This window comes from Diprion similis, chromosome 10, assembly GCF_021155765.1.
Source record: "Diprion similis isolate iyDipSimi1 chromosome 10, iyDipSimi1.1, whole genome shotgun sequence".
Lineage (NCBI taxonomy): Eukaryota > Metazoa > Arthropoda > Insecta > Hymenoptera > Diprionidae > Diprion > Diprion similis.
In genome coordinates, this window is record NC_060114.1 from 2,897,608 (window position 1) to 2,958,555 (window position 60,948).

General features: G+C 37.4%; 3 protein-coding genes and 1 long non-coding RNA gene across 5 annotated transcripts; 3 read left to right on the forward strand and 1 right to left on the reverse strand.

Annotated features, from left to right (window-relative positions):
• The first annotated feature begins 21,396 nt into the window (after positions 1–21,396).
• On the forward strand, positions 21,397–23,854 carry LOC124411087 (peptidyl-prolyl cis-trans isomerase NIMA-interacting 4). The gene is made up of 3 exons (XM_046889969.1): positions 21,397–21,585; positions 21,824–21,943; positions 23,612–23,854. Exons 1-3 carry the CDS (start codon positions 21,490–21,492, stop codon positions 23,768–23,770), a joined length of 375 nt encoding a protein of 124 aa, XP_046745925.1. The 5' UTR covers positions 21,397–21,489; the 3' UTR covers positions 23,771–23,854.
• Positions 23,855–28,987: 5,133 nt separating this feature from the next.
• LOC124411088 lies at positions 28,988–45,859 on the forward strand. The gene is made up of 3 exons (XR_006929640.1): positions 28,988–29,001; positions 32,889–32,898; positions 45,798–45,859. It is a non-coding gene; the product is annotated as an uncharacterized LOC124411088 (long non-coding RNA).
• Positions 33,121–41,467, reverse strand: LOC124411086. Its single transcript, XM_046889967.1, has 4 exons — positions 41,319–41,467; positions 34,571–34,750; positions 34,212–34,377; positions 33,121–33,660 (listed from the first exon to the last, which is right to left on the reverse strand). The coding sequence occupies exons 1-4, from the start codon at positions 41,428–41,430 to the stop codon at positions 33,459–33,461; spliced, it is 660 nt and encodes a 219-aa protein (XP_046745923.1). The 5' UTR covers positions 41,431–41,467; the 3' UTR covers positions 33,121–33,458.
• An 11,642-nt stretch (positions 45,860–57,501) lies between the features above and the next one.
• LOC124411085 lies at positions 57,502–60,644 on the forward strand. 2 transcript variants are annotated; one of them, XM_046889966.1, is made up of 4 exons: positions 57,502–57,663; positions 57,748–58,158; positions 58,252–58,392; positions 59,745–60,644. In XM_046889966.1, the coding sequence occupies exons 2-4, from the start codon at positions 57,775–57,777 to the stop codon at positions 60,039–60,041; spliced, it is 822 nt and encodes a 273-aa protein (XP_046745922.1). In that variant the 5' UTR covers positions 57,502–57,663; positions 57,748–57,774; the 3' UTR covers positions 60,042–60,644. The 2 variants fall into 2 exon arrangements, with proteins under 2 accessions (XP_046745922.1, XP_046745921.1); XM_046889965.1 differs by lacking the exon at positions 57,502–57,663 and having other exon boundaries at positions 57,670–58,158.
• The last annotated feature ends 304 nt before the right edge of the window (positions 60,645–60,948 follow it).

Here is a 60,948-nt window from a genome sequence, read left to right on the forward strand (position 1 = left end):
ATGATATTATGTATAAATGCCACTTCAAAGGAAGAACCACTACATTGAAAACCTAACGTGAACCCTCAACATTGCCACAATGCAGGAAGCTAGCGTAGTGACGCTGTGCGTAATATTGCAGCTCTAGAGATGTACAACATCATCGACTTCCAAGGATTCCAGGAGAGAACTGTTGTATATTTGTTGTGAGGATGGGAAACAGGTAACAAAACGTGACACCAATTTTAACTGTATAGATTTTCCAATTTTATTATAAGCTCTTGGTAATTTCTTACACTCGTACGACGCTCTAAAGATGACTGACCGATTCACTTGAACCTCATGCATGCGCACGCTTCGAGCTCTCATAGGCTCAATTTTGGAACGCCTTTGGAACGTCGACGAGCGATCTGCCTAGCAAGGCGAACGCGCATTAAACTCATCCAACAAGAACAACACATATTTGATGAAAGAAATGGGAATAGTGAGTTACTGTGAAGATATAATAAAACATCATTCAGACAAGGTGGAAGAAGCACACTCTACCTTGCCAATAGAAGCTCAAGCATTCAACCAAAAATTAACGGACCAATACCACGGGTTCGTATGGAACGATGGCGTTAGAACTACTAACGATATGGACGGTACTTGAGACTATCTTTAAAGAAACAACTATCTACGTGAAGGGATCAGATAAAGCCATAATCCTGAGGAAACGCTTTGATCGTGCGATAAATTTAGACGATCATCAAAGCCCACCATTGTTCCCAATTAAGGAACATGGAACACCTTGCGCCCAACATTCAGCTATGGATCATGAGTTTAACTGTATACTTCGCAATGCCACAGGCATTCTTCAGCGGATGAAAAACTCATATCAACAGCCAGTCAATTGTGACGGATAACGAGAACCAACCCAAGAGACCAAGAGGTTACCGTAAACGGCCATCAACAGGATATGCAAAACCGAGGGGTAAACGGATTACGAAGAGAAATAGTCTTGAATGTACTAGGACATATCGTCGACGCGATAGAAAGAGTCTGTAGAAAGGACTCAGAATAGATATCAACCCTTATCAATAATCTGAATAGTGTAACCATGTCTCTAATAACTAATACTCCCACGCGATCCAAAAAAACTGTATGAACAAAGAAGGGAAATTTTTATAGATCCGGGCCAAAAGTGATAAATCTTATACATATATGTCAATTAATTAACTTCCCGCAACTCCCACGCAGAATTAATTACAATACCCAAGTAAGATCTGAAATAATAACCACCATCGTGATGAAATTTGGACAATGATATCTTGTAAATAACACCGATGTTAAAACAATTATAACGTTATAGGGCAAGATGTACGTTATAGAAGAGAAAACAAGATTTTCCTAATTAAAGAGATAATGGTGAGAAAATGCTGTGGGACAATCATACACCACCTGATCATCTCTATGGAAGCAGACGGAACAGAATTACCGATCAACATCTAAAGTACCAGTCGATGGCTGACACCTGACCTGCACCGCAGCCTTGACGTCGGGCGATTTTTCCCATCAATTAATGAAAGGATCAGGCTATATGGCAACAATAGCCAGAGAGATCTTCATGTAATTAAATGTATACCAGTTGATGTGAAAGTAAGGAAAACCAAAAATTGTTACCAAAAAGTACCAGTACTCAGAAAAAATAACAGCATGTTTGTGTCCTCGAAAAGCCACATGTTGCTGAAAACCGGGATCCAAAGTATGCAACCCTTTCATCCCGGTAATGTTCAACCTTCATAAAAAATTTTATAAGCTGCTACCAGATTTAACCGAAGCAGTAACACCAGGAACAATTCAACCTTTGACTACGCCAACATGGGAATATATTAATCCAAATTACCTGGCCACCAGCGGAATCTACTCCTCCAAAGACCTTAAACGACTACGAGATCAAATCATGCTTCCCGCGAAAAGACCGGAATACTAAATGACATGGCAAGAGGAACGACAGGACAATCAATTGCCAACCAAAAATTATTTATCATGCAATTTCTGACTGAAGAAGCAATGCAAGAAGTAGCAAAAAATGATATATGGAATTCCTCACGGAACCTACTTCTACATCTAGCCAGAAAACGTCATAAGGTTAATACAGAACCTGTAGAATTAACTGACAAACGAGAAGAACCACAGCAAAAACCTAAACCTTTGGATACATCCTGGAATTAAACGTAACCAAAACCGAAACAATGCACTGGAATACCCGAAATACACATGGACGTGTCAATTAAACGCGAATATGCAGTACCAATATATGCCGTTCGATCGAGAGGTACCAGCCGCGAGATCAACGACAGCATCCCTATACGAGCCGATGAACGGAAACAAACGAAATACTTTCCAAACACCGTCAATGCAAGAAAAACCATAAGGACAGCAGACTTAGGAAACTACTGGACTAATGTAACCTGCATTACGAAAACAAAGCAATTCCATACCCCAGTCATCGGTACCAATGCCAGCCGTGAGGAGCGTTTTTGACCTCAACAATGGAGCACTGAGAAAACCCAATACCTACATCTACTTAATAACCTACAGCACTCAACGACCGTCAGGAAAAATGATCTAGCAAGAGGCTCGCCATTCTTGCATAAGGGGGGAGGTGTAACATCCGAACGGAACGTTGGTATGTTTTATTGCTTATGATCATTCCCTAACATTAGTACCAACTAACCAAACTTCAAAAGTGAGAATTCTGTAACTAAGTCACTCAAGAAAACTGCCTATCCATTCAAATATCCCTAGACGAGGTATAATAACAAATATCATTAATCAAGAGCCTAAAAACCGTATTACAGGAGACCATGATATTATTATTTTATTATTACAATTTACTCACACTATTATATTCAAATACAACAAAAGATTTAGTTGCAAATACGAAGTTTTTATCCACATTGTATATATGTAACCCACGCCACACCCTATAGCTCAGAAGATAGAGAAGACTATAGGCAAAAGATGTATACTCGATATAATATAAAGTCAATAGCATTGCTACAATAAACCAAAAAGGCCTGGTACTGCGAAACCTCCAAAACGTGAATACAAATTATCCAACACGAAATATAGAATCTTTTCCAAAACACCGTATTGTAGGCAACGTAGGGGTGTAGTTCCGAAAAGCGCATACCGCCGATCGATCTGAAACTTGGTATAATAATGTATTTTGACCTCCTTATCACGAATATCATAACGAAAATTGGCGCAAACGCCATTTTGAATATGAAAAACGAAAAGGAACCTCTTTTCGTTCGGTGTGCATAATCGCGCATTCCTAACCGACTTGGACTATTTTAGCCTTTCCCAGAAAGGGTATGTGCGTGTACACATACGAGGGTACGAACAACGCGGAAGGTGATCGCGGCACCCGGAAGGTTGGAATAAGTTCGGCCTTTCGGAGTCTGTGACGGCCGGAAGGATGGGAAGAGTTCGGCTCCCGAAACCACAACACACACGAGGGTACGAGCAACGCGAAAGGTGATCGTGGCACCCGGAATGTTGGAATAAGTTCGGCCACCCCGCGAACACACAGCGGGGGCGCGGGGTCCAACCCCCGCCTGGGGTCCAGGGGATCTAAGGCATAACCAGAGTCAAAAAAATTATTCCAGAACAATTAACGCAGATCCAACCGATTTTACACATCGTACAACGATGCGCATCCATAGCACCGATGCGGTACACTTTTCAGGGGTACTCGTAATCAAGTTTTTTGACCGCGACGACTTGCCCGATTTTTGAGAATTTTTTCTAGGATCGGTTAGGAATGCGCGATTATGCACACCGAACGGAAAGAGGCTCTCCTTCATTTTTCATATTCAAAATGGCGTTTGCGCCAATTTTCGTTATGATATTCGTGATTAGGAGGTCAAAATACATTATTATACCATATTTCAGATCAATCGGCGGTATGTGCTTTTCGGAAGTTTATCCCAACGTAGACCTCTATAGTAGAACCGGACAGAACACCAACCAAAGAGTTTATCAGTAATACAATAAGAAAACCACCGAAAGTAAACTAACTCACAGAATGATTCTGTAGGGCGAAGCAACCGAATAGCTATCTAGAAAATTAACGATGAATAGATTCTTGTGAAATCATTAAATCCTTTAAACCAAAAGCATCCACACTAATTCTGGAGACGAAACATAGCAATGATCAAAGTATCAACTCTTTATAAAGCTCTACAAGATTTCCAAAAAGGTGACCTAAATTGTATACGTGGCAACGCCGTGTATCTAGCAACCAAAAACTAAAGCCAATCTTCGAACGCATATAAGCCGATCTATCTCGACTAAAGAATACTACCACAAAAGGAAACCACACGAAACATATATGTATGCAACCTTATCCTGAAACTTATAACTACCTAAGTTCTAAAGACTATTTGTACAAGCCTAAACCCGTTATGAATAAACAACTAAATGTAATTGCAATAACGTGACTTTAGTACCTGAAGATCGATATTAGATAGAACTGTAATAATATTCCAGAATTAATTATCATTTTACTACGGCAAAATACATAGAATATTAGACTAAAATAATAACTGAGGGTACATGATCTCGTATCACAGCTAACCATTAGGCAAGTAAACTAATCCTTTCTTTTCTATTTAATCCATTATAATATTCTGTAGTATGTACACTAGAATATTCTGGAAGCAAAATTACGCTTATAATAATATAACGCTCCATAGCCTCGAGAACGCCGACACTGTACAAAATCAGAACCAACATTATGGTGTAGGTAAAGCTCACACGAATTCAACACTAGGAAACAGCGATATCGAGCATACGCGCATTATGCGGCCGAAGGCCACCCCACGTAAAGTTGCGGGAGATTCCGAACTCCTTCGGTACTGTTACCAAAGGATTGCCGCCTAAAGCACACATGGGCACATATATCAGCGCGTTGTACCAACACACATATACATAAAGCTCATACCCATGGCATACACTAATCCAAATCCTAAAAGATGAAAACCAACCCAGGTTTAAGTCTTAGAACAACGAGAAGAGCATCGTGGTATGGGGCAAGAGTTGGGAGAACAGTCCAAAGTCTAACTTTACACCCGGCACCAACAAGTCCCATAACACAACATGCCGACCTAGTTGTAATACTTAGAATAAGAGGAAGAAATACGTTGTTGTGGGGCAAGGCTAGAGGAGAAGGATTCATACCCCTACTACTAACGATCTGAATAAATACGAGCATCCAGCGTTCATTCGCTCTCTTGGTTTATATCTCCAGTAGCTACTTGTTTTCGGTAGATCCCCGCAATAAAATCCTCTAGCTCCCCCCAACGACGAATCTCTGCCCGATTCATTACCGAATTTATACCTTTGTGTTAGAACTGTTCATTCCTATCTTGTCTCTCTAATCAGAATATATTCAACTTCAACAAATTCCAATTTCAACTCAGTGTTTATTTAAAAGAATTTCCTTCGATCACATCAATTTCACGGTCCCAAGAAGTTATTCCATAAAAGTTAAGAAAAACTTTATTCTAATAGTTCATAAAAAAATTTCCTTTTTCCTGGTTTTATCCAATTGCGCAAATTTGTCAACGTTGTCCACTTTACTTTAGTGATTAATCGGTATTGGTGTGACGTTGGAGCGGCACTCCACGAAAATTCCCCAAAACTGCCACTAGAGATTATCGCGGATGTTTAGCTAGACTTCACATCAGTAGTTGTGGTCGCCAATATCGATTAATCACTGAAGTGAAATGGACAACTTGATCGAATTCGCGTAATTGGATATTAACGGAGAGTTGGAAATTGTTATAAATTATTAGAATAAAATTTACTTTACCTTTTATGAGATGGCTTTTTCCGGAACTGTTGAATAGGTGTGATGAAGGAACTTGTTTTACATGTACACAGAATTTAGATTTGGAATTGGTTTAAAGTAGAATATATTTTGATTAAACACACAGAATAAGAATGAACAAATTTTAGTAATATAAAATTGGATAATAAATCGGGCAGAGATTCGTCGTTGGAATGCAAATGCTAGAGGATTTTACCGCGAGGATCTACTGAGTAATTGTAGCTACTGGAGATAAAAACCAAGAGAGCGAATGATCGCGGGTGCTCGTATTTATTCAGAGCGGTAGCAATAGGGGTGTGAAATCCTCTCCTCGAGCATTGCCCCACAACAACGCATTTCTTCCCCTTATTCTAAGAATTAAAACTAGGCTGATATGCTATGCTATGGGATTTATTGGTGTTGGGTGCAAAGTTGGACTTTGGACTGTGCCCCCAACTCCTTGCTCCATACCCCCTCTCTAAGATTGGAAACTAGAGTGGTATTCATTTTTTAAGATTTGAATTAGTGTATGTTATGGGTATGAGTTTCATGTATATGTGTGTTGGTGCAACGCGCTAGTGTATTCGTCGATAGGCGCGCGGTCCCTTGGTAGTTGTACTGAAGGAGTAGGGGGTCTAACACAACTTTATGAGGTGGCCTTCGGCCGCGTAACGCGCGTATGCTCGAGATCGCCGCTTCCTAGGGTTGAATCCGTGTGAGCTTTACCTACATCATTATGTTGGTTTTGATTTTATACAATGTCGGCGTTCCCGAGCGTACGGGGCGTTATATTACAAGCGTACTTTTACTTCTAGAATGTTCTAGTGTGCTAGGGAATATAATGAAGGGTTATATAGAAGATAATTGATTAATTTGCTTGCTTAATGTTTTAGCTGCGATACAAGAGCGTTTTCTAATATAATATTTGATATATTTTATAGAAGATAATTAATCCTGGAACACTATTATACTTCGTCTTCAAAAATAATGTGGATGTTTTGATTTTGATGATTTAATAATAGTCTATTCATTATTATTTTCCTGAGTTCCTTTTGATTGCCTCGCCCTACATAATCATCCCGTGAGTTAGCTTACCTTTGGTGATTTTGTTATTATGTTACTGATACACTCTCCAGGTGGCGTTCTGTACGGTTTTGCAATAGAGGTCTACGTTACCTCCAAAGTTTGGGCGCGTTGCCTACAATACGGCGTTTTGGAAGGGAATGTTGAATAATTTGTATTTACGTATTTGGAGGTATCGCAGTCCCTGGCCTTTACAGGTTATTTCTCTAATGTTATTAATTTTATATTATATTGATTATATATCTTCATGTTATAGTCTTATCTATCTCGTGGGCTGTAGGCTGTAGCGTAGGTTGCCTATAATGTGGCTGTAAACTCCGTGTTTGCAACTAGGTATTGTATAATATTTCGATATAATGGTGTTAGTAAATTGTGATAATAAACTAATAATATCATAGTCTCCTGTAATGTCAGGATCCTGTAATACGGTTTCTGGACTCTTGATTAATGATAATTGTTGTTATACCTCATCTAGGGGCTTTCAGATGGTTAAGCAGTTTCCTTGAATGACTTTCTTACAGAGTTCTCACATTTAGAGTTTTGGTTAGTTGGTAACTAATGTTAGGGAATAATCATAAGCAATAAATCATACGGACGTTCCGGTCGGATGTTACATTGGCGACCCACAAATACTGATGTAAAGTCTAGCTGAACTTTTGCGATAATTTCTAGTACCAAACTTGGGGAATTTTCGTGGAATGCCGAACGACGTCACACTACCTTCAGTAGCGTATGCTCCACGGGGGTGACACTTTCCCATACCGCTTATGTTAAACAAGTGACCCCCTTACTGTCGCCTACCGCTACGCAGCGCTGGGGGTATTGTGCCCGGCCGGCCCAGCCCCTGGCACGGCTACGACCGTTCCGACATAAAATGAAAGGTGGCGACATAACCTCGTACGGCCAAACAGGTGAAACGGTTCGGCGCCGAGGTTATGTCGCATCGCCACCTTCTAAATTTTTCCGACGTAACTACGCTCAACAGCCGGGCGGGCCGGGCACAATACCCCCAGCGCTGCGTAGCGGACGGCGACACTAAGAGACCCACTCAAACTGGAAAATGTCACCGGCGTGGTATGCTCTAAGCTTTAGCCCTTAGAGCATGTAGTACATGGAGGGAGTGTAACATCCGACCGCCCCACCACAATTTTTTCCTTTCTATTCCATAAACTAACCAACCACGCCTAACTTCAGTACAAGAATCTTGCAACAAACCTAAAAGTTACTAGATATTACCTAGTTACATTCATCTAACTACCTCTTATTAAGGCCCCGCTGACCTGGCATGTCATATATATATATTTCGTGACGTCAGAAGCGGGGAAATTGGGTGAAAAAGCCTATACGAATCCTGCGATAACGAGAGTATGAATCTTATTTGGAAATATTTTAAATCGTAGCTTGAATAATAGTGTACGTGTGAATCTCAGTCACTGCTCAGGCAAATCGCCGATAATGTTTATAATAAAGAATGATGAAGTGAATAAAATCACGCGACAACAAACATGGCCGATCGGAGCTACCGCATGTTGAATATTCACTGATTGCACTGTTCCACAATTTCTTTCACCCTCGCCAGGGAGATTCACACGTACAAAAGCACACACGTTATCCGGGAAAACTTATACTATCAGTTATTTTTTTGTAAACATGGCTCGATTCATATACGCGTTTTTCATGTGACAGCAGCCCGTTTATGGTCCACAAGAAGTATGTTTCGATCTGTAACTGACATCATTGGTTGGATCTAACAGAACAAGCCAATGAAATCAGCGGCCTTAGTTCACCGTTCAACGTTCAGAGGCGCTGCACGTATTTATGACGTCACGATTTGATATTTTCAAGTCAGGTCAGCGGCACCTTAATTGAAGGGATATACTTACCTCAAAGGTCGCGAGATCCTTTTACAGAACTTCAGTAATACTACAGCTATCATTTAAACCGTTAAAAGTGTTATTTAGCATTAATCAAGCCTACAAAAAACCCCTAGAGTAAAACTACCAGGAGAGCAAAGACTAAACGCCGTATTATAGGCAGGCATGTCTTCCACGGAGTAGTTCCGTTCGTGGAGGTACGGTGATTTTATTGGTGCAAACCAAAACTTTTACTGGTTCATCTACTAAAATTAGCCGCATTGTACTTATTATATGTCTCCAGGGGAGTTGAAATATTCCCTCCCTAGTTTCAGAAATATAAACGGTAGTTATTTCGAATTGCGATAAGAGAATTTTTAATTCCCGAATTGCTGAAATTAATTGATTATTAATATCTTTTTCGTCTGAGAGTATTATCACGAATTGTCTCCTTGATTTCCGTTTGCGGAACCATGTTTGTCCTTTTTCGATTTTGGTGTTTCCGAGACTTATTGCTCTGTTATAATCAGCAAGCATTTTTCCTCCGGTGTCTATAGCTTCTCCGTTTTCGTTCGCAAACCAAATTATTGCTCCCTTTTTAGTTATTATGTTATCGCGAATTGCTATTATACTAGATCGCGTCAAGATATTTTTGGTAACCGTTGGTTTAGGTTTCGTAGTTTCGTTCTCCCTTGTATCGTCAGTTGAGTGTTTGTCAGTCGGCTTAATAGTTTCCACTTCACTTGGTTCTGATTTCGTCATCTCGGTCTTACATTGGGTGTCCTCGCGGTATACATTAGGAGTTTCGATGGTTTCTGTTTCGCCATGCTTTTCTTCCTCCTCAAGTCTTTCTTCTAAAATTTCTAACTGTTCGTATTCTTCCTCGCTTTCCGTTTCCTTTTCGTCTGATTCTTCCGGCTTGTTTTTGCAAGGTTCCGGGGCTTTATTTTCGCTGTGATCCTCACTGTCTTCTAATCTTTCTTGTAACATTTCTAACTGTTCGTATTCTTCATCGCTTTCTGATCCTAGTTCCTCTAAATGCTTGGAAATTGGGGAGCTAATAATTGATTGGGAATTTTTTATGCGGGTTTTCGGTTCGCCGTGTATATTTGCGCGTGTGGTCATGGTTAAGGGCTTTATGTCGTCACTGTCATTTGAATCTCGATCGTCTGTGTTTATAGTAAAGGTACTTGAAGTGACGGGGTTTCTCGACAGAGCGTCTGCGTTGAGGTTGGTCTTGCCTGCCTTATACACTGTGGTGTATTCATATTCAGCTAGCTTTATTTTCCATCGTAGCAAACGTGAGGTCGGGTCTCTTACGGAATGCAGCCAAATTAAGGGTTTATGGTCAGTGACTAACGTAAACTTCCGCCCGTACAAGTATGAACGAAAGTATTGAACGCTGTACACTATAGCCAGTAACTCTTTCTCTATTGTCGAGTAATTCAGCTCTGCTCCATTCAGAACTCTAGAAACATATGAAATTGGTAGGTCTCGTCCGATTTCTCCTTGACTGAGTATGCCTCCGATAGCGAAGTAAGAAGCGTCTGTTGTTACCACAAATGGACGCGTAAAATCGGGATATTGTAGTATAGGTTGTTTGCATAAAAGGGTTTTCAATTTTTCAAAAGCTTGTTCTTGCTCAGCTGACCACAGGAAAATTGAATCTTTCTTTAATAGGTTCGAGAGAGGTTTAGCTATTTTTAAAAAATCCTTGATAAAACGGCGGTAATATCCGGCTAATCCCAGGAATTGTTTGATATTCTTCTGATTTTTAGGTCTCGGAAATAATTCGACTGCTTCTAATTTTTTGGGGTCCGGTCGCACACCATCTTCTCCTATGATGTGCCCGAGGTATCCGACTTCTCTTTTCAAAAATTCACATTTATCCGGTTGGAGTTTTAAATTCGCTTGTCTCAATCTAGTGGCTAATTTTTGAAATTTTTCCTCATGTTCTTCTAAAGACTCTGCGTATAATACTATATCGTCAAGATACACAAACATTTCGATCCCTTGTAAGCCTGTCAACACTTGGTCCATCAGTCGTTGAAACGTTGCCGGCGCATTCTTTAAACCGAAAGGCATTCTATGAAATTCGTAGTGTCCGTAGGGCGTTGTAAACGCTGTTTTTCCTTTATCGTTCTCGTCCATTTGGATTTGGTGAAAACCGGAAGCTAAATCAAATACGGAAAAATATTTTGCTCCGCCAAGCTGGTCCAAAATATCCGTGATATTGGGTAGCGGATAAGCATCGCCTAAAGTTTTTTCGTTTAATGATCTGTAGTCTATTACCATACGCCATCGTTTGTTTCCCTTAGAATCTGCTTTCTTCGGAACTATCCACAGTGGAGAATTGTATGGTGATGCTGATGGTGGAATAATGTCGGAGTCTAGTAATTCTCCCACTTGCCGTTGAATTTCCTCTTTATGTATTGGTGGGTAACGATATTGTTTAGTATTAATCGGTAAATCATCTGTAGTAATTATTTTATGTTTCACGACATTAGTGCTTCCTAAAGGATCTCCCGGTATATGAAATATATCTGTGTTTCTGTGTATAAGATTCTCTACACTCCACTTCTCTTCAGCGTTTAAGTGGTCCAGGCGTAAAAGTGATTCTAAAGTTTCTGCTTTGCTTGGTTCGTTGACAACGAGAATGTTTTTCTTGCTTAAATTGATCTCACTATAGTTTTCTTCAGGATTGGTTGATTTATGATTTTTATCTATTGTTCGTATCTTAGTATCATCATTTGCATAATCTCGCAAAATTCTTCTTTCTTCGATCAGATTTTCATTTATGTCGTTGATGTCTCGTGGTTGTGGTATCGTTGCCGAATCGTGGTATATCGTGTAGATTTCCTGGTGCTGGATACGCTCTTTTGATTTCTTTCGTTTCTTATAATTCTTCATTTCGCCTGACGTTTGGGCCTTCTGAGTTTTCGGTATTCCATAAATTTCATCTTTCTCGTTTTCCAGTATTTTAGCGCTTATTTCGTTTGTGGTTTCCATGTCAGGGATTTCCTCATCTCCCGTCGATTCGTTAAAATTGGCGAATCCGTAACTTGTTGACGGTTCACACAGATTAATTTTAAGTGGTTCATTCTTCGTAGATGAGTTTTTATTATAAGACTTACCTTTACAATTTGTAGGTTTTGTGGATTCTTTCTCCGTAGATTCATTTTTATCATAAAATTCACTTTCATTATTCATCATAGATTCAATTTCCATAACTTTGTAAGCTTCATTTTTATTATTCGTCGTAGATTCATTTTTCATAACTTCATAAGATTTATTTTTCATAGATTTATAAGCCTCATTTTGCATGGTTTCATTTTTCTTAGGTTTACAGGATTCGTTTTCCTTTATCGTAGTATTCTTCGTAGAATTATTTAATTCATTTTCATTTATAGTAATATTCTTCATAGATTCATTTGATTCATTTTCATTATTTAATTCATTTTTATTTATAGTAATATACTTCATAGATTCCTTTGATTCATTTTCATCATTTAATTCGTTTCCATTTATCTTAGTATTCTTCATAAGTTTAATTGATTCATTCGATTCATTATTTGTAGGTTTATAATCGTCGTTTAATTCTGCTTTATTTGCTTTTATTTCCATGAATTCCTTATCATCATCTATCTCTTCCAATTCAAGCGGCGGGATTCTCAAATTCACTTCTGAGTTTGAGGCATTAATTGCGTAGAGGTATGCCTTATTGTTACGGTTTGCAACGATTGCGTTCCCTATATAGATGTTGGGTCCTACGTCTAGCAGGGGTATATATCCTTCAGTCAAATCAGTCTCTACGAGATTAACACAGATGCCAAGCCGTGTTCTCGGTGGGATTACGATTACCTTGCCTGAATCTACAATATTTCCTACGTCCTGAGGGGATTCGGAATTTTTTGTTTTTAATCCAGGTTTAGTATGTCCTACACAAATGTGAGATTCTGCATCTAGGAGCGGCAAAACTTCGTTGTGTGCAACGGTCTCCTTAATTCTGTGGCAGGTGCCAATCTGCTCATCAGGTGGAGTCGTATTTTCCTGCTGATTTGAAAATGGTATACGCGTGTTACCGAACTCTAAGGTGCTTTCATCGTAATTAATTTTTGCCCGATTCTCATGGAAAAATTGAGAACCTATTATTCCGTATCGCGGAATTGGTAGATTTTCTGGGATAACGTGAAAAGAGGTTTGAGTTCCTTCTATACCTATGGGTACTTCTCCCATTGTTGTAACGTGAGCGGGAGCTATTCCGCTAAGATTATACGTTTTACGTTGGTTTATTTCTATTTCTGGTCTTATGCAACGGTTTTTTATCAAATTCAAGTCGGAACCTGTGTCTAACATAAAAGTACTAGGATTTTCTAATTCTTCTGCTTCAATTTCTACAACGGGAATTTTCGCGGAGTTTCGACTTCGTGTTGAGTTTACATATTTTATTTCATCTTCCTGATCGTCGTCTTCTTCTGGGAAAGGGGCTTCTGTATCGATTTCGTAGTTTATTGAATTTGTTCGTTTTCTGTCTGCGAATCTTGTGCGAATTTCACGGCGCGGTTGGACCTTTTGGTAGCCTCCGAATTCGCGCCCGTATTCGGCAGGCCTTGTCCGTTTCCCGAAAACGAGGGACGGTTTTCTTGTAATGCCTGGTTGCGTTTATCGTTTCTCTGTTTTAGACGACATTCGCCGATCGAATGCCCGTAATTCGTGCAATAACGACAATATTCACGCGGCGTAATTTGATTTCCGAAATATTGGTTCGTATCGTTTATTGGATAATCGTTTCGCGGGTTATAACCCATCTTTCTTCCTGCCTGATTGCGATCGTATTGTTCACGAGATACATTGGAATTTCGATTTCTTGAATACTGATTGTTTGAGGTTCGCTCTGGATTTTGGTTTTGGGGGTAAGAATTTGCGCGTTGTTGGTAATTGCCCTGGTAATTTGGTTGATTAGGGAACCTTGGTCTCGGATTATAATTAGATTCATTTGATAAATTCGCGGGTCCACGCTGTTGATTTGAATATTGGTAATTATTTCGCGCTGGGTGATTCGTTCGATAACCTTGTTGATTTGGATATCCCGATCTTGGGTCATAGTTATTCCGCGGCGGACGAGTATATGGTTCGTTTGGATAATTAGGATGATTTTCGTAGCCCTTTGCCATTCCTTGAAGGTAAAGTACTTGGCTGGGGTCCGGACGATGATTATAATAGCTTGTATTGCAATTGCATTGACAGTCATATTTGTCGTGGTCTTCGGCTCCACAGATGGCGCAAGTTTGGAATTGCAATTGAGTATAATTAACCCTTGCTTGCCGAATTTCAGTGAGTTTTTCTCCGCGCCTGAGCTGTAATTTTATTGCTTCTTGTTTTTCGATTTTCCGCGCGCTATCGACCAACTCTTTGAATGTACCCGGTATCTGCGAGATTTTTCCGTCGATCTCAGGCTTAAGCCCGCGCAAGAAAGCAGCTTTGCCGTCTGCCTCTGTGCTACGCTTAAAAGCTTCGAGATTTTCCTCTCGTTGCTCCTGTATGAAGGCCTGTACTATGTTATCTATGGCTTCGCGGACCCGAGATCCGTACGTTATCACATCTTCATTTTCCCGTTGAAATGTTTTTCCTAACTCTCCTTGGCATAAGTTTACTGATTTCGCGGGACCGTAAAGTTCATTTATTCTAGATACTAACTCGTCGATTGTGTCAAAACGTTCGTTCTCGATCACGCGTCTCGCGCCTCCCTGTATTCTGTTCCTAACTATCCGTGCAAGACTTGGTTCTACCTGCGGCGGAACCATTTCACGAGCATCTTTGCAACCTTGTACAAAGCTACGAACTTGTGATGGACTTCCGTCGAATGTGGCGACTGCTTGTAATGCGTCTTTGATAGAAATGTAGTTGTAAGGTATTGCAGACGGGTTAGGCCCATTTGTTCCAGTTTCGTTCGTCATTTTAGATTTTTGAGGTATTTCAGTATAAGTTTCGGATTGACTCCCTGGATCAGGCGATCGATCAAGTGCTTTATTTGATATTCTCGTTTCTTCCGAGCTTTCCGCAGAAACTTTATTCTCTGAGTCAAAATTTTTACCGGAGATTTAAGACTGATCGGGGTTTAGACTTAGTCCTCCCGACGTGGTTTTTCCTTCTAAATTTTCCAATTGACCCTCGAATAGTTGGGTTCCCTGAGTGCTGACTCGCGATCTTAGTACTCGAGCGCTCGGGGGTGGGGAGTGAACTACGGCTGGACGATTTTTAACGACCGGCGGATCTTCCTTTCCCATGTATGATTACGCGGTTGAAGTTCGATATCTCAAGAATTTAAAAAAACGCGAGAAAGGAGCCGGATGTTGAGATGGGGGAGAAATCGAAATGGGTGTTAATTCCCACAGCGGACTTTCCTCGGAAAGAGGGGTCACGGGATTGGAAATCGCGACCTCTCGTAGGATTTTCCTTATTTCCTCGATTTCTATGGTGTTTCCCGGTGCGAATTCAGATTTCGGTTTCACCTCCTTATTAATGGCGCTTGCTTTAACTAGGTTATTATTTATTACGCGGCTGGCACCGGAGGTTGATTTAGTCGACGCTTTTTCGGATCCTGAGGGGAAGGGGGTCCAAATTGGTGGTAGTTTATAAGGGAATTGCACGGAAATTTCTTGGAGCGCTCTTCTTATTTCTGCGTCCTCTGAGCTAATCGTCGATGGTCGAGTGGGCTCAGCGAAATGTATGGATTTGATGCTCTCTTTATATCGTTTAACTTCTTCTTTGTTTCTCATTGTGTGATTTGAATTTTGTGGTTTATTAGGATTTAAATATAATTTTTCCACGTAATCTGGTATTCGGTTATTTGGGTCGGTTGAAGTAACTGTCCGTGCGTTTTTAATGAGTGTCTTTTCTGTCGTGCGTTTTCCTCCTCTTTTATTGTTGGTTCGTCTAGGCATGTAGTCTTGGGCGGAAGCTGTTATTTGGGGGGGGGGGGGGGGGGGGGGGGGATTTAGGAACAAGAGGAATCTTTAATTGCAGCGTCGCTACCACATGCAGCGTCAGAAGAAATTAGCAATTCTTGTAATATTTCAGTAGGCGCAATGCTAAAGAAATATCTTGGATAATGTTGAGGAAGGAAGGAGAATCTCTAATTGCAGCGTCGCTACCATATGCAGCGTCAGAAGAAATTAGCAATTCTTGTAATATTTCAGTAGGCGCAATGCTAAAGAAATATCTTGGATAATGTTGGGGAAGGAAGAAGAATTTCTAATTGCAGCGTCGCTACCATATGCAGCGTCAGAAGAAATTAGCAATTCTTGTAATATTTCAGTAGGCGCAATGCTAAAGAAATATGTTTTGTGACATAGGGGGGAAGGTTCGTGGGATTCAGTCTCTTGTCTAATCAGTCGATTGAATAGGTTTCTTATTGGTTTCGCGATTTATTTTGCTGGCAATCGTTTGTTAAACGTGACAAAAGGTTATTCGCGTTGGTTAGCGCGTGGTCTTCTCGGTTTTGAGAGTATTTATTCATTCATATTTTAGAAGCAGAAGTCGTTATTCATCGTTGCGTGTTTGAGAATTTTTAATGTTTAGAACGTTGGGAATTCATTTAATAAATTTACGCGATTCATTTGTGCTGCCCATCGGTCGTTAAACGCGTCACAAAAAGTTATTCGCGTTATTTCACGTTTGGCTTTCCCGGCCGATGCACCAAAAAATTTTATGTGACGTCCTAACGGTCAATTCCGGACAAATTTAGAATTAGATTCGAAATTGAGTCGCGAGAAATGAACTGGGACGTACAATCAGTAGTTGTGGGTCTCCAATACCGACTAATCACTAAAGTGAAATAGGTAACATCAATAAATTCGCGTAATGGGGGCTTTGGATGATTTGAAAGGAATTCGAAATAATAGAATATTAAGTCAACTTACCCTTGTTGTTTGCGCTTGGTGGTACAGGACAACAGGTAGCTTCGTGGAGCGGCGAAGGACCAGGTAGTTGGAGGTGTTTTAATTAAATTGAATGATTTTGATTTTTAATTGCACTTAAATGTTTATTAGTTTACGTTACGGTTACAAATACACAGGATAAGGCTCTCAGGTGGGGCAACAAAGTATCAATTACAAAGTTAAAATACTGCTCTGAGGCAGAGTGACAAAGTGACGGTTACAACTTATTAAAATTAATGCTCTCCGAGTTCAATCTGCACCCGTTTATATAGAGCAAAATCTCCTATGCTCCTGTACAATTTTTGGGTGACAGATTTATTACATTGAGTCACCAGTGAATATTTAGGGGGTAGCTGGACTGTGATTGGTTCCGATCAAGGTGACCTAATTAACGTCTTGGTCGTTACTTCATATGGTTTGCTTTGCGTAGCCCGGCTAGCTTCTAGCTGGCTACCAAAGCTTTCTTTGTTCGGTTTTATAATATTTAATAATTTGAATTTTGGGTGTTATTCGCGGGTGGCTTCATGTAAGGACTCAGAAATGTCTTTTAATATTAGGTAAACAATAGCTGTGTGGTTTATTATTGAATTAGAATAATTGCGTAAAAGGAACGCACAGGTGTGCAAGGTTGAACAGGTGTCTGGGGGTATGTTGCGTTTAACGTTTGCGGGGTTGCTTCACCTCCAGGGTTTATTCATAATGTTTAATATTTAATATTGAAAGAAAGTAATATCGGCCGATAGGCTTTTTCATCTATGATTGAATATATCCCTCAAGGCTCTGCAATGTTGCCAGTGTAGCGCACTGATTCTGAGAATTTGAGTTGCGTCACCTAGCCTTAGGTTGACGGTGGTGCGACATGGTATGAACTAGATTCGCCCGTAGTACAAGCTTGTAATATTATTTGGAATCAAAATTGTTTTGTTAACTTAGATTTGGCTTGTAGTATTTCTTTGATACGGGAATAAGCGTAGTAATTCCCCAGATACTTAGGTTTGTAAGAATAGTGGATTAATAGTAACAATTCAAATGTAATTGTAATTTAGATTAATAGTAACAATTCAAATATAATAATATTAGTAATAACGCAAGTAATATAATAATTTGGTCATTTAAGAAGAATGTTTTAGTTTAGATATTTTGAGATATTGAGATATATATATATATTGATAAAATTGAGTATTCTGATAATATAGAAGAGGCAGGTATATATGCATGTATTTATACGTGTATGCAAGCATTAGGTATAAGTATAGATGCAAGCGCAGTATTGTCGGGGATATATGTTGGTTGTGTCTATGGTATCATTACCGACGGAACTACTCCGTGTAAGACATGCCTGCCTATAATACGGCGTTTAGTCTTTGCTCTCTTGGTAGTTTTACTCCAGGGGTTTTTTGTAGGCTTGATTAATGCTAAATAACACTTTTAACGGTTTAAATGATAGCTGTAGTATTACTGAAGTTCTGTAAAAGGATCTCGCGACCTTTGAGGTAAGTATATCCCTTCAATTAATAAAAGGTAGTTAGATGAATGTAACTAGGTAATATCTAGTAACTTTTAGGTTTGTTGCAAGATTCTTGTACTGAAGTTAGGCGTGGTTGGTTAGTTTATGGAATAGAAAGGAAAAAATTGTGGTGGGGCGGTCGGATGTTACAGGAGCTAATCCTATGCCGTACCATCGGCGGCGAGTATCCAAAGGATTGATATTGTAGCATCGGTACCTTTTTCTCTCTCTCTCACAAAATATGAGTGGTCGATTCAAAATGGTCACGAGACTACGTCAGAGCTGTACGAAGCGATGCGGTGAGGGGGCAGATTGCAGTGCCCACGTAGTGCTTGACATGCTTAAGTAGTTCGAACTGTGCAGTGATAAAATAATATGAACAATAGAAAGTGACGAATCAAATGGTTCGAGCGTCAATTTTCACAAGTCATATTAGAAATTGTATGGGTTAGGTTACTGTTTGCATTTCCTTTGGAATGAGGATCTCACTTATGTTTGATATTACAGGGATTACCTGCAGCGATGCACGAAATACATTCTTTTCAATCGTGAATAAGTATTACATAATATAAGCGCTAACTAGTAATTCATTATTCATGTGTATTCTTAATTATCGTTGATACTAAGTTTTGTTTATATCCAAGTACTGATAATATAATTATTCTAGGTACTTAATCATAGTCAAGATAAGTGAAGTAAGGTACTAAGTTGAGTGCACAGCTTAATAAACTAGAGTCAAAATGCCATTGCATGAATAAAACTATAATTTTTTTTTATTTCTCCAAACCGAAAATCCCAAAAATTCTATCGAAACAACAAATTCGTAGAACAAGTTTTCTTTTACACAAAAATCATCCTTTCTTGTTAAAATAGTCATGAATTCTTGAGTTTATATGAAATATATGTTATTATATATTATGTATTATATTAAAATATATATAACATATTGTATGCGATGTATAATAATAATTATATACGTAATTACAGTACATGAAATATAATTCAATGAAGGCAACATACACTCTTCAAAATGTCGTACAAAATTGTAATTAGGTGCGTATCATTGACGCGGGCACTAAATTTACCACGCTACGCTCCTGGCTTAGAAAGAGAGAGGCACTCACGTTACTTTTTCTCTCTCTGTCCTTTCACTTCACGGCTAGAAGGCTCTCTCTGTGACGTCGGAGCGGCACTCCACTAAAATTCCCCAAAACTGCCACTAGAGATTATCGCAGATGTTTAGCTAGACTTCACATCAGTAGTTGTGGGTCGCCGATATCGATTAATCACTGAAGTGAAATGGACAACTTGATCGAATTCGCGTAATTGGATATTAACGGAGAGTTGAAAATTGTTATAAATTATTAGAATAACATTTACCTTACCTTTTATGAGACGGCTTCTTCCGGAACTGTGATATAGGCGTGATGAAGGAACTTGTTTTAAATGAACACAGAATTTAGATTTGGAATTGGTTTAAAGTAGAATATATTTTGATTAAACACACAGAATAAGAATGAACAAATTTTAATAATATAAAATTGGATAATGAATCGGGCAGAGATTCGTTGTCGGAATGCAAATGCTAGAGGATTTTACCGCGAGGATCTACTGAGTAATTGTAGCTACTGGAGATAAAAACCAAGAGAGCGAATGATCGCTGGGTGCTCGTATTTATTCAGAGCGGTAGCTATAGGGGTGTGAAATCCTCTCCGCGAGCATTGCCCCACACAACGCATTTCTTCCCCTTATTCTAAGAATTAAAACTAGGCTGATATGCTATGCTATGGGATTTATTGGTGTTGGGTGCAAAGTTGGACTTTGGACTGTGCCCCCAACTCTTTGCTCCATACCCCCTCTCTAAGATTGGAAACTAGAGTGGTATTCGTTTTTTAGGATTTGAATTAGTGTACGTTATGGGTATGAGTTTCATGTATATGTGTGTTGGTGTAACGCGCTAGTGTATTCGTCGATAGGCGCGCGGTCCCTTGGTAGTTGTACTGAAGGAGTAGGGGGTCTAACACAACTTTATGAGGTGGCCTTCGGCCGCGTAACGCGCGTATGCTCGAGATCGCCGCTTCCTAGGGTTGAATCCGTGTGAGCTTTACTTACATCATTATGTTGGTTTTGATTTTATACAATGTCGGCGTTCCCGAGCGTACGGGGCGTTATATTACAAGCGTACTTTTATTTCTAGAATGTTCTAGTATGCTAGGGAATATAATGAAGGGTTATATAGAAGATAATTGATTAATTTGCTTGCTTAATGTTTAGCTGCGATACAAGAGCGTTCTCTAATATAATATTTGATATATTTTATAGAAGATAATTAATCCTGGAACACTATTATACTTCGTCTTCAAAAATAATGTGGATGTTTTGATTTTGATGATTTAATAATAGTCTATTCATCATTATTTTCCTGAGTTACCTTTTGATTGCCTCGCCCCACAGAATCATCCCGTGAGTTAGTTTACCTTCGGTGATTTTGTTATTATGTTACTGATACACTCTCCAGGTGGCGTTCTGTACGGTTCTGCAATAGAAGGTCTACGTTACCTCCAAAGTTGGGCGCGTTGCCTACAATACGGCGTTTTGGAAGGGAATGTTGAATAATTTGTATTTACGTATTTGGAGGTATCGCAGTCCCTGGCCTTTACAGGTTATTTCTCTAATGTTATTAATTTTATATTATATTGATTATATATCTTCATGTTATAGTCTTATCTATCTCGTGGGCTGTAGGCTGTAGCTTAGGTTGCCTATAATGTGGCTCTAAACTCCGTGTTTGCAACTAGGTATTGTATAATATTTCGATATAATGGTGTTAGTAAATTGTGATAATAAAATAATAATATCATAGTCTCCTGTAATGTGAGGATCTTGTAATATGGTTTCTGGACTCTTGATTAATGATAATGGTTGTTATGCCTCATCTAGGGGCTTTCAGATGGTTAAGCAGTTTCCTTGAATGACTTTCTTACAGAGTTCTCACATTTAGAGTTTTGGTTAGTTGGTAACTAATGTTAGGGAATAATCATAAACAATAAAACATACGGACGTTCCGGTCGGATGTTACACTCTGTGCACTACAACCTCCAAGCTCTAGCCCAGTCCTAGGGAGTTCTTAGCGCCGATAGCTAGTTTCGGAACGCATCCTTGGTGTATCATCAGCTGCGAACAATAATGTATGTTTAGAATTTCTGCTGGAGTGATATACATATATTGTATAAAATTTTTGATCTCTCTGGTGTGTAAATCATTATAATGCCCCCAAAAAAAAATGCTGCTGCTGGAAAATCGAAAGGTGGAAATGAAGGCGACAAGGGAGACAGCAATAAAAAAGGGGGGACCGCAGTTAAAGTGATTATATTATCCAATTCACAATAAACGGCGCACTTTTTTTTATATCACTCTGACATCTAGACTAGCCATTCAATAAATCTCACAATCCCAAATGTTCATTTGCGAAGAGCTACAAGACAAAATAAACGCAACAGTGGATTTGTATAGTGTATCACTGTGTAATTAATTGCAATGTGCATATTTAATACCTATATAAATATCTATGTAATATGTATACCAATGAATATCATCCCAGGTAAGGCACATTCTCTGTGAAAAACAATCCAAGATTCTAGAGGCAATGGAAAAACTCAAGGCTGGTCAAAAATTTAACGAAGTAGCTACTACCTACAGCGAAGACAAAGCACGCTCTGGTGTAAGTATTAAACTCTTTTGACAAACAAATTTAAAGTCTGTTACTATTTTGTAACAATGAATTTTTAGAGAAATACCTCATTTGTTTCACAACATTAGTACTGATGAAATTCAGTATACTGTATAAATAATGCCAAACGTACCACACACAGTTTGCACATTCAACGTGTTCAGTAATTCTGAAATTGCAAAAAATTGATTGTGCGTTAACGTCATTTTATTAATCAGTTCTCTCTTTTAGAAAACCCACTTTTATCCGAAAGAAGTTCTTATCCACCCAAATTATATTAACTATCTATACTAGACGTTTACAATTACATCATGGAAAGTTTCAAATTTATGGTCTGTTACTCAAGGTTTTTCCTTTCTGAACGTTTTATTCAAAGTGTAAAATCTATGCGTCCACTTTCTTATGAATGGAATATGAACTATTAAACAGAAGCTCAATCATTGCCAGGAATTAAATTTAAGGTGTAGTCAAATGTTATCATCTGTCCCTTGACATCCTTTTTATTGTCAGTTTAAATTTCGATTGAGTGTCTGTAAGGTACGCCTTTTCGGTCATGTTTTTGCACCCGTCAAGTCATACTTTTGTAAGTATAAAGTTTAACTTCACAGCCAGAAAACAGAGGCGTATACGTTATGTATACTTGATGAAAAAACATTGTTGGCACCTCGATCGTAAGATTCTCCAACCCTGGAGATTCTGAAAAATACTATTCTGATGTTCTCCCAAAGATAGCTAGCATTTTTCGTACTGCAAAGCCTCAGTAAAAACTAAGTTTTATTTTTCACAATGAGCTCATAGGTTTTCATCACTACTTAGATACAACGATAATCATTATAGTTTTGTTGACAATTCCAAATATATCAGTGATAATCTAATAATTCTTTGCTTGTTACCTTTTTAGGTACTAGATGGCTTTCCACTGTGTTACTTATGCTTCTATTTTGCTACTATTTCTCAATATTACTTTCACTTGCCTCTTTTCCTTAATACCTGCAACTGCGCGCCACTATTTTTATGCTAAGTTATGATTACAATCAATATAATTGAAAAGTTGGGGCAATTAAATTCTGGTCATAATAAGAGTCGTAAATTAATATTATCCAATTGTTAAAAAATTAAAGATAAGACTTGAGGCTATTTACACAACAAAAAGACCAGATTGATTTCAAACTACTGATTATCGCTAAATTTACTATTTACAAGTTGATTTACAAGTAAATAAATTGATGAACTCTTGTTTGAATACCGATTTTTTCACTCCCATGCTTTAAAATTTTTTACTTCTATGGGAAATTCGTATAGTTGTAATACTTTGGTTTATTGATAAAGTAATAGGAACAAATTTAAAGGAGTTTTTCCCTGTACAAAAATTCACAATATGTAATAAACGACAGATTACATTTGACTATAATATTCCATGCAATTGGGATATGAATAAAACAAACCCAGATCGAATCGAATAATTGGTTGTCGATGTATAAATTCCAAAAATTCATTCATATTTACAGTCACCTGCTCATATACCTGTAATGTATACCCTTTCAACAATCCTTGATAGCTGGCTAATTAACAAAAATAAATGATTTCAATTATGTATTTTTAAATTAATGACCAAAAATTTTTTGTAATAAAAGTATATTAATAATCAACTGAATTTAGGGAGATCTGGGCTGGATGACTCGTGGTTCTATGGTTGGGCCATTTCAAGAGGCAGCCTTTGCATTACCAATATCGAGTATTGGTTCACCAGTATACACTGACCCGCCAGTTAAAACGAAATTTGGGTACCACATAATCATGGTTGAAGGAAAAAAATAGCAAGATATGAAATTACTTCGTTGTATACACTCAACTTATAATTTTTATTAATAAAATGATTTCATTTTTTCAATTATGAACGAACTTTGTGGGATCAGTAAGGCTTTGAACCCTTCAACATTACCTGATACCATATATAGTACCTACGCAACATTACCTATAACCATATAGATAGACGTTACTTGATAAAAAAAAACGATTGACTGACTCACAAAATATGACTGCTCTGGCCAGATATCGATGAAACCATTACCAGATATTTAAAAGTGATGAATCTTTTGAAACCCTAGTATCACATCATGTATTTAACTGTAGTATTATTTTATCCAATTGCCACATTTAGTAAGTATTTTGCGTTATCATACATAAAAAATTATCCTATGTGAAACATTTTTCAATTTTAGTGGTCGATGACGTTAGTATGCAAGTGCAGAACGATCTTCTATGAGGGTAGCTGATTCTGCAAATTCGATATTAATCGCTATGACAGTAATTGTACGTGGAAAAAGAGTATTTATGGTAATTGGACATCGAAGACTAGTAAAAGTGGTGAATTATACAGGTGCAACTTTTGAGAAATTATTTGAAGTTAATTTATAGGTTAAAAATTGTCAAAATTAGACCAACAATGGCGAACCCACACCGTGGCTATGACGGGGTGGTAGGCTTCAAGTAAATAATAATGAATTCAAGTGAATGATTTGAATAATGATATACGTAAAAAAATGTAACCCTTTTATTGTAAAACATATTTAGCCCCCAACCCTCATGATGCCAAAATATAGATAGGCTCAGTTAGTGGTTGTTAGTTTCGTGGACATTGATTCATTCCAATGAAACTCAGAGACAGATTGTTAACTTTTGCACACCTGGCCAAAGGCCACCTTTTGCTTTGCAACGTCTTTGCAAAGTATAACATTTGTTTATTTTAATGATTCAGCCATGGTGTTACATCCTGAGAGAAATGTTGCGAGTTGCTTCTGATTCATTGCGTGATTTAGGTTATACTCTTGACTTACGTTTATGCACGTGCGTCAAGTCATTCGAACTTTATTGGCCGACAGTCTGCGCCTTATTAAGCTGTTACGTGCCAGCCGGTATCCACGGGGGCACCCTCTCTGTATCCTACATTACCGATGTGCAGTTACCATAGGAGAGCTTTAGGAGCTCTTACCCGTAGTTCTTAGACTAATACCGACATGCACAATTGTAATCATAAAGTACAATATTCTTATATCGATAGTTCTCTACGCTATATTAACCGTTATTTCATCAGCTAAACTTATATACATATATGGTACTTATATTTTTCTCACATTTGACCGTTATATTTTTCAACATTAGCTTTCAAATAAATCCCTTAATTTACGATCGCAGCTGCAATGCTTCAAAGTAATAAACACTTGCAATAATTCAGGGCAATAAACACTTGCAATAACTCAAAGTAATAAACACCTGCAATAATTCAAGTCAATAATCACTTGCAATTATCACTCAATAAAGATAGTCGAGTAGACTAAACAGAGGAAACGTGGGAAGAGAAATCATGAATAGCTCTCAGATAAAGAAGCCTTATTCTCAGAATTAGGAATAGCGCCCTTATTTAATGATCACGCGGCCAATTAGCGTATCGCCGCTTGCTTTCTAAACCAACCACCGCACGCTAATTCCCCGCCAAGATCCTACGCACTAACCAGAAACTTTACCCCCATACTAATTAATATCCTCATCCAATCATCCTAGACCCGCGAGAAACTGTAACCCTTTCGAACTCCTCCTACTTTTTCCACCTCTTTTCTCAACCCTAATTCAAATTAGATCAGAATAAATCCAGACATCAAAGAGAAAAGTTTTAGACATCATAGAAAACAGAACAACCTTAGAACAGAGTTTAATCCAGAAATCATAGAAAAGTTTAGACTCAGTGAATAAAGTCACTCAGAACCTCGAAGATTTAATAACAGTTGTGATTGTGATAAGCAAAACACCAAATTATGAACCATCGTAAATTCGACAACTGAGAAGTTGACGGAGATTGTTGATTATTAATAAATATTTATTCTAAATTAAAGTGTTGTGTGAAGAGAATTATTTCAATCACGCATAGTGATGGTTGGCACGAGCCTAATTGCCTTACAAACTCTCAGAATTAATTGAGCCGAACGAGAAGAGCTGAGGAGCTGATCAGCAGATTTTCGAACATCAACTACGTAAGTCAAGAGATTAACCAAAATTACGCAGTGAATCATGGCGTTCCTCTCAGAACGTAACAAATCAGCCGACGCAATACCAATCGCGACTGTCAGAAAATGTTCCTATGCGACCACAGCTAACGGTGGGCTCCTAGGGACATTTTCTGACTTTCGCGATTGACATCCTTAAAGCGCCACTGAACTGACTTGAAAATATCAAATCGTGACGTCATAAGTACGTGCAGCGCGTCTGAATATTAAACGGTGAAATAACACCTGATGACCTGGTGAAATAACGCTGATTTCATTGGCTTGTTCTGTTAGATCCAACCAATGATATCAGATACAGATCGAGACATACTTCTTGTGGGCCATGAACGGGCTGCTGTCACATGAAAATCGCCGTTACGAATCGTGCCATATTTACAAAAACATAACTGATAGTATAAGTTTTCCCGAATGAAGTGAGTGCTTTTGTACGTGGCTAACTGTCTGGCGAGAGTGAAAGAAATTGTGAAACAGTGCAATCAGTGAATATTCAACATGCGGTAACTCCGATCGGCTATGTTTGTTGTGGCGTGATTTTATTCACTTCATTATTCTTTATTATAAACATTATCAGCGATTTGCATGACCAGTGACTCAGTTAGCCACGTACACTTTTATTCAAGCTTCAATTTAAAAATTTTCCGAGTAAGATTCGTGCTTCCGTTCTCACAGGATTCGTAATGGCGTTTCACCCAATTACCTCGCTTCTGACGGCTATAAATATATATATGACATGCCAGGTCAGCGGCGCCTTAATTGTAACCTTAAGTACCAACTAACCAAACTCCAAATGTGATAATTCTGTAAGTAAGTCATCCAAGGAAACTGCCTAACCATCCGAATATCCCTAGACGAGGTATAACTACAAATATCATTAACCAAGAGTCTAGAAACCATATCACAGGATCCTGACATTATAGGAGACTATGATATTATTATTTTATTATTACATATTACTAACACTAATATATTTAAATACTGTACAACACTTAGTTGTAAACGCGGAGTTTAAGAGCCACATTATAGGCAATCTACGCCACACCCTGTAGCTGGGGAGATAGATAAGACTGTAATGCAAAAGACGTATAATTAATATAATATGAAGTCAATAACATTGCTGCAATAAACTATAAAGGCCCGAGACTGCGGAACCCCCGTAACGTGAATACAAATTATCCAGCATGAATGATAGAATCCTTTCCAAAACGCCGCACTGTAAAACCTTAGGAGGCAACATAGACCTCTATTGTAGAACCCTACAGAACGTCACAGGAGAGTATACCAGGAGCACCATAACAAAACCACCGAACGTAAACTAACTTACAGGATAATACTGGCGAAGCAACCGAATGGCAATCTAGAAAAGTACTAACAAATAGATTATTATTAAATCATTAAATCCTTCAAACCAAAAGCATCCACACTAATTCTGGAGACGAAATATAGCAATGTTTAAAGCACAACTCTTTATAAAACTCTATAACATTTCCAATAAGGCGACCTAAATTGTATACGTGACAACGCCGTACAACTAGCAACCAGAGAGCCGTTTCATCCATCTCCTTGAAGTTAGCCGGAAAATTCCGATTCTTAAAAAAATCACTTCATGCAACGTTGGTCGTTTGTCGGCGATTGTTGGTTAGGTCAAGTAGTTTATTGGATTGTAGTTGTTTAAGTAAATCCAAAACAAGATTGGGCATAAAGTTAGCCGGACGATTTTTAATTTCCAATATTTTTGAATCGTTGGGGGGGTCCAATCGATGCGCAATCGTTTGTTGAATACACATATAGCAATTGGAACGTCTGCTGGATCGTGGCTTGACAAAAAATGCCGGAAAAGAAAACATTTCAGCAATCCAAAATTGAATTTTGCATGAAGTTAGCCAGACTGTTTACAATTTCTCATATTTTTTAATCGTTCGGAGGTTCCATCGATGTGCAATCGTTTGTTGGACACGAATATAGCGATTATTTTCAAACAATTTGAAATCTATTTAATTGCTTCCGAGAAGGACGTCAAAGCTAACAAAATCAAAATCATTCTCCTCTTGAACCTTGTCGGTGAGAAGGGTGCAGAGGCTCGCAACATATTCACAATACCCGAAGAGGACAAAGTCAAGTATGCTATAATACTTAAAGCATTGAGGATTGATAAAAACCAAAGAAAAAGAAAATTAATGAAAGGTAAAAATTCAGCAAAACAAAGCAGAATGGAGAAACATTTGATCATTTTCTCACGTCACTCAAGAAAGCCGTCAAGAATTGCGAGTACGAAGGACAAGAAAAATCGATTCTACGACACACAGTAGTCTACGAGATCCATGATGCCAGACTTTGGGAAAAGCTGTTGGAGACCGACACGCTTGATCTCGACAAAGCAGCCGTGTTGTACAGCTCTTAGGAGGCGACAAAACAGCATGCCAAGACTCTACGGTTCGAGGAGCTGGGCAGTGCAACAAGTGAAACTGTCCTCAACTGTCCTCAACTCGCTCAAGATTAATTTTCAAGACCAGAACAAGAATTATTCAAGAAAGAAGCCTGTGAATAATTCGAGTGAAAAACAGAAAAGATCCCAAAAATAGTGGTAGACTAAAGGGATAGAAATGTGTACGCAGATGGTGTGTGTGTGTGTGCGTGCGAGAAGTTGGGTGGGCTGCAGCGAGTCCCTGTGTGTAATTCTGTGATTAGTTCTTACTATCAAAATTATACATATTTCATCAAGTGAGTTATTTTGATCCCTGACATCCTACCTATAAAATTCGTGGTAAGACGAACACCTCAGATCTTAGTAACGGTAACGATTTGTTGACTGGAATATTCCATTCTTGAAATTACTTTTTCAAAGGGTTATACATTATATATTTTATTTGATAAATAATCAAATGTAACTAGAGTAAAGTCATCCATATTTATTTCTTTGCACTCTACCTGCTGGTTGTTGTGTTGAATGCTGATTTGCATTCTAACTCTCTCATCCATATTTATATGTATGTATATTACAATTACTAAAGCTTAGAGTTGTACCATTCAAATAAGCCCGCCCCAGAACTTATTCGACCAGGTTATTGACCAAACAAATTCGACCTCAGATCTGTACGTCGATAAGTTCCGCCGTGACCAAACCTGACACTCCTCCGTTGACTAGATAAGTACGAACACGCATTATTTCGAAAAGGGTGTGAAAGATACGTATTTTAGTTATAATTCGAAAAGCGTTCGGAATCAGCAGACCCTTTCGTCACGACGTATCTATATAAATAAAAAACTACGAAACCGCACAGGTCATCTGTTTTTAAATAAAAGAGGAGTGAGGCACAAAAAACGGAGAGCAAATTGTTATCAGAGGAAAATGACGAGACAGAATTATTGGCCATTTCTAGGATAAGTTTTTATTTTATACGTCTATATTTATTTACTATTTATTTATTTATTTGTTTTTATTTTTACATCTACATTTATTTTATTATATACCTTTTTGTTTTTCTGTTTTAATTTATACATCTCTATTTATTTTATTTTACATTTTTGTTGTAACTTTACACCGTTTACACATTTTTATAAACACGTCATAAATAGAGATTTTAGCCATCAGTATTTATTTATTCATTTTTATGTTGTTTTTTTTTTTTATTCTTATTAATATTTAAATCAGTAAGGAGAGTTATCCGTTACAGAGTAAACACTAGGATGATTAAAAAAAATGATTGTTGTTTTTGATTATTTAATTTTTTTATCAACCATTACATGGGTATTATTCATTTTTCACCAAATGTACACTAAAAATAAGTCAATTTCTGAGCAGATCGGAGGCTTCGTTTAGATTTGCCACCCCGGGTCTCGTGCGGAATTAGTCTGCCACTCTCCAAAGTGCAAGTGATAGTGCAAAGTTCCAATGCAAAAATTGCGGAACTCTTCATGGTGTACGAGAGTGTCCAGTATTTCAAAAAATTTGCAATAAATCTAAAAAATCCAACCACTTTGCAAAAATGTGCGGATCTAATTTTCAACGAAAAGTAAATAAGTTAGAATTTGAATCTGATCATGAATGTGACTCACTGATGGTGAAAGAAATTACTCTAATCAAACCTAAAATAAGTAGCTATAAGACTGTAAATCTGTAAATTCTTATAAGGATCACAAATGGTGGGAATTGATCTAGTTTTCTTGATCAGAAACCTGTGAAAATGTAGCTTGATAGTGCATAAAAAATAAAGATACTATCCCACAATTTATTCAAAATGCTATAATTTCAAGGCGAGTTAAAGCCAACTCAATTCAGATTACAACCATGCTTCAGTATATTGTGCGCCAAGTGGGAGAACCGGGACTTTTTAGACCGAGTGCTGATATTTTCAGTAGGAGTTGTAGGGGAGTTCGCGCTCACGAGCGTAGAAGTGAGCTTCTACTCCCTAGGGAGTAACAAGTGTGACGTCACCTAACTTCTACTCCCGCTCACGTAACCCGGGTCGAAAAGTGGTACTTCTCCCCCTCTCCACAGGCACGAAGAACTGCCCTAATCATGCCCGTGTTATATAAAGGTTCTTTATTATCAATCGTTGGCCAAGTTAACCTACATTGCAAGTATGGAAGTAGAGAATCAAATGAAGATTTTGTCATAATTCAAGATGACAAAAACCCCATACTTTGTCTCAAGGCGTGTCTGAATTTAAATTTGGTGAAACGTGTGTTTCACGTTAACCAGTGCTTGCCTAAAGAGGAATTTATACATCAACATAGCAATGTTTTCACAGGTGTGGGGTGAGTGAAAGAGGAATGTATAATTGTAGTAGAGGAATCTGCGCAACCTGTAAATGATTGAAATACCTGAGTATACTCACATCACGCCATTTAGCACTCAAAAATCCCTGACATAAGCAGGGCTAGTCGTAAATTGAGCAGTATGAAAGAGATAAAAGATTCCTAACAGTATTGAGGGCGCTGTCCCATATGGAATTCGTTCTGTACGAAAATCTAGTCATTTCTAAAAGCATTAATCAGTGGTGTTCCGGCTTCACTGGTTCCGGGTTACTTTTCTCCGGTTGTTTCATGATTCGGAATTTGTACCGACGGAACAAACGCTGGCAAATCGCAACCGTTGCTTTTGGCGCTACGTTTGAAATGCGCAGCTAATTTTGGGTGTCACTAGTTCCGGGTCCATGAACCGTTGACTGAGGATATGTAATGAACTCTATAGAATACGGGTAAATTAGAGATCCAGAATATTGATCACCAACACAAGCATACCCTAACTGATCGTGACACACTGTGTCAGAATAAACGGATGCAAAAACCGTTTTTTTGTTATTGTAGCTATTATACTTCAGTGATTGAAGATGTATGGGTCAATCGGAAGGCAGTTACACAGCCAAAGCAGAGAAAGGTTGTAAGCAAAAAATTGTGCCATCATGTAATATTGGTTTTTTAAACCGTAGCGTGCATAGTTTTGATTATATCTCTTGCCTTGCAGACGCGAGATGCACTCCGTCACTCCACCACTGTCCCTGAATACGCCAAGTTTTGCAGACGCAAGAAATGATTTCGTAGCTGCTTAACAGACGCAGGACATTAGTTCGTTGCTGATCCCTAGCTATTGTTTGATTCTACTGCAAATCATACACCTTCTTAGCTAGTAAAGAAGCAAATGTGTTTTCAACAAGGTTTAATCAAACCAAATTTACTCAGATATTTTACAAAAACTTCGGCAACAAGGGTACCCATGCACATGCAAGAACATAAGTCGTGTAAACTAATAAACTAATGATAAGGCAAATTAAATATTAATTTAATTACGCTTCTAAATTTTGTATAAGTTAAGTTTTCGATTCTATTATTCAATCATTACAATTCTCTGCAAATATCTATTTCTATTTCTAGGCAAGTAAGCCGCTATGCTTTACTTGCGTATAATTTGATCTATATCGTCTATTCAGAAGGCGTTTTGCCTTTAATCTTTCATCAATCAAATGAATAATAAATTAAGGTAAATTGAGTGAGAGGAGCGCTATGCCATGCTCTGCTCCAAAATTGACATAAGTCAGTTGGGCACTATTCCATGGGTCTGATGATCAGCGTGTCTAAGGCACTCGTATTTATATTGATGTCCAGCGGCAGGATCGACGTTTGAACGACGAAAAGATTAGTCACGGTGTTTGGTTCGTACGTCAGTGTGACCTGTCTGCTGTATGCGTCTGATGCGTTGCGCCGAGTGCGCTGTTTGATCAGCTGTTATGTTGATTGCTCGATCCGTCAGCTGGACGGTCAAACACGTTACAGTATAAATAAATAATCATATTACGTCAAGCACGACAGAAAGTTCACGAATTTAATCATTTTCATTTACTTTACAGAATAATTATATACTGATAAAATCTTAAATGATGGATTCATATGTTGTAATCTCGATTTGAGACGCACTTCTTCCGTCAGACATGACGAAAAGTTTACGAATTCGAGTGTTTCCACTGAGTTTTCTGAATAATTAGATACTGACAAGAACTAATCACAGTTTCATTTTTTCTTACTTCGATTTGATTATGCCCTTCTTACCATAGACTTATAGAGAAGATTGCGCGGTCCGTGCACTGAGCTGAAGCCCCACTTAAAAAGAGAACGCAAGAGTGGGAGCCGACCTCTCACTCTAATCGATGACTTAGCAAGGGAAATACCCAGCTTATACAAGTATACCTCCCCGCTTGCCTTATTGTTTTTCCCGCCTAGCGGCTGCTCCCCAATCTTTCGACTGTGCATCAGAGAGGTCGACTCCCGCTGTAGCTTTCTCTTTTTAATTAGGGCTTCAGCTCGGTGCAGTATAAGTCTGTCTTGTTACGCACACAAAGATGCATCTCACGGATACACTCTTCCGCCAACAATACGGAAAGCCTCTGATTGGTGCTGAAAAGTGACTAGATTTCCCCGCGGAACGAATTCGGACAGCACCCTAAACCGAATCGGTAGTCTGTAACTGAAATCATCATCTCAGTGCAAATTCGCTCAAACCTTGAGATGATCAGTCGTTCTGCGTCATCATTTGGCCCTGAACTCTCCGAAAGCTGTTGAGGATCTTGGGATATATTGCTGAGGAATGGTAATTGGAGTAAAACTCTATCTTAAGAGTCACGTACGGAAAATATATTTGAAATAATTACATTCGTTCATGTTAGTAAGTATACAACAGAGGTAATGGAAATGTACTCGTGCAACATAAATATTGTCTCTGATTGCAAGCTTTGATACGTTAATCTATAATAACGCCAACTCTCATGTGATTTGCGAAAATGACCGTCATTTTTGCATTACTGAAAAAAGTGAAATGTTCCGAGAGTCGCCGGGGTTACTTTACGCAATAAATATACAGCCAACATACATACTATTCAGTCACTTCGCTTATGAAGGTGATATTGAGATTGTAAAACTAAATTCTCGTTTGGTAATAAACAATGCGTATATAGTTAAACACGAAGATTGGGATTAATGAAGCGGACATATTTCAACAGTGAATCATTTTCTTCGCAAACCCAAGACTTCTTATGATGACATGCTACATCGTGCCAGTTCACTCCATCGTTGTAGAATTGATTTAATATTGCCAAGCAGTTTTCAGGTGCTCCCCCTTGAATCGCCTCACGGTTGTCTGGTTGAGGTTTGCCAATTCTGTTGAGAAACAACTTGTACAATAAATATCCAACAACAATAATTTTATGGCATCGTGTCACTAATTAATTAGTGCGTTCCGAAATTAGTTAGCAGTGCTAAAAACTCTCTACGATAGAGGCAGAGCTACTTATGAACTCGGCAAAAGAGATAAAAAGGCTGTTGGCACCACTGAAAGCTATTATCAGTACGTACCCCAACTGTACCTACACCTGCTCTCCGCAGGCATAAACAACACGTGCTTTTGTAAAAATTATACAAGAACATTTGACTCATCGTATAATCAAACATTTCCATGTCTACCTATGCGTGTAATTAATTGTTATTTTCGAAGAAAAAAGAATGAATAAGTGAATGAATAGTATACTGTAATTATTTTCACAATCAATTTTTTATAACATTTTGTTTTCGACCCGCAGGATTACTTTTGATATCTACAGTTAGTATGAAACGGGAAAAAAATAACATGTTGATTTTATATCTGTAATCCATTATCTAATATTTGATACTGTTGATGGGTTTTCATCCCAATAACATTTTCCAAGACTTACCCGCCACTTGGAGACCAGTCATTTTGATTGCGGTCAGTTGTTGGTGCCAGCTTTTGAAGTTCCGCAGTCCAGAACCATCCGTTAATATTTGGCGGCTGCAGATCAGGCCTGTCGCATCCTTTGAAGTCGCAAAGGCGTCCAGAAGTCCATATGTACTTAATGTTGTCTAAAATAAAATTGGAGGAAATGTAGTATTACTAGAAAAAATATTTGTCAGTTGTTAAAAATCCATTTTCTATGACATTCGGTAAATTCTTTTACTCTTTTTCTATTCTATCTCATTTTAATCAGCGATTTTCATTTATTTCATGTAAACTCGATTTCATTTCACAATATAACTATGTAAAATTAAAACGCACTCTGCACAATGCGACTCTTGACGAACTCGTTTTCAGCAGATGTTTCCAGAGAAACTAGGTCCATACACCGTTGTCTACAGAAGTTCCTGCCAGCCAACCAATCGACTTCTTGACCAGCCGTTCGTGGATCTGCCCAGGAGAAATAGTATCCCTTTCCATTGAAGCGTTCGTGAATCGTCCCTAAAACGTAATTTTATTTCGTATGAAATCATTTGAATACTTTTTCCAAACACCTATCTCTTTCTATTCGCCGGTGACATTCTTCAAAGAATTTGATCAGAGTCTGTACTATACGTATGTCGATGGTTATTACAAAGTGTCAAAATTATCATAACTATAACATCGTGACATATGACTTTCTTACAATTTGAATATTCATAGTACATAGTATCACACTGAGGTATTCCATTTTTAAACTAATGTTGCGTATGGAAACTAAATAATTCATGCCTCATTCACCAACTAGTTAATAATATCCAAACACATTCTGTGTACAGTGATGTTAAATCAAAATTAAACCATAATTCTTCTTTGTAAATTTAATACAGCGTATCCTATCTCGAATATATCGACTGGGGATCTTAAAAACTATATGGGCGCGTTACATAAATCTGTTTAAAAGTAAGAAAGTGTGTATTACGCAGTGTTAACCGCACAACGGAAAACGGAATGGAAATTATGGAAAATATGGAAATTAGGAAACATCATCCTATCCTGGATTCAGAAACGTGCGCATCTACCAGGGCATTGCAACGTGAGAAATGAAACGAACGTAAACGTCCCGTTACGAATGATGCGAATAATTTTACCGCACTTCCTTTATTGGACCGCCTGAAAGAATGCCGATGTTTTCTATTATCATGACACACTTGCTTGAAATTCATGCCATTTCTGAACCGCAGTATCGTTCATAGGAGAACTTCCAGCCATTCATGACTCACACGAAAAGTTACGGCGCACGTCAGTGAAACTTCAACCGATTTTTATTAATCTTCCATTACAGGCACTTACTTGCCCAACGAATTTCATCACGCGGCGAGCACTGTGCTGCTCATCATGGAGACTAGAGTAAAGGAGACCCATCTCTAATGGAGAGCATACGAAAAATGCATCTCCGAAAATTTCACGTTCAGCAGTTTGAAATTTCATCAAAAGCAGTGCCATTATCGTAAAGTTCGGAAGCGAAATTGGTAAGAATTAAGTATATATATATATGTAAAAACATCGATCGTGACCAAAGTAAAATTGCTTGTTGGATCTTTGCGATATCAGCGTTGTTCGGCGTCAGCCAACGCAAGCATTATTGTACGGATTTTTGATAAATGATCGAATGTACAGAGATTGGACTTCTTTACTCTAGTCTCCATGCTACCCACATTAAATGAAATGCGACGTTGCCACACCATTACAGTGATGAAATATTTCTATCAAGTAGCTTGATTGTTTCTTTTGAAAATAAATATATCGAATATAATTATCTCTAACTAGTCCAGTCAATCCGAGCTGAAAATGGGGGTAATCGTACATTTTAGGTAGGCGGCAATTTTGTTTTTTCTATCGTAGGGGGATCAGTCGTGAGTGTAAAATCGAATTTTCGGGACGGGGGATGTTGTTATTCGGCTGCCATCTTGAAATTAAGGGTGTAATTGGGTTAATAGTTCACCTGTGTAACTGTGAGGCTGACAAATACTCTGTGGAGAGAATTTTTGTAGCTTATACAATCATCTATAACTTTTATATACAACTTTTTCGCCTAAGATCAATAATAACAAAGTTATGATCAGAAAAAGACGATGAATAAGGAGATGAGATACTTTAAGGTGAGGTATCTCTGAAATTTCAAAGCCTATTATATTTTTATAGAACATTTCCTAACCAACAATTTCGTTTATTTAGTTTTTTCATTCGGTTTGTTTGTATTTATTTATCAGCGTCTCGGAAGGAGGTAAGTAGAAGGAAAGTTGATTTGTAGGTATTAAAAAATTGCTAATTTTAGTTCGAGTAGTACTTCATTTGATTATGATATTACTATGTTTTAAACTATTATTTTCTGTGTTAGACAAAATAATAATAACAATGTACTGGCTATATATTCTAAATCAAAAGTGAGTCGTCGACAATATTGAATACTTTATGATAAAATAAAAACCAAAAAATATCACCCACGATGTGGACGATAAAAAAGTTATGAATAAATTATATAAATATCTCTTTATTTGCCGTTTTTTTCTGCTCGTCACTTATACTAATTAATAATTGTTTACGTTACAAAAATACTTTCTGTTCAATTTCTGTCAGCCTCACGGTTACGGAAATGAATCTCAAAAACGAATTACACCTCTAATTTCAAGATGGCGGCCGAATGACAGTGAAAACTCGGCAGAATGACAATGAAAACTCGGTTTTACATTCACGGCTGATCCCCCTACGATGACAAGAAAAAATCGCTGCCCACTCAGTTATCGGCTGAGAGGTTCCGAGTAAAGTCTGGCAACGTGATGGCAAAAAATGAATCAACTCGCGTAACGAGTACTGGGCCGCTTTTTTCACGATCTCGATCAAAAAATTATTTTTAGAGCCGATAAATGAAGCATCAGTGTGGGTCAAGCCCTATGCGGTGACATTACGGTCCCTTAAACAGGAAGCATGTAAAAAATACGAAAAATATTTGTACAATGTTGACCAGAAATTAAACTAACCCCTGCAACCCAAAATTATCTTAGACTTAATTTGCCCGTTAACAAATTCCAAATTATATCAGAAATCAGACTATTAAATTCCAACAGCCGTAGAATGGTTCTGGCAGACATTAGATACATGTTAAACAAGATCCCACTCGCTCATTGAATGTAAAAAATACGCTCAGAAAAGGCGAGAACTAGAATTATCAAATCACAAAGAACGCCTAGACCTCTTCGCGCTGTTAGAAAATCCAAACCCCAAAGAGAACCGTAACTCCAATTGTAATACGTCTAAGAAGTGAAAGAATAAAGATTAGGGAAGGGTGGGGCAGAATGGCCCCCTCAAACATTTGGCCACAGATTTTTATTTTTGTTTTCTGATAAATTATCGTAAACTTGATATATTTACTTATTTCTAGGCCAATGTGAGATATCTGGGTTATAATGGACCACCCAAAAAAATTAGGTAGAAGGTTTTTTTTTCTCATTTGTGTAAATTTAGAGTATTCATCTACTTAGGCTATTTCAGGCCAATTTACCATATCCTGGGGAGAATGGACCTTTAAAAAAAAATTGCTATGAAAAATATTTTTTACCATCTTTTAGAAGAGGGCCGTCGTGCCCCGGAAATTTTTTTTTTCAGAATTGTGGTAAATGTTTGGTGAATTTGTTCAAAGTAGAACAAAAATCAATTAATTTGATGGTAAAAGCCAAAAGTAATAACCGGCTTAGGTGGGCCATCGTGTTCATCGCTCTCCTGCATACATATATTGATGTAGTGCAGAACAATGTCTCAAATTTGTATTATTCAAAAAGCTCCTTACGTAACATTTTTTCTACAAGATATTGAATAAAATCCTTGACCTTTCTGATAGCATAAAAAACGAAAATTGGTACATAACGTATAATGTGATTACCTTTGCTTTGCAGCTAAAAAAAGTTTGATAACCTAGAAAAATGTTATTTTGGAACCGTTTTTCGTATTATGGATTTTAACACATTCATTACGTATTAATTTTTTTTATTTCCACTTGTTTCAACGATTGAGTGGAATAATTAGGTGGTTATTCATTAGATATAAAATTGGATACTAGCTTTTTACTTCTCTACACTACCAGGAAACCTATGGAATCGTTTTAATATTTTCTGAGAAAAATTATCTCGAAAAGAGCTTTTTGAAGTACACAAATTTTTCATGCGACTCAAGTCTCAAGTTCAAACAAACATGATCCAGTGACATTATGGATTCAAGCAATTTAGACTGACAGAAAAATACTCGTTCCATAAAACTTTGTTGATGGTTGAAATTCCGTGTCAATCGAAAAAGCTGTAATTTCACTGACGCGTCCATATAATCGCGGTTTCAGTAAGATTATTTCTTGTAGGCATAATTCATTATATCAAATAATTTACTCCAATGCAATGAACATCAAGAAACTTCAAGTGAATAAATATATCATTTACTCTTCACCACAAATTGTTGGAACAACTGTATAATGATTCATCATAGAACAGTAAAATTCTACTCTCAAAAGTGAAATCAGGGTCAGAAATCCAATTATGGTCTTGAGTTATTTCTACACACCTACAAATGTATTAGTCATGAAGCTCCGTTCCTCGAAATGTAGGTTAACTTTGGCTGTTGAATACTGAGAAAAAAATTCATTCGAAGTGATGAATTATTTACTTGTGAATATTTGTATTATTCCTATGCGCAGCCATAGAATTTCTAAGCTCAGCGAACGTCACAAGAATTGCATGCGTCAGAAAATCTGAGCTTTATTGGTTACGAAAAATTGCTCAGAAATATAAAATACGTTTTACCAGCTATTGAGTACGTACATTCTCTCATTATACTGAACATAATTTTGGAAACCTAATACAAACAAGCCCATGAAATTATTATTGTAATTAAGAACGTCACATATTTTCGTCAGCTTAAAGAAAGTCTATCATCCATTTTGGGTCCCACCCTTTATCATTGCATGCACGTGCAATGGATCTGCCAATACCTCATAACCGCTTAAAAGTACAGCAATAATTATTTCACGTTCTCGAATATATTTGTAGGTTATATTCGGGAAAGCTTTGGGGAAGAATTCACCCAAAAAATGGATATTCTCAAAAATAATGTACAGTTTGTCACAAGAATTTGAAAAATGTCTATTTGGACAGGCTTCATCCGGTATCATTGTCATACAGTTTGCAATCGGACGTACGGCTGGCAATTCACAACTCAACAAATTTTGCTTCTCGAGCTCCGGTACTGAGTGAAACTACGAATTAGCATATAGGCACACACGGCAAAGTATATTATCCTGCACGTTGCGTCGTTACAAGGTAAACAGCCTCATGCTCTCGACCTCGTACTGAGGTCTGGGTCAGAGAAAAAAGTCATTGTTGATTTTTCAAAGAAACTTATGCCATTTACAAATCCGCACGTGCCACATTATCTATGTATTAGCTTCTACAGATCGAAGGCGGAGTCAAATATAGGCGAAAAATTTGAGTCTCGCTGGATCCGTACGATTCAGCACGTGCTTGAAATACTTATCAATTCTTTTCTCTATCAGGAATATTTCATTACATGGCGACACATTTATGTCACTATCAAACTTTCTAACTCCGTAAACACGAGTCGGATATGCGCACAGCCGTTGTTCAATAGCACTAGTTCAAATATATGAACGGAACATGTATTTTCAAATAGGTACTTGACATTCGGAATTTGGCTTGAAATTAATCGTTGAGTGTTGACTGAGTAAAACTTCATTTCTTATAGTTTCTAGGAAATTTGAACATAATGGGTATCGTTAGAGTAACGGTTTAAATACTATTGAAATTAGAAATATGAGATATAATGAGATCTATTGAGTTGTCAACGCTAAATTTCATGTCTAGTGCAACATTAAGTCTATTTTGAGTGCGCTTCGACTTTATAGTTCTACTGAGCAAATGTTTCTACAGAAATATTTTTCTATACAATATTCTTTCACAGAATATTTTTTTACCAGATATTTTATCTACAGAATGAAATTCGAAATTCGCATCAGAGATAATCCTCCATGATTTTTTCTACAGGATAATTATTCTTCAGAAATTTACCCTGTAGAACCGATTTCTGTAGAATCGAGCCGCCTCTTATCTATTTACTTGGTTAACTAAATATTTTCGATCAAATAACGCCAACTTCCAATTATCGCAATACCTACAAAAAAATACCGTATGAGAGATCACAATGAAAAAGAAATAATACCACATATAAGATTTTCTTGTTGTAATTACAAAGCTCATTTTCGAGTTCAATGAAATGAGGCGGCTGAGAAGAAATAAGGATCGACTCTATACCTATACCTTTGTCACTCAACATTTACACTGTACAGTTCTACAGGGGCTAATAATTACAGAATGGTCACAAAGAATGAGGCAATATTTTAGAGGGATTATCAAAAGTACATTTTTCGGTCACGTCAAAAAATGAACATAGTTAAGGACTGTACAATATGTAGTAACCAATACTAGAAACATGTCTCGGTATCGACACTTTGATCGGATTCACCTTTGCATTTTGACTACTTAAACCCTATAAAGTATTCCTAGGTGTACAAAGCAACAAATTTCTTCGTATTGAAACAAAACCAGACCGGGGCTTGTGCTCATTCATTTGCATACCTATACACAGATATAATAACAACACGAATAACAAGCGGTACTTAAACCGCTCACCGTTATTCGGTATAATATTTGTACGCGGAAATGTGTCAGTAGCTTTATTTAAATAACTTGACAGTCTGGGTTGAATTTTTTTTTTTTTCGAACCGACGGTAATATAGCGGACGGTAATATTTTACCGATATATATACAGGAATTGTAGTAGGAATAGGATTCAATCCTGTACATATATTTAGTCTTTCACGATTTACCGGAGAAGTAGAAAAAATTCAGTAGCCAGCGTGGTTGTAATTTAAGTAAATTATGTGGCATATCATGGATGTACTCTTTCTTACAACTTTTAAACCATTGCTGATCAGTGCAAAAGATGTAATATAATTGTAGGTCTTACTCACTTTGCGCGCAAAGCCGGGGTACAGGTGGTTCGAGAATTCTTCCCGTAGGCTGAGGCTGGAATTGTGCCGTTGCCAGAACGGCCAATGCGCATAAAACAAATATGCGTAGCATGATTATTCTGGAAATAATAATAAATTATACATTTACGATTCGTATTAGGGTTCTCGGGTAAGTGATTCGCGCATTATGCATTAAACAGTTAGTGACAAGCTGACGGTATGCATTCCGCAGGTTTACGCGTTACACGTATTTACTATTTGTTCCTTACAGCGGAAGTAGCAATTTAATTTCTTGAATATTGTCAAGAATTAAAACCCTGACAAGTCATCCAGACGTTCACGCGTTGAACTGCATCAGACGACTTTGTTCAAACCGGTCTTACCACGTCTGATTGCCGTAAGGGCCGAGGGAATTCCTCATGAGCCACTCAATTCCAGTTTCACATGAAAACTTGGTCGTGTACGACTCTGTATTACGTATGTGTACATCTGACATATGGACTTCATGTAATTAGTATTAAGTGCGCGATTTACGTACCACTTCATCGCTGACATATTTATAATATGGATATACCTATCTACTGACACAGTCAGTTACAGACATTTCAATTAACTGCAGCTCAAAAATATGTATTCGTTACGATAAGCGTGTATGACTTTATGATTATAAAAATTGATTAAATAAAACATTGATTAGTTTAATAGAAAAGTCAATGGTTTGAGAAATTCTCGTCCCCATCTCGTTCCTCTTCTCCTCCATTTTTCACCATCATTCACCCTTGTTGTACAAAGACTGTATTGAGCTATATAAAAACAATAATTCCATCTCGACAGTTCTCACGAAATTTTTCACGTGATTTTTACTCTGCATTAAAAGCAGAAAAAGTTTGATTAAATTTGAGAAAAATATTCAGTCTCTTTTGTACTACGAGCCAATGATCGAAGGGTCAGACAAATAGATAACCCAGGTAACCAGAGGGCGAAGATGGAATGGACTAAGATGTTAGTAAAGTACACGTAAAAGTAAAATGCCGATGCCGGAAGATGCTCACCTAAGAACGGTCACCAGTGGACTGAAGTGCTTTCTTCGGCACCCCTATATATACACAATCCTGGCCCCGAAGCAACCGCCTCGGTCAGTACTTTTACCACCGGCATGTTATTGCCGATACCGCATTACCAATAAACGATTTCATCGTTCGACTGAGAATATTTCGAGCCTCGGGACATCCGCTATAGGTACCACGTACATATATATAACTGCCTCTCGTTGGGCAAATATTCGGACTGTCAACAGCTTTATGCCGTACTATACCTCGTAGAAAAGGTTACACCTGCTCAATAATTTTCACTTCATTTGCGCGCTGATTAGTTACCTGATACCTAAATACATTGTATACACCTATGATATTATCGCATCTAAGAATCGAACCACGCAGTGTCCCCAGTATCCGTGAAAATTCTTCAAATATAACCTCTGAAATGATTATTGAATTTTATTCATGTCTCGGAAATTCTTACCGGAATTTTCTTAATGACTTTGGTATTTCGAATTACTTTGCGCGTGATTAATATTCTTCAATTTCGTATTGTCAAATATTCGAAGACACTCGTTTTTCTCTCTCTTTATTTATTGTTAAAGTCACATTACATCGTTTTGAGAGTATAGGGAACTTATAATACAAAAACGTTCAATAAGGAGTAAAGACTGATTCTTCCTAGAGTAATATCCGATGCGTGTCGGTAAGTCTGGACTGTAAGTTAAAAGATGTGTGTAATTAAAAGTAAGTTTTATTTACTATTGTTCTATCAACTTCAGTTTACACTCTGTGATTTCATCCCCTCGCGTTTACATAGGCTGAGTATAATCAAATGTTGTAAAACATGCATGAACGAAATGATAAATTCACCTCGATTGCTAATTAATATAAGGTAAATATAAGATAATAATAATAATGTGTTATACATAAATAATTAGCGAATAAGTGAATATATGAGTGAAGTTAAATATTTGTACGTAACGCGACGAAAAATCTTCATTGCTTACTACGGAATTCCAAGAGAAAAACTTTCTCGTCTTTTCATCGGTAAACGTGACGAGACCCACATAATGCACACACACTTGTGTTCGCTGTGTGCGTACGTTTATATGACGTTTCAGTGCGTATGTTCGCGCACGTGTGTGTACGTATTTTTCAAGATACGTGTTATGTACAGATACTTTAAACTGTTTTTCACCTGTAATTCTTATCTTCCTAAGGTACCTACACGCGAGTGATTCGACATAAGTATAAAACCCCGAACGCAGCAGGTCTTCTTGGTCTTCATTGGGTGGATTCGGAAAGCAACGAGGACCGTCACTGCTCGCAGCACTATATATACCCAACCTTGAATCAACCCGAAGTCTGGAGACTGCAAGCTGCACTGTGCCGATCGTTCTGCAGGTTCAGGATGGTAATTAGCGGTTCGAAGAAGGTCAAGCTTAGCCCGTAACTGATCGCCGCCGTAGCGCAGAGACGATCGGAGACAAGGCCAATTGCTTTTCCAACCGCTGCAGTACACTTTCGATTCCTGTGTACAAAAGCAATTTGCACGCGCCATGCCGCGGCGACTTCACCACGGATTTTGCCCACGTGATGTACCTCGAATATCATATCGCGTTAAGTTTACACTGCAAGCCTGCATTATCGACGCTTTGTGTATATTTACACGACGTCAGCGCGGAATGCATAGCAATTTCTCTTTCTCACATATTATGCGTATATACACTGTATGATACGATAATATATGTATTATGACGCATGATGGATAGTTGAAGAAGAGGCTAATCTAACTTCCGCTCATGACCAAACGCGATACATGTATGTACTAGCGATGGCCGCTAAGCTATAAGTAATCGATCAAAATATTTTTCAATTTCAGGTGAAAGTATTCACTTGTTTTTCACTTGTTATATCAAATAGGCACTTGGTAACTAAGGCAACGATAATAATTCCCACTTTATTCACATAAATTGAAATTGTATTGCATAGTTCATGGGAGTACAAAACAAAAATCGATTGTGTAGAAGAATAATCGAGTCTGTTGATTAATAGAGTTTGAAGAATAATCGAGTCTGTCGATTAATAGAGTTTGAAAAATAATCGATTATATCTGATTAATCGGGGAAAAATAATCAATTTAATCGAAAATCGATAATTTTGTATCAATTTTAATGTTCTTGTACTATTGTATATAAGTGCTGTACTCACCAGCTCATTGTCAAATATCGATGCAGTATTCATATAATACTGGTTAATATTGGTTGCATTAACAGTGCCTGATTTCAGTTGTACGTATATACATATGTATATATAAATCTTATCCTCTTTACCACGACCCCACTTTTTTCACTCATCACATTTATTTTTTGTGTCAATAAACAAAAAAGTTCTATATTTTTTTCGAAAAATCTATCGATAATCTGTCCAAAAATACTTCCTCAAAGTTTGAAGTGAATCGATTCAGCCTTTTTGAGATATCGTAAATAGGCATTGCAAAACTTGTCGCTGGGCAAAGTAATTGACGTTATTGTTCTATTAATCGACTTCAATAAAATCAATATGTTAATGAATCTTGATATATATACTTTTGATTGAAACAACCCCTGATGTAATTAAATAATTAGATGTCGAGTTACGAAGTCCTGAAGTTCACCTACTTATTGAGCTGTACTCGTATATAGGGGGAGGTGGGGCACAACAACCCTCCTAAAAAATTTGTCCGAAATTTTTTTTTCATCACCATTTCTTAGAGGGGGGCCATCGTGTTCCAGAAAAATAATTTATTAAAGAATTTTGCAAAAATTTCGGTGAACTTGTTTGAAGTAGAAAAAAAATAAATTAATTTAATGGCAAAAAGCCACAAAAAGTAATAACCGGCTTAGGGGGTGTAGTTCTTATACAGAGCTTCGATATTTTCGGTGTAGTCTAAATGTTTGCGGAAATAAGTAAGGTAGTCAGTAATAAAAGACGTTCACATGTAATCTATTCTTTCATATCCGGATTATCACCAGATCGTTTTACAACGCAAACAGTTGTATCGTATTGTTTATTTATTTCTTCACAGTAAAATCATGAACTTTGGTTTGTTAAAATTGTGACATTATAGCAATATAATATACAGATCTTTAAATGTTTGCTCACAAGGAACATCACTTAGGTGACATTCTTCGACTTTTTTCTATTTTCGAGATATTATAGCGCATCAAAGATCAACCGATACGTATATTTTTCATCGCCTGTAATTTGTGTTTAAGGGCTAAAATAAATATCCGAAGGTGGCCACATCAGGGGCCAGTTTTACTGGTTCACTCAGAAGCACGATAGCAATTCGAGAGGTTAGGCATAAGTGACGTTCCTTCTCATACTGGAAAACTCATCACTACGTTAAAAAACAAAATTAAATACATAGGATAATTTTTTGCTCGTTGTGAAATAGTATATTGTATAACAAGGAGACAAACACGGTCTTTTCGGGCCGAGCGTATATAAGTTTGCAATATGAGTCGCAGGTGAGCACGCATACGAGCCGTAGACCAATATTGCAAATACGCGAGGCAAAAAGACCGTTGCCTCCATTTTGCACACGATACTTTATATATTAAGAGCATATTACGCGTTTATTCACGAAGCACGAAATTGAGGTTAGGGTCGCGAAATGTCAGATCGGTTCACTGTGTTTGTCGCGACAGCGCATGAAAGTTGTACAGAAATGACCACTTTTAAGTCCTAGGAGTTCAGTATTTCAGCACTCCGCGCATGCGCATTCGCAGACTAACTGGACCGTCATAGAAACCGGTACTTTGTGTACGGAAAATACCCATGAAAAAACGCGTAAAATATGCTCGCATTAAGTCTATAAATTTATTTTAAGAGTCTCAGAACAGCTACCCGGGCTGCAGAACTCCTTTCAATGCGGCACTGTTCATCAGGTTACGGAAGTGCGATTCCCACCAGTCTTACATATAGCTAATCCAGTTTTCCGATTCCGATGAAAGTTATCTCGTACTATGGCATACAAACAATCGAGATACGCATAATCTAGGCTGCGTTACTGCAGAAAAACCGTGTCCCCGCATCATGCTACTCTATCTGAATTATACGCACACTAAAATGACCCTGCCGTTTATCCAATGTCTAAGGTGTTTGTAAGACTTCATTGAGATAAATGATTACCCAACTAGCACTGTGATGATAGCATTATACATATAGCGTGTTGTTCGGTTACTTGAAGAACTATAATTTGTAATTGGGGAAGCATGATCGCACGAATCTTGTAGAGGTGCAAAATCGTTTCCAATAACGAATAGTTTATCCAAAACGCCAGAACCATAAGTTGATGCTTTCAAATCATTGACTCACGTAGGTATTACATTTTTCTATTGAAGGGGATGTTAAACCTCCGTGAAATACGGCAAATTATATTTGACAAATCTTACTTTGTCTGAGTAATACAGTTTCCTCAAACTTTATCAAATGATGGACCTTACGAGGATGTTTCTTCGGTTGGCTGAAAAAAATTTAAAAAAAACATCGAACAAAGTTGTAACAGACTCTCACTTACTTCAAGGTTATGATACGCTACTGAAATTTCATGCCAGGATTTTGTATTTCTACATGAATTTGCATTGTGCAAACACTATCGTTTTCCAAAGTTTGAAGAGATTTCATAACTCAGAAAGAGTCAAATGTAAAAGATATGATTCGCCATATTTGACGGAGGTCCGACATCCCCATAAAACCCCGTGTCGAGAGTAGGGTATTGCCCATTCATGTTATTATTAGTAGATCGTCGCTTGGTCTGAAATTTTGCATACGAAAGATGATAATGGTCAATTTTTTGATCCACTGAAACATGACTGTTTTCTGTCGTAATCGATTTCGTTCGTGGCCGCCAATAATTTACCAAATCTTGTCGATGTGTCGCGTGTAATGACGCAAAATTATATAAAGACATCAATCTTATTCTCGTAACTATAATTTAAACGAAGACTTCTGATATTTTTTATGATTTTTAATCACGTATTTTTTAACGAGTTTTATTGAAATACATGTCATTAGATTGCTACAAATTATGAAATATGCAGTAATAATCTATAACTTTATAGTCGTTCTGACGTGCTCACTGATCTCTATACTAACCCTATGGCTGACTTCTATGCTTCCAGCATAGAGAAAGCAAAGTCGATTTTGATTCTAGTCGAAAGTCGATTCTTCTGTAAAATAATCGATTATTAAGAATTGGCTTTTAATTTCAAAAGTTGATCAAGAATCGATTCTTAGTATTCGACATTTGATTTATTTGCAAACTTCAGACTAATATAGAAAGTTGCATAGATTCTGACCCGTTCGATGTCCCTAAGAATTTTACGATTTACGCTGTTAGATAAGCACCGTTTGCATCGAATGCCGCGCGCCGCAGACTTTTTTTTGTTTGCTGCTCAGCTTGAGGCACGATTAATTTTCAAATTAGTATTAGCTAATGGTACGCTAACTTAAATTTTAGGGTGTACATTTTGCACGCATTATTATTTTACTTTGTTGGGCCGTTGTAATTGAAGATAAATTATTTTATAAAGATTTACTTAATGAATAATTATCAATTATTATTTAATTATAATTAATTTCAAACTTAGGAATCGATTCTTACAGTTGATTAATCGATTCCAAGATTCGAAATGTATACAATCGAAATCGGAATCGATTTTTCGATGAATCTTTCCAAACCTATTCCAGTCATAGAGATATATAGGATAGAGTAAACGTCCCGAAAGCGGAGTTCAATCGGTTCTCCGAAGGACAGAAGATAATAACTCTCCCGTCCTCTCTATCGCTCTTCCCTGGGAGTGAGGGCACGAGATGGATAGCTGCGCCTAGACCTATGGTGTAGCTTTCCCTCTCATGGCCCTCAGTCTAAGGAAGGAGCGTTATTCCAACAATTTAATAGAATTTTCTAGTAAAGATGTGAAAAGGTAAAAAAAAAATGAAATTTTTCTCGGTGTATGAAGGAGGAGCTGTTTCGATTGCTATGCAACAAGTTACTGTTTGAAGATACTGACAATGAATAAGTTTCTTATGAATCACGCAGGAAAAATTTATTTGTGTTAACACTAACCTACGGAAATTTATCGGGATTTTATGCACTATATGTATCTAATAAACGAACTCTTCTCAGCGTTAATTTCATTAGGTGAAACGTGTATTACTGAATGAAATCAACCTATGAATGTTATACGTAGTAATGCTCTGATTAGAAAAAAAGAAATGCTGCGAGAGTTGAAAGACTGGATCAACCTTGGATCCGTCTTCAAAGGTGGAACTGCCCCATTGGAATGATTCAAAGATCATTAAAAATTCCTCTACAGCCACGTAGAACATTTACGAGAATGACCTCAATTGTCTTTGAGAACCCTACACTTTCTCTAAAGTTTTTAAAACAAATGTCGGTTACGACGAAATTTGAGGGACAATAAACGTAGAAATCTGAGGGGAAATGGGCAGTTTTTATTGCCTTAAAAGCTCACAAATTATTTTGAACATATTAAGCGTTCATACCATAAACCACCCGACAGGTGGTTACTACAAAACAATTCAAAAAATGTAGTTTTCAAAAGCAGAAGCCGGTCATCCCGATCTTTTTCAACGTTGTTCACTTATCGACGACTTTTAATCATATTTTTTTTTGCATCAGATGATCTTCTCAAATGTTTTTAAACATGACAAATAATAGTGTTCCTTTAAAAGCCTTCCTAATGACGTATAAAGGCGTAAGTGATCCCTGTAGCAGCCATATTAAGAGAGTTAGAATGTTGAAATCGAAAAATTTTAGAATTCTAAAAATATCTGAGACAAATCTTTGTGACAACACCAAAGTTATAATCGAAACTAAAATATCAAGCAATTAAATCTTGCGATGCGAACAACAGATTTGGGAAATGGAATGTAAAAAGGTGTAACAAAATGTTACTGTTTTTTGTCTGGTTTTGCTTTTGAACACCCGAGCCTACCTGTATGCTTCTCATAATTTTATTCAAGGCTATCAGGTACTTATAAACAAGAAATTTCTGGGTCACCCACTGCACGTGTGGTGGGTATTATTCTTCCTAACGGTACACCGAATACATATGCCTGGGCAACGTCCGACTATCTCCCTAAAAGAATGTAGGTACCTAGACATGATAGTATATAGGGAATTCCATGCGAACCCGACCAACGTCTGCCCGTCACCATTTTTTATGCCGTTCAAAATTTTTTACGACATTGTCCCAACTCTAAAACAGTACCCTGAATTTTTTCAGATATTCATTCAAACGGTTGATTATTTACAAATGTTTAAAGTGATTTTGAAAACGATCACTTTTCATATTCTCAAAGTATTCTCATAAAAATGTATTTTCTATATGAAACACTTCAAGACCCGGCCCATGATATACCATCTTTTTTTGATATTTCTGTCAGTAATTTTAATTTTTTTGATCAACTAAATTATTGTTTAAACTGTCTCAGAATTTCCTAAAAATTTCCAAAACTTCTGTTTTTCAGTTCGAACATTTTCCAGTCGGAGCCATCATAGAGCGATTTAAAAGATGAAAGTTTTCAGAATTTTTTGGGAATTTTCAGACAGTTTGAAAAATGTTTTAGTTGATCACAATGGATTGAATAAAAAATCTGAAAAAACGCGACACTGTTTCAGAGTTAGACAAATGTATAACATTTTTTCAACAAAATCAAAAAGGCAAGAGTGAGATATTGGGTAATATCGGCAAGGTGAGGTATAAGGCAAGGGTGAGATATTAGGGTGAATATCGGATTCGCATGGAATTCCCCATATTCAGGTTTGTGTGTGGTGCCTGAAACAAGGCTAATCACTGAATTTTCCGTGAATTTGGTTCAGCATGTACCTGAAAGCACCAACTGTATTCAATTTCTCTCCTCTTCAAAAAAACCTTCAGATAACCCAACGTCGCTACACGTTAAATTTTTTAAACTTCTCGAGACGTTCGCTGAAAATTCAATATCTTAATAAATATGTTGATAATTCACTAATTTTTTATTTACTTATTTCTTCATGTTTTTATAACTATTAAAATTGCACTTATTTTAACGTCACAGTTGCATGCCGTGAACATAGCAGACCTACCTTTGTCGATCGCATTATCTCGTTCTTTATCATTCGTTGAATCAATTAACAAATGAACGGCAACGACTCAAATTTCGACATTGATTTCTTTTCGCTTTGTGCAGGCGCTACAGTCAATGGTTCGCCTCCGTTTCAATACCCCCCCCCCCCCCCCCCCATCGCCGCATCCGCCATCTTACCTGATATAACCCCAAAATCTCGGTTTATTATATATATTATATTCTTTTAAAGATTGATTTATTACTGGTGAAAATTGTGATTTTTCAGAACGTTCTGTGAAAGAATAATCGTGTGCAAATAATTCGGCTTGAATTGAGTGTAATAATACTTTGTTCAATTTTTGATAAGAATAATTGGGGCTCGGCTGGTTTGAATAGGTCGGATAATTTGATCGGAAATATCTGAATAATTTGGTTGGCACTCAATAATGCGTGATTTACCAATTGTTTAGAGATGTTAATTTAAGAGTACTATTGATAACGGCAAGTGTGAGAATGCTGATATTTCTCCTATCCTGGTTATTCGATTCTTGTTAAAAAATTATTTTATTTTGAAGCAACCGTGTATGGAGCCACACATTTGTGCGAGACTGTAGAGAAGAAAGACTAATCGTAAGCCTTGGGTTCAAATATTCTGATCAGCGGCAGTCTGAACGCTGTAAGACGGTCACATCGTTCAGGCGCTTCATCAATGAGTTAAGATTTGATCCCGGCTTGGTTACACTTGCATGGATTTATTGACATTTTCTTGGCCTTTGCGATGATTAGTGGCACAGGAAATTTCTTGGTATTTTCAGACAAAATCGATTTTACGACTGATGAAACCGCAATAGTATGGGGAAATCGGCCGATCAGCCTTCAAACCGTAACATTGAAATAAAGCGCTGTCTCGAAGCAGGTGAAAGGGCGCCAAGGGCGTGGCGGTAATGACTATGCCGATTCGTTTATAAGACTGAAATGGAAATCAAGTCGAATATTGTAGGAAACTGTACTGAAAATCCCCACACAGGCCACAATAAAGAATAGCGATTTCCAAATGAACACCATGAAGCCCTATTTATTGGAAAATCAAATTCACTTTGTAATTTTATAAAGGATATGTGGAGTCTTAAGAAAACGAATATCAGTGATTATTATACTAAATTAATCATCCTATTCAGTGATGATTAATTCTGGACGATTTGAAGATAAAGATGATCCGGATGGAGAATAAGACAGAGATGATGAATTGATGAGTCGATATTACAGGTGCATAATTAACTGAATTATCATGAATCAACGCCGAATACGAAATTGAATGTCGCGAAACATTCTCTTTGTCTGAATGCTGGTTGCAGTCGAGTTTTCGAACCAGAACATTACGAATTAAACTATCCGGTTCGTTTCGCTGTCGCTCTCTGAATCCAGCTACTCATTTAATTTTGTCGATCTAATGTAATCGAAGATTCGAATTTTTCCAAATATAATTCAAGCAGGTGAAACTTTTGTTTTTTATTCGGAACACGTTCATCACCTTCCTATTTGCTATTTTGTGCTGCATTAGACTCGACATCTATTATTGAGTAAAATCTGGTATATGATCCAAATAATTTGTCAGCGGCCATGGCAACAATTTATGTCACATGTCAATTTAGATACTCGTACCAGTAAAGCTTAAGATGATAGATCAGGTTTTTGATCCAGTTAAACTCAAAAAACATTTGCAAATACAAGCCGGATTGTAGAGTCTCAAATTATTAATCGTTTTCATTTAATGATTTTATTATTTAATTTAAGATTTGTATAGAAAATGGAACAGAAGATTTTCTGTCCATTCCAATACGAAAATATTGTTTATTGTATTTTTGTGTAGCATTGGAAGAAATATTGGTTATCACATATTGATATAAATGTTGACTACTGCTATGGAATCTGGATCCGTGTTTTAATTACCGAGTGTAGAATCTGAATCCAATCCAAGCGTTTCTTAATTTTTTCATATCCTGATTTATTGTATATCTCAATTCGACTCGATTTGTCAATAGCTACAGCAATCTCTGGAAAACGAGTAGCTTATCTGGGCGCCTGACTTCGGGACGGTTCAGGTGTTTCAGATTCTTGCATTCAGTCAGATGGATATTTATATGACGTCTGAATACGTTACACCAATCCCATGTCTCATTTTTTTCACCATAGTAGTGTACGGTGCTGTTCTCAAATAAAATCATCCGTATTCTTACCCCTTGATATGTCTCATCCATCCAAAATTAGAAGCCGCTAAACTTAGAATTTTCTGATAGAAAATTTTAGGCAAAATCACCAGGATGTCGAAACCCAGCTAAAAGTAGTTCATTGGTTAATAAGTTATGAATTATTCAGTACTGTTGTGACTGTCGTCTTGTGTTAAATTTATTTTTGGGCTACGCCAGGAAATTTAAAAAATCACAAAGCTCCATGCAAAATTACAAAAATTGTGTAGTCTTATAAAATATGATTTCCACGAATGGTTTGAAACTTATAGATTATTCCATGTATGCGTTTAAAAGTAGATTTATTCAATGTCTGCTATTGTCACTTTAAGTTCATATATTTGAACCCCTTCATAACTCGAATCAAACTTTTTGAAAAAAAAATAATTACGTCTTTGTCAAGAAATAGGGCTATGCTACTGAAAACCTGTTTTTTATAGTTCAATACCGATTCTCGTTACAGTCTTTTGAGCATTGAATTTCTTAACTAACATCTGCATCAGAGGCTGAGAGATTGACACAAAGAAACCGCATTCTTTCGGTTTTAAGTCTTGAGCTTCATTTGATGATACAAAATGAGTTTTCAAATGTGTGCAAGATTTTCGAAAACTTAATCATGTGTTACTGCGCACCAGGTTGTAACAGAAATCAAAAGAAAAATAAAGCACAAGTGAAGCATTAACATAGCTTTTACCATTCACGAATGTTATTCATAATGATAATATGAAGCAAATACACCCAACGAGATATGACTAAGCCAAAGGGTATGTAGTACATGGTATGTAGTACTCATACCTTTACCGAACGAGCAGACTCACCCTTATTTTTCATATCTTAAATAAACAAATGAACGGGAAGGGTTAAAATTTCGATGGTGTATTGCTCTTGCGTAACGGAAAGTCAGGAAAGTTACTAATATCTTGAAAATCATCACAATGAAATGCGTGGATGAGATACTTTTCGCCATTCCAGAAAGAATAAGGAGTAAATTGAGCCATTCGGGAAATTATTATAATTCGTACTTCTCGTTAGCTGACTCCGGTAAACGTTGTCGATATTGCATGAAAATAGTTACACGATGGCTCATTTCACTCATCATTCTTTTCGCAAAGACGGAAGGTATCTCATTCATGGAATTTATGGCCACAGAAATGTGTGAAATGCAAAAAATAGTAACACGTTTCAAAAAACCACACATTTTTTTCAAGACGTACTACTGGGCGCCAGATCGAGACTGCTGCACACAGCCAGCTGCGTTACCGGTTTCTCCCACTCTAAAGCTGGAATTTCATGGGCAGCAGGCTGCAACCGCAACTTTGCCCCTATTGGTTCAAAGTTTGTCACTAGATAAATGTTACCACATTTAGCAGCACCACTTGAAGCTCAACTGAATGAACATCAAGCAGCCAAGGAGGGTAACAATCAGCAAAACGGTAGACTTGCATCCTGTGATTGCACCAACTGTTGCCACAATAGCAAGTTTTCGTCTTCTTAAAATGTCTTCATTTCTTTTCTCGAGTATTTGCTGACATTATTTATGTTATTCATATAATTTTTGATTGTAAGACATTTTAAAATAGCGTTTGTACTAAATTTTGATTCATTGGTCTGAACAAGAATATAATATCTACTTTGTAGGTTAGAATTCGTAGCACTGCTCTTGCTGTGCGGTAAAATCTCTTTTCATGAGCAGTAAATATTCCTAGAAACTTTTGATCACGTGATTACTTTGCGGCTGCTGCTTGCTGCGCATGAAAAGGCACCCTTAAACTGCTTTTTCACGGGCAGCAAACAGCTGGATGCAGCAGCAGCAAAAATACTCTGATTGGTCAATGATTCTGGTGTTTTCTTCAGCATCTTGCAATACATGAAAATCGCTGTTCGAAGTAGAAACGAACCTACTTTTTACAGTAGTTGATTTTCCTGCATACAGCGGAAGCCCCCCCCGCCATGTCATAGCAAACAGCCCTACGAGAGGATGTTGCTGTTGTTACATCCCGCTGTCTGCTGCACGTGAAAAAGCAGCATTACCACGAGAGTCAATAGAAGGATATGATCCCAGCATACATGCATAACTCCATTCAGACTTTTAGAATACATATACATGCCATTCGGTTCAATTAACGCAGCTCAAACTTTTCAAAGATATATATTTCGTGTTTCAGGCAATTTGGGATTCGTGTTCACATATGTCGATGATATACTTATTGCTTCAGAACGTCGGAGTAACATGAAAAACTTATAAGGATCGTTTTACAACGCCTTAAAGACGCGTAACACTATGCCGTGAAAAATGGAACTAGAAAAAACAGAACTAGTGTTTTCAGGTCATTTAATCAATGGTGAAGGAAGCTGGCCTACACCAGAAAAAGTTGAAGCAATTTCCGAATACATAGAACCAAAAACGATAATCGAAATGCAAAGATTTCTCGGTCTTGCAAATTTTTACAGGAGAAGTATCCGAAAGGCCGCAACACATCTCAAGTATCTGTAAATGTGTGTATTCCCACAAAAAACAACAAACGCGAAATAGTTTGGACACCCGAAGCAAAAACAGCTTTTGGTCAGATCAAAAAAGATTTATCTAATACAGTTTTAACAAGCACACCGTTGTTACACTGCGGAAACATAAATTGTGTCAGACGTATCCGATTCTGGAATCGGCCCATGCGTAGAACAATTTAATGAGGATGTTTGCAAACCATTTTAGGATTCTTTTCAAAACAATTTACACCAAACCAACTGAAATGTAGTGCGTACGAAGCAGAGTTGACTGTCAGTTACGAAGGTATTAAATATTTTAAACATGTTTGAGAAAAAAAATAGTTCAAGGTTATGAGAGACCACAAACCATTAATTTATGCGTTTACACAAAAGTCAGAAATAGCCTCACTGAGGCAACAACGTCAACTTCCGTTCATATCACAATTTACAACTAAAATAGGATACTTACCTGGTCAAGAACGTGTTGCAGCAGATGCCTTTTTGCGAATTGAAGCACTCCATCTTCCTATAGAAATTGAACTCGATGAACTCGCAGGTAAACAAGAACGAGACATTGAGTTAAAGGCAAAATGTGAAAACTGAGGAGTACTCATGAAACAGTTGGGACAGCCGACTTTCAAATGCTTCGAAATACTTGTGATATGCTTTTGAAACAGTATGAAATGCATGGGAATTATCTAGTCTGAAACGGTGTGAATGGTGTGAAATGATTGTAAAATGCGTAATGATTGGGGCACGAACATGTTGAATAGTTATATCCCCTCGGTGAAAACCCAAATTTTCCAATGTCACTTAAGCGCACGCAGTAGGGACCGACCAACACGCAGGTATGGGTCGAAATAACTGGAGAGTAAATTCGACAATACATTCCAAAATCGCTACGTTTGGCCAAATATGCATAAAGGCATTGGAAAGTAGTGCAAAGAATTTTTATATTGTATTGATGGCCAGAAGCCGTACCTATACAAAACAGAGAAGCTACAACACTTGCAAGAGCATTTTGCACTGATGCAAGCCCTGTAGAATATCTTTACGGAAAAACTCTTCGTATACGAGATGAACTCATACTTCCAGAATATTTTATACTCAACCCAGAAATTTTACTTTCAGAATTCAGAGAACACATGACAAAAGGTAAATCCAGTTCCAATACAACGCAAAGATAAAAAAAACGTGAATTTTTCCATAAGGATTTACATAGTAGTACATATCTATTGTTACGAATTAATTCAACGATAAAACAGGATCGCAAAAAGTATTAGAACGAGTTTCCGATCGTGTTTTTAAGATCTAAGTAGAAGGTATTAAAAAAAGTGTCTCAGTAAAAAACTTGAGACCAGTATATTTGAACGATCAAACAAACTCATCTGTACGTGAAGTTCGATCGTTCTCGTCCACTGAAGTTCCCCAGGACAAAGAATCGCGGCAAAGGTAGGAAGCTGCAATTCCTGGCATCGAGGTTTTGAAATCACGATAACACGTCTGTGGACGTCATTCCGAGCGTGGTGTTAATATACATGGCGTGCCTAGGAGTGCAGCGTCTTTCTACAAAAAAGTTTCTCTCTTGCACTGGACTTGGCTTAAGTAAGATGTGTACCAATGGCGCCGAAATACTCTAGATCGGTGGTGATTAATTATTGGGACGTTGAATCTGCGTGGGAAAAAATGAGCTAGACTTTTGGTACGTTTTTAGAGCTAGTCACGAAGTCACAGGGAGATTATTTTGAGACGCACCCTTTAAATAACTCACACCACAACTATAGATGATGGCATTACCGAACAGGGTAGCGTTCGCAAGAAAAACAATTCCGTAACAATATAGGGATTTCTTTATAGACAGTTGGTATACATCTCACTTAAACGCTTTGGTTATACTTTTCCTCAGAGCCGCTGGGGCGCTGTAATAGGGCGATACGGGTACCTTCCACTCTATCCTATACTCTTTGGCTTTGATCTCGAAGAAAAAGGCGTGTCGTAGGAGTTCTAGGCGCACCTTGCATACTCACACCGCGATTCCAAGCCAAAATGCATTGTTCGAAAGTTATTGAAGCGATGCTTACCCTTAGGTTGCGCTGCTCCACGTGGTGGAAATGTGTACTACGCTTTAGCCACATAATTTGAGTCACCCCCCACCCTACGAATTTCCAGACATGTATGTAAGTCTGTGTCATAGTCAATGGTTGTGGCTGCATTCAAGATGGCCGCGTCGAGGCGATTAAATGGATTAAAATTCAACAATTTCGTTGTGCCCATAGGGTTATAGGACCTATGGTCAGTGTTATGGTCGCACGTCGTCTCATCTATCATCTGATCTGAAATCTAGATGTGTTGAGAACAGCCTTATCTATCTGCTTATCTGAAGTTTAATAGATAAATGATTGTATTCTACTGTATTTCCAGTGAACAACGTTATTTCGTGATATTGTAGTGCAGGTTAAAATTACAAATAATCTGTCTTCTCAAGATAAAAAATTAACTTTGCAATATATAACGGCCTGCACTTGTTTTATCCTCCAGAGCACTCGCATTCATTCGCATTGCACGATGGACAATTTTTCCACGCAGAGGTACACAGAGACTAAAATGGAAAGCTTTGATTCGTGTATGATCGATGCTCCTAACCAACAACCAGAATTGGTTCAACCAGTCACAGAGCAGTCGCAACCGCAACAACAAATAGACTCTCAAGAAAGTCACGATGGTATGCATCCACAGCATCAGTCAACACCGTTGCCGTTAATACAAATTCAACCAAACTCTCAGCCCAATGCAACACTCACCCCGGTACGACTTCCGGCAATCCTGGATGGAGAATTTTTCACCGTAATCAGAGTTCAGGAGACGAACGTCACAGTTAGATGTCTACAGTGTCAAAAATTACTCAATGGGAACCTCAAATCAACTGGGAATTTTCTTAGTCACGTCAAAGTACGATACTTATAATTCATTGTTATGCTTAAAGTATGCACTTTCCTTTTTATTTATTTACAAAGTATTCATTCAGCAGTTCTTTTCTTTCAGAGAGTACACCCGTTTTTGATTGAAAAGATTAAAACAAAATCGAATCAAAGGAAACCTGCCACTGTTTATATAGACATGACTGCCGACTCCTGTCCAGAAATCGTCAGAACTAAGAGAGGATATAGGAAATGTTACAAAAGCGTAAGGTTTTACTGGCATTAGTATTCCATTTATGTCTAGATCCTTCAAATTCTGTTCAATGGCTTATCTCTCACACTCCATATTGATCCATAGTCGTTATTCATATGTGCTTGTATAGCAAAAGAAACAATTATGTCAAGCTGCAAATGAACTGCAAATACTCACAACTTGACTGTCATTGGTATACTGATTCATTTGTAAAAGTAGGGTAATCCACGTGTACTGGGCCACCATCAGATCTAGTCACCTCTGATTTTTTTCCCCTATTGAGATTTTCTTTACTATCTTAGAGTAAAAATACTTTCTCTCACAATTTTTCTGGTCCCTCTGCAAAGTCCTCAAGAGTCCACATTTGACAGTTTATAAAATCTAAGAATTTTCAAACTATGTTATCTTGGACTTAAAATGTTGTATCCATAAAAAACAAGCTGGTCAATGGGTTCATCTGAAATCTAAGTTTTTTAGAAGCAAAGTATTTAGAACCTTGAAGAAAAAGTTTTGGTTACATAAAATTAGTTCGAAGATCAACGAGCGAAATTTCGTAACTATTGTCAATTTTTTGAATCTCAATTTTTTTCCAGATTCTACACATTTTTCTATACCTGACCACATTTTCCTTCAGATGGGGAAATTCCACTTTCATTTACAATGAAATAATTTGATCATTTTGCTGAATTTGTTGAAAATTACGTAATTCTCGAAAATTTGGAAACTTGTTTTTTGGGTTCTATACCGCCATTGCAGATTACATGATGTGTTCCCACAGATGGAAAAATTCGATTTCCACGTGCCCTGAAGAAAACGAAAAAAAAAAACAAGCGAGGAAAAAATATTTTTTCCGCGATACTTCGCGATCAAAAAGATCAGCGAATGTCCGAAAACTGCTAAGAAAATATTTTCAAATTTTTTATCAATTCAGCATTATATACTTTGTCATAACTAGTTAATAGTGATATACATCTGCTGACGATGTATTTCTCCAGTTCTGGTTTGTGGTTCTTGAAGTAATACATATGCAGAGCATAAAAACTTTACAACTATCTTCTTTAATTTGAAGATTATAATTAAACTTGCTATAGTAATGTAATATTTGTGAATTTTTTTGTCGTAATGCTATGGCTCAAAGTATACTTTTTTCATGAATCTCAAGACAGAAACTTCATACCGACATAATTATACATTTTAGAAAAACACGAAACCAAGGAATAATTTTTTTATAATGATCTAAATTTGGAAGGTTAATTATTCACATTTCAATTTTTTCGGTTACACCAAAGACGACCCATATAATTTGAACTCTTACTCCTTCATTATTTCGAACAATTAATAATGAATTTATTGTTTTCTCAAAGGAGAAATACCCACCTGGAACAGACGAAGCTTGTGATCAGCCGATCGAATGGTCTGAATCTCCAATAACTCGCAGGCGGAGATCGGAAGAGCCAAACGATACTGGTGAAATATTGAAGTTGTCACATAATAACTCATTTGTGGTCGAAGATGAGTATGATGCCATTGGTCGTAACATTGCGGCCAAATTGCGCAACATGCGACTTGACCAAAGGATAATTAGTGAAAAACTGTTGAATGATATTTTATTCGAAGCACAACTTGGCAATCTCCACAGAGATTCAACTATACATATATAAAAAGAAACTGTATAATGTCATCTGCTTGGTGTATAATATGAAAGAAAGGATACATTCATTTTTGAGGGATGGACAACATATGTGCTTGACTCAATGTTGTGAAAACAGAATGCACGAGCACTACACTGATTTACCCATGAAGCTGTAAGAGTTTCACGAAGTTGAAATTTGTAGCGTCAACGCAATGAATCAATGAAGAAAGGTATCGAACTTTCGCAACCTTATTAATTGGAAATTTTCAGGGCTTGCGATTGCAAAGTGAGTATGCTTCGCTTCATTTATAGTGCAGTTACTGGTTGAAAAATAGATGTGACCTCAGATCAAATCCAAGTGCGCTGAATTTTGTTGTACACCAACCTTTCATCGCTCATAATACGCTGTGGAAAGTTCTCAACTACCTGTTGTAGAAATTACTTTTGACAGTGCTGAAAATCGTTAATTTTTTCTGATTATAATTTTACAACTACGAAAGTTAAAAATGATGGAAAGTTGAGCAAATTTCTCACGTGAAAGATCGTCTACAGTTTTTTCATAGAAGCAATAATTTCCTCGAAAACTCGGCACGAAAGTCATGACACAAGGAAATACTATCGTTTTATTATATTCTGTGCGGAAATTAGGGTATGACAGGTGAAAAGCAATCTGTGAGTTATATTAAGAATGAAAGACATATTGAATGGATATAAGTTCTATATAAAAAAAAGTGTTGAAATTAATTATGAGAAAAGTCTTCTGTAATTTATTTGAAAAAGCAGTTTCAGAGTGTACCTGTACACATTTTATTACAATTAAAGGTTATACTTATTCTACTTCTAATTACGGCTTGTTCGCAGACATGAGGACACAACAAATTCAGGTAAATTTTTCCCAGCGGCTCTCGTTGTCGTTTATTATCCTGCAGAATAAT

What these genes read in the sequence shown, in the direction of transcription:
- LOC124411087 (XM_046889969.1), top strand. Translation starts at nt 21,490, where the DNA reads ATGCCCCCAAAAAAAAATGCTGCTGCTGGAAAATCGAAAGGTGGAAAT. An exon ending in AAGGGGGGACCGCAGTTAAA is followed by an intron (nt 21,586 to 21,823) that starts GTGATTATATTA and finishes ATATCATCCCAG; the next exon opens with GTAAGGCACATTCTCTGTGA. An exon ending in AAGACAAAGCACGCTCTGGT is followed by an intron (nt 21,944 to 23,611) that starts GTAAGTATTAAA and finishes AACTGAATTTAG; the next exon opens with GGAGATCTGGGCTGGATGAC.
- LOC124411085 (XM_046889966.1), top strand. Translation starts at nt 57,775, where the DNA reads ATGGACAATTTTTCCACGCAGAGGTACACAGAGACTAAAATGGAAAGC. An exon ending in ATTTTCTTAGTCACGTCAAA is followed by an intron (nt 58,159 to 58,251) that starts GTACGATACTTA and finishes CTTTTCTTTCAG; the next exon opens with AGAGTACACCCGTTTTTGAT. An exon ending in ATAGGAAATGTTACAAAAGC is followed by an intron (nt 58,393 to 59,744) that starts GTAAGGTTTTAC and finishes GTTTTCTCAAAG; the next exon opens with GAGAAATACCCACCTGGAAC.
- LOC124411086 (XM_046889967.1), bottom strand. Translation starts at nt 41,430, where the DNA reads ATGCTACGCATATTTGTTTTATGCGCATTGGCCGTTCTGGCAACGGCA. An exon ending in ACCCCGGCTTTGCGCGCAAA is followed by an intron (nt 34,751 to 41,318) that starts GTGAGTAAGACC and finishes ATTACGTTTTAG; the next exon opens with GGACGATTCACGAACGCTTC. An exon ending in CAAGAGTCGCATTGTGCAGA is followed by an intron (nt 34,378 to 34,570) that starts GTGCGTTTTAAT and finishes ATTTTATTTTAG; the next exon opens with ACAACATTAAGTACATATGG.